Source organism: Vulpes lagopus, chromosome 5 (genome assembly GCF_018345385.1).
Source record: "Vulpes lagopus strain Blue_001 chromosome 5, ASM1834538v1, whole genome shotgun sequence".
Classification (NCBI taxonomy): Eukaryota; Metazoa; Chordata; class Mammalia; order Carnivora; family Canidae; genus Vulpes; species Vulpes lagopus.
The window spans coordinates 95,718,560-95,790,358 of record NC_054828.1 but is presented as its reverse complement, the minus strand read 5'-3'; the positions used below and the strand labels follow the sequence as shown (position 1 = coordinate 95,790,358).

The 71,799-nt window shown below is 43.6% G+C and overlaps 2 protein-coding genes across 3 annotated transcripts; one reads left to right on the top strand and one right to left on the bottom strand.

Annotated features, from left to right (window-relative positions):
• The first annotated feature begins 14,990 nt into the window (after positions 1-14,990).
• Positions 14,991-20,787, top strand: FABP1 (fatty acid binding protein 1). Its single transcript, XM_041755889.1, has 4 exons — positions 14,991-15,146; positions 16,669-16,841; positions 18,439-18,531; positions 20,667-20,787. The coding sequence occupies exons 1-4, from the start codon at positions 15,080-15,082 to the stop codon at positions 20,715-20,717; spliced, it is 384 nt and encodes a 127-aa protein (XP_041611823.1). The 5' UTR covers positions 14,991-15,079; the 3' UTR covers positions 20,718-20,787.
• Positions 20,788-33,478: 12,691 nt separating this feature from the next.
• On the bottom strand, positions 33,479-68,779 carry SMYD1 (SET and MYND domain containing 1). 2 transcript variants are annotated; one of them, XM_041755890.1, is made up of 10 exons: positions 68,594-68,778; positions 55,058-55,234; positions 51,228-51,441; positions 50,175-50,305; positions 48,142-48,180; positions 45,063-45,252; positions 38,639-38,731; positions 36,774-36,973; positions 35,197-35,365; positions 33,479-33,970 (listed from the first exon to the last, which is right to left on the bottom strand). In XM_041755890.1, exons 1-10 carry the CDS (start codon positions 68,728-68,730, stop codon positions 33,812-33,814), a joined length of 1,509 nt encoding a protein of 502 aa, XP_041611824.1. In that variant the 5' UTR covers positions 68,731-68,778; the 3' UTR covers positions 33,479-33,811. The 2 variants fall into 2 exon arrangements, with proteins under 2 accessions (XP_041611824.1, XP_041611825.1); XM_041755891.1 differs by lacking the exon at positions 48,142-48,180 and having other exon boundaries at positions 68,594-68,779.
• Positions 68,780-71,799: the final 3,020 nt, after the last annotated feature.

Below are 71,799 nucleotides of genomic sequence, written 5' to 3'. Positions count from 1 at the left end.
CTAATCTCAATGAGATTAATTGAATCTGTGGCACGTGGCCAGCTGGTCAATGGTCACAGGGCCAAGGTTTAGATAGGAAGAGGAAACTAAGGGTCACTACAGTTGTGAGCCACCCACAGGGACATGCGTGCTTGCACAGAACTCCTAACCATTGTTCATCATCCTCTCAGCCTGGAAGAGAGGCTGTATGTGGAAGGATGTGAGACTCGCTGTATGTAGAAGGATGTGAGACTCGCTGTATGTAGAAGGATGTGAGACTCGCTCAAGATACCTATGTCCCATATCTGCCTACTGTCCTCCTCTGCTCGTTCCTAGCCTCAATAGTCCATATTACATAATAACAGGTTATGTAACATAGCAGAATAAGATTGTCAATTTATTCTGAGATTATGCCTTCTTTGTCTTTGGTTTTGGTTTTCTGTTATTTATAGTATGACATGATTATACTAAATTAAATGTCAGACAAAAAAAGAATATAAATGGCATGATTGCATTTATACAAAACTCTAGAAAATTCAAACTAACCCAGTGACAGAAAACAGATCAGTGGTTGTTTAGGAATGCAGGCAGTTGGATGGCAAGGAGTGAGGGGAAGAATCACAGCAGACCATGAGGAAACCCTGGACTGTGACAAATCCTTCTTTGTCTTGATTGTAGTGATGGTTTTAGGGGTTCATACATATGTCAGACTTATCAAATTGTACATTTTAAATATGTGCAGTTTATTGTATATCAACTACACTTCGATAGAGCTGTTAAAAAATTAATCTCTTGGTATATAATAGTTCAACAAGGTTGCCAGATTTCTGTCAACAACAAAAACAAAAACATTTAGGTATACCAGCAATAATCAATTCAAAAATATAATCACATCTCCAATATCAGCAAAAATCACAAAGCATCTAGGAATTGACTTTATAAAACATTGGATACCTCCATGGGGAAATTAAAACATTTTTAAACTCTATTAAAGAATTTAAGAGGATGTGCATTTGATAGGATGACTCAATATTATAAGGATGAAAATTCTCTGTAGATTGATACAGATACAGACATAGGTATAGAAAGTTCTTGATTTACCAGAAATGCACAGAGCTCCAAGAAAGAGAAAGTAAAGTACCATCTGAACATGGTTTAAGTTTCATTAGCAAAGAAGGTGTTAGGAAACAATCAATAGTGTGGACTACATTACTAAACACGGTGTAGGGAAAACATTTCTGACCTGGAGTCAAGTGCGTAAGGTTTGAATACCAACTCCCATACAAGAGCACTGGAATTTTGGGTCAATCTCTTAATGTTTTTGGCCTCTTACAATCATCCACAAAAGCAGAGTCTAGACAGTCAGATCTCTATAGTATATTTAGCTCCATATTTTAACATAGAGGTAAGAGACTTCAGGAAGGTTGAGTGAGTGGCTTAATCCCCAGCTCCCTATTCCTATACCTTCAACTCCTTCATAGCATCCCAGGTATTAAGGAGGTGCTTCCAGCTCCCAGGATCCTTCACGCTTGTCCTTTATGAAGATATCTACATGAATAATCTCTATTAATCCTCTCAGAAAAGGCAAGGTACAGCCAGCCAGTGCTCCTGGGAGGATCAAAGTTCTGGCAACTTCTCATGGACAATGGCCACAACTTGTTAATATCTTGGTTGAGCAAAGTCCTAGCACGAGGTAAATGCTTGATAAATATTTGTTGAATGAGTGAATAAGTAATTTGCTTCTTATTCTACAAATGGGAAAATTATGATCAGAGAAGCTGATGGATGCACCTGCAGGATGGTGTAGCCAAGAATCTGTGATACCTGACTACAAATCCTACACTCTTTTCAACTGGTGGCACTGCCTATTTCTCATGTCCATTAAAGATTGGGAGCAGAGGTGGAAGTAAGAAGCAGGTGCCTTCCTCAAGGATCCCTGAAGAAAATTGGCAGCAATAAATTGTACAGGTTGCAGTCTGAGTCTGTGAATGGTTCAAGGTACAATTCGAGGTCATCTTGTTATATTCCTTTGAGGGCCAGAGTGGTCTCCTTAAGCTGGGATGCAGTGATCTCTGATGGAGATTTGAATGGAGAGGCTGGATGATTGTTAACTTGCAGGACAGGTGGGGGGTTTCCAAAGGGTGTGGAAAAGGTAGTAAAGGGTGCACCTTGAGGAGATTCCAGGGTGCTCAAACAGGCTTCCAGCAACACATTCAACCTTATCAGCAGAGTCAAGGGCCACACTTTACTCATGAAGTGCAGAAGTTTCCTTGTTTTTTTCCCCTTTTCTCTTATAACATGGATTCAAGCTTCTTTCTATGATTATGTGGCACCCATCACTTGGTCCTGATATGCAGGAAAGAAATGTAAGAAATGGCTTACACTGCCCAAACCGGGTAGGGCAGTGTGTGTCGCTTGTGTGCCACAAGATTGAAAGCCACTTGGTGCCATAGAGGCCCAGTGCAGGGAGTGGGCAGGGGCCTGGCACTCAGCACAGCTCTGAGAGCACCAGCCAAGTGAGCTTCAGTGGTTGAGAAGCAGTAGTGACTTGGGTAGACCAGGCCCTGAGAGCCACGGAGTCTGCCCCTCCCTGGGCAGCTTCTGCCTGGGCTCAGCCTGGGCCTAAGCCAAGCTTATAGGGAAGGCTGTGGAGTGTTGCTGTTGCAGCAGGGGGGCTTCTGAAACAGCAATAACACTTCATTTGTTCATTCATTCACTCACTCACTCACTCAATAGTTCTTTAGCACCTGCAATGTGCCAGGCACTGATTTCTCTGGGTCACTGGTCTTGTGGCTAAAATTGCTGGTGATGAACTAAAAGAGAAATTTCCAAATTCTGTATGCATACTTCATTAAATACAAAGTTGTTTTGCATTTAGAATGAAAATGTGAAGAGAGGAGTCTTCAGTGTAGAGGAGATACTTATAGCCTGGCTCCCAGAAGGGCTGCCTTCTCTGCTGTTTCCTAGCTGTGTAGCATCACACTTTCCATCTCTGGATCTCGGTTTTCTCTGGATGAAGTGGGAGTAGTAGTATGCATTGTGCCTGGGAATGGGTGCTTGGGAATGCACAAGTCCTGCTGAGTTGTGTTGTGCAGATTATGGTTTGGCATTTTATTCTAATCTTTGGTGATTTGAATTCTCTATGAATCAATTCCCTAACTATGATGAAAAATATCAATCAAAACCAGGGTCTAGAGTTTGTCCACTTGGGTCTATTTAGAAAAGGAGTCAAGTAAATGATTTGAGACATCTGACTGGTCCCATTCAGGCCCATACACCTTTCTAATAAAGGTTTGAATCCCACTTATCATGGCCAATGCTGCCTTTTCTCAAGACACCAGGGTTTCCTTGGAAAACATTGCCCTGACCTTGGAAAACAACTCCTATTAGAGCTATTTTCAGCAAAGACAGCCAAAGAAAGCTGACAGACTCCAGGGCTCTGAGTTACAAAGGGGGTCGTTTAGTCAAATAATGTTTAGTTGAAATTTAACCAAATTGTCAAGAGCTTTGGTCAAAGGAGAAACTTGGGCCAGAGCTGGACATGTGACTAAAAATGTACCTATCCCTGACACACACACACACCTGTCAGCAGATGGGGTGATTCCCTCCTCCCAATGGCCAGTGTGCATGTCATGAGCTCTGCCCACATCATGGAATCCAGTAACTTCTCCATGCTATTTTCCAAGGGTGGTGGGCTTTAGCGTTTCAATGAAATGTTTACAAGGGGATGCCTGGGTGGCTCAGTGGTTGAGCAGTCTGCCTTTGATTCAGGGCATGATCCCACAGTCCTGGGATCAAGTCCCATATCAGGCTCCCCAGAGGGAGCCTACTTCTCCCTCTGCCTGTGTCTCTGCCTCTCTCTGTCTCTCATGAATAAATAAATAGAATCTTTAAAAAAAAGAAATATTTATAAGGATATTGCTTCAGCAGACCTGATACCCTTTCGCATAGATCTCTAATTACATCTCCACTCTCTGTAAGGCATTTGTTCCCTGTGGAATTGAAGATCCTGCCAGGAGGCAAATGCCAGAAGAGTTGTCACTTATAGACAAAGTTTGTGGAATTGGTTTTATTCCTTTCTCAACAAGATTCTATCTATCTATCTATCTATCTATCTATCTATCTATCTATCTATCTATTTATTTCCCCATTAGGGGGAGGGGCAGAGAGAAAGGGAGAAAGAATCTCAGGCAGATTCTGCAATGAGTGCAGAACCTGATGTGGGGCTTGACATGGGGCTTGATCTCACAACCTTGAGATCATAACCTGCGCTGAAACAAAGAGCTGGACACCCAACTGACTGAGCCACCCAGGTGCCCCGCATTTATTTTATTCTCATCTGTTACTCTTGACCATCCCACAAGCAGGTCCTGAGAGCTTTCTACTCTTGGGGACTTTGCTAAGCTCTAAAGATACCCATAAGAACAACAGTCCCCACTCTCAAGAAAGTTACAAGTAACAAACAAAAGAAAAGAAATAGAAATGCCATTACAAACCTAAACCCTCCAGTTGTATCATTGTGCTCCTGAGTTAATATTATGATTATCATTTCCTAAAAATCAAAATCCTCCCAGCCATAGATCAATAGACTAAAAGTAAGCAGGTGAAAATTTTTTGTTTATGTGATTTGTGAGAATTTTACTTCTTAATCAAATCTCCACAAAATTTAAAATTTAATAATTCAACTAGAGTTTGAGGTATAAGAGAAGAGACAAAAATTCAGGAAGCCCCAAGATTTTTCCCTTTACCCTCAGACCAAATGGAGTGTTGGGTGTCTCCATGCTTGTTGACAGTGCTGTAGAATACTTCAGTCTTATTTTTTTTTTTAAGATTTTATTTGTTTATTCATGAGAGACACACAAAGAAAGAGGCAGAGGGAGAAGCAGGCTCCATGCAGGGAGCCTGACATGGGACTTGATCCCTGGTCTCCAGGATCAGGCCCTGGGCTGAAGGCAGTGCTAAACCACTGAGCCACCCGGGCTGCTCCCTCAGGCTTATGTCTTGAAACCTACCACTCTTGGAGACCTTGGTAGCCTCAAAAACTGCAGAGAATTTGGTGAGGTACCATTTATTGTGAGGCAGTCCCAAATGTTTAGAGAACATTTATGGGAAACATCCCAATGAAAGATTTAACATGGTTCCTCCTGAGTGGACTCACTCCCAGATCCAGTATTAAGAAGGAGAAGATCAGAACAGTTTTAATATTGATAGATCCTTCTGCCCTGATTTCTATTCAAGTTTCCTATGAAGTTGGTGAGTGTAGGTGGGTCCCTGTGAATTAGGATGCACCTGAGAAATACGATAGAGTCAGATTCCTCATCTTGTGTTGATGGGTCTAGGGTCTAGGCTGTGAGCCAGACTCCATGGTTTGAATTCTGACTTTTTCCTCTGCTTCTCACCTGTGAAGTGCTTAAGTTCCCTAAATTCTCTATGTCTCAGAGTGTTCATCCCTAAAATGGATTTTAACGTGTTGCACAACAGATAATTCACATAAGTGTGCCTGGTAACAGTGAGTGTTCAGGTCGTATTAGCTGTAACAGCAAGGACGTGGGGGCAGGACGTGCTGGGTCTGCAGCCGTGCCATTGTGAGTGTCTATAGCTCCTCTCTCCACCCACCCATGTGCCTACAGTGGACCCCCAAATGCTCTTAGTTACAGTTGCATAACAGCGCTCCAATTCATACCAGCCTGACTCCTCCCAAGATCAGGTCCTCCTTGTCTCTTCCCAGAATTTTTGCAAGAGTTCCCTAACCCATTTATCCACCTCCCAGGTCTCTCAGTATCCAGCCAGGCTTTCCTGCTGCCTCCAGAGTAATCTTCCAAAACCACAATCACACCTCTCTTCTGCTTAAAACTTTTGTTGACCGTCCATCACCCAGTATGGCAATATCCAAAATGCTGTCACTAGCATATCAGCTTCACTCTTTCTTTTTGTCATATCTTCAGGGGTCCTTGTGCCAGTTTTTTGCCTGTGTCTGTAGCCCCTTGCCCTCACTTACCACTCGCTCTGTATTTTAGGGACTTGGAGTCTACCAATTACATTTTCTGAACTCCTTTGCCAGCTGCTTCCTGTTAGGACGTCGGGCCTGCCGATCAGCCAAGCAGCCAGGAGAGTGGAAGTCAGAAGAAGGAGATGATCTTTGTAGCCGCTGTTGCTGAAAATTCGAGTGGTTGTTGGTATGCCAACAGGAGTGCAGTGACTCTAGATTCCAGCAGCCTGCCTGGGGGTGGCCCCTCTCGGGGGTTCAAGCCTAAGGCAAGGTAGCACCGCTTTACTGCATCCAGAACTGAAGGCACCAGCAACCTCCAACACTGTAGAAGCAAGTGTAGACCCCTGGAACCCAGCCTAGGGGCATTAATAGCCTCAAATCCCCTTCTTTTTGCTGGTCCAGCTCTTCCAACAGCTCAGTGACCAATCCCCTATATTAAATTTCCTCATTTGAAATGCCCAAGGCAATTTCTGTTTCTGTCCTAGACTCCTGCCCTATTAGTTATGTACTATTTTTCTCTAAGTTACTCCTAAAATAACAACTAACCTTTGTCCTAAGCAATAACATCTAGGATGTCGGGGATCCCTGGGTGGCTCTGCGGTTTAGCGCCTGCCTTTGGCCCAGGCCACGATCCTGGAGTCCAGGGATCGAGTCCCAGGATCGAGTCCCAGGATCGAGTCCCATGTCAGGCTCCTGGCATGGAGCCTGCTTCTTCCTCTTCCTGTGTCTCTGCCTCTCTCTCTCTCTCTCTGATAAAATAAATAAATAAATCTTAAAAAAAAAAAAAAACATCTAGGATGTCATAAGTTGGTGTATATTTTTCTAATATGTATTAGACTCAACAAGTAACTATTGATATTAATATATTAATATAAAAGTGTTCATCCAGGTACCATCTAAAATCACATGCTGTGCTGAGACATACCCCCATTCTGGGTATTATTATACGCTGTCATCTGGGGATACAATGCAGCTTCCCCTTTACCATCTAGCTGCAGCCTCCCTTTCTGGCTTCCATCCCTAGGTCCCCTACAGAAACTCTCCCCTCCTCCTCTCTATTCTTCCTCCCAGAACCTCATGCTTTGTTCACAACAGGCTTTTTTCCATGGCTTTGCATGCTTTGTTCTCTATTCATGAAAGCATCTTCCCTCCTTCCCTGAGCAGAAAATTCTTTCATACTCTTAATTCAATTATTCCCTACATTTTGAAGTTTTATTCAAACTTCATCCTGGTTAAAGTGAGCTTTAGCTCTCATCATGCTCCCTACAGTACAGTGAGTTCCTTTGCAGATTCAAAACCCCCCATTCCACAAATTTCACACAGTAAGTCAGAGCATGTTTGTTGAGTGAATACTAGAGATGTAGATAAATCATCTGATGCCTGTGGCTTTGTTGGGATAGAAGGTGGGAAAAGGCTACCTTGGAGGAGGGTACAGAATGACGTGCATGATCACCATGGAGCACAAGGTGTGTGCTTCCCAGGTGACACATATGGGATATCCCAGTAAATTGAATACAGGAAGAATTGCAGATCCTAACTTTAAAGAATTAGAATTTAGTGAAATATGCTTTGCACTGCACCTCTACTGAACACAAGGGCTCAGCAGCTACCTCAGGATCTTCTATTTCTTTGAGTTCTCTCTTCATGCATGTGGACTGTCAGGTTATTTGGTCTAGAGTAAGAGGACATTTCTGAGCCAACAGTAAGCCAACCATGAATGACTCAAGAGGTCAACAGCATCTGGACTATTGTCCTATTAACATTTTCTAGACACGTACTCCATGAAAAGTGCAATGCTAAACTGGTTTAGAAGAATTTTTAGAATATATGGGGAGCCTGGGTGGCTCGGTCAGTTAAGTGTCTGCCTTCACCTCAGGTCATGATTCCAGGGTTCTGGGGTTGAGTCTGCTTCTCTCTCTACCCTTCCCCATTGCTCATGTTCTCTCGTTCTCTCTCTGTCTCTCTTATGCTCTCTCTCTCAAATAAATAAAGTCTTAAAAAATTATAATAGGAAATAATAAAGGTCAAAAAACATAAACTTTGGAGTCCAACAGACTGGGTTCATTCTCCTATTTGGCAACTTCCTATTTGCAAAAATGGAAATGTTAGTAAACTTTTCATACCTTAGTTTTCTCATCTGAAAATAGGAATAATAATACCTTATAATATTGTTTTGAGAATGTGATAAGATAGTACAGAAAAAGCACCTATGAAGTGTTCAGTTAATAGAAGCTGTTGCTTTATCACTATTAATATAATGGAATTAATGAAATTAATAGAACAGAATAGAAATTACCACCAAGGACATTAGTCTAGGAGAGCAGAGAAAGCAGAGATCTCAGGGGGGTTGTATGGAGATGGAATGTGGAGCTGAGCCTTGAGGGATGTCAGTGGAGTGGCCATTCTGGCTCTGAAGAGCTGATGAGTCATAGCTCTAAAGAATGCAGGGTTGTAAGGTGGGGGTGACAGATTGGCCAAGATTGCTTGGAAGAGAGTTCTCTTTGAAGTGTCAGACTGACTTTGAGGCCAACTGGGCTAGCTTTCAACCTCAGAGGGCAAGGGACACACGGACACAGGGATACAGGACAGGCAAGCACTATTAGCTTTGCAGCCAAAATCGGAGCCTTATAAACCAGCCTTACAGATAAGTTTTGAGTTCTTTCTTGATTGCATCAGCCTGCAAATCATCCCCACTGCCTGCCACGTTATCCACAGGATTTTCCACTCTGCTGTGTCACAGTAAAGGAGAACTCACAAGGGTCCTTAAAATAACTTATAGGAAGGCCTTACTTTCTACAAGAAAGTTATTTGTAAAAGGACATTTTGTTGAGTAGACTTTTCAGGGCAATCTGTGCAGCATGATTCTTTTTTACAGTGCAAATCACCACCCACACTGTTTATCATATTTTCACTTTTGCCCCCCATTGGGTTCTTCAAGCTGGCAGACTTCGAAAAATGCCAAGGATACTGGATGGCTTTATTTTGATTTTTAAAAATTTGATTTATTTATTTGACAGAGAAAGAACAAGCAGGAGGAGTGGCAGGCAGAGGGAGAGAGAGAAGCAGACTCCCTGCTGAGCAAGGAGCCTGTTGGTGTGGGTTGGGGGCTCAATGTAGAGGCTCAATGTGGGGGGGCTCAATGCAGGGTTTAATGCGGGGCTTAATCCCAGGACCCTGGGATTATGACCTGAGCCAAAGGCAGACACTTAACCGACTGAGCCATTCAGGAGCCCCAGATATTTGGTGATTTAAAGGCAGATTCCATTCTAGGTATTGGATAGTTGTTTAGAGGAGGTTCTTTAAGGAAATTCAATGATCAAAGACATTGACTAAGCACATGAAAAGCAAAGCTTAAGAATGTTTTTTAAAGTTTTTTGTTGGGCAGCCCAGGTGGCTCAGCGGTTTAGTGCCGCCTTCAGCCCAGGGCCTGGTCCTGGAGACCCAGGATGGAGTCCCATGTCGGGCTCCCTGCATGGAGCCTGCTTCTCCCTCTGCCTGTGTCTCTGCATCTCTTTCTCACTGTGTCTCTCATGAATAAATAAGTAAAATCTTAAAAAAAAAATAAAGTTTTTTGTTGAAGATTGTACATCCTGAAATTCCACCAAAAGTATTTAAAATGGCACATAATAAGAACACAAGACTTTTAGGACCTACAACACGGTCAACTAATGCAAGCTAATGCAAGCTCTTCCCTCAGCATGGCTAAAATGCGCAGGTTGAACCTTAACAGTTTTTCAGGTATATAGCTGAGGTCACAAGGAGAAAAGAAAGAAAACCCCACAGGTTCCAGGAGCACAGAGGGAATAGAAGGAGCAGTAAGCATTGAGATTAGGCTGGGGTGCCTGGGCTGATCTCCAGACCTGGAAATAGGTCCAGGTGGCCAGGAGTATGGATTTCCATGCCCTCAGGAGCAGGAGATGAGGCCTCAGGAACTATAGAAAACACAAAGGGGGAAGTGAGATGCCTGATAGGCCAGTGTATCTTAGTGTATGGGGATAGAAGACACTACCCAGCAGCCCAAAGGAGATGGGAAGAAGCTTGTCCCCAGGCCAAGAGATAAACATAAAAATTGGTCCTGGTCTAGAGATATTTCTGGGACACCTGGCAAAAGCCAATGTAAAGTCCTCTGATCCCCTCTGATAGGAGCTTCACACAGTGCATTCATAGGCAAGAGGATGCCACAATCATTTAACAGGTAAAGAAGTGGAGGCTCAGTAAGGCTGAGTGATTTGTTCAGGATCACAGGGCAGGTAGAGAAATCTGGGCCAAAAGCAAAGTCCTCCCTCGCTACAGTCTTTTCTCTAGCAGAAATATGGGCAGCTCAGGGTACCTCTGGGAGGTACCCAGGACATGGGCAAGATGGCACTGCAGACACCCTGGGATCAGATACAACTGTAGAGGTGCCTGACCTCAAATGGATGCCAGTCATATTCTGGTCACCAAGAGGCATGGCACCTCTTCTTCCCCACCTCCATACTGCTCATCTGAGTAGGGAGCACAAGGAGAGGGGATGTCTAGTGGGAACTGGGGAGGCATTACAGTTTGGGAATTGATAACTCTTCCCATGAAGGGAGAGTCTTTTTTTTTTTTTTTTTCTTGAAAGCCACTTGAACTTTGTCATTGCAATTAAGCTTATCTCTTCTTGTGTTTGCTTAGCTTGTGGGCAGGAGATGTCATTACCCTCTTCTAATTTTATGGAAAACTACTTGCAAGTGTTAAATTTTGAAACAGCCACTACCTCCTTGGCCTTAAGACTCACACACACACACACACACACACACACACACACACACACATCTGGCCCAAAGGAGGTCATTGCAGGTTGCCCAAGAAGGCCCCACCTGGGGTTCTGCAGAGACAGGAAATCCTTGCATCATGTCTGTCAGGCTAACCATTTGCTGTGAGAGCTGGCAGTCTTCAGCACTGTGCCAGCCTATTGACCAGCCCAAGTGAATCGTGCCCAAGTACTGCCTGGACTGGGTAGGCAAGTTGTGCTGGGCCAAGGAGAAGGGTCTGGAGGGAGTCAGCTCTCAGACTTGCTCTTCCTCAGGCATCAGAAAAGGTGTTTTCACCCGAGTCTTCCTGCAAGGGCTCTGGGATGGGTGTTAACTTGGCCTAAGGAGAAAAATTCATGACCTTTCTTCCCACTCTCCACCTCAGAGCCCAGAGAATAGCCCTTAGGGGTGTGTCATGTGACATCCGTGACCAGGGAAAGAGTATCTGGATGTGGACCCAGGTACCGCTTTATCTGAGAAGAGATTCTGTGCAGGCAGTGGCTGCATGAGAAAGCATGGTGTATCCAGGGCACCACGGCCAGTAGATGCACTTAATGGCCACAAGGAGGGGGGTTAATGGCCTCATTGTGGGCATTTCCTTACTGATTACTTCATTGGTTTTAAGGGCTCCCATACTCAAGTTTCTACTGATTTATTCCCTGATAAGTGTTTGAAAAGTTCTTTGGATAGGTGGTGGGTGAGGAGGAGTGGGTGTGGTCTTAGATATGACTTGAATTTAATCCAGCACTCGGCCATTGTGGTCATTAGACAGACACACACTAGTATCAGCCTGTGGATACTAGCCAACAGCACTCAGATACCATCTCGGATCACATGGCAGTCTAGGATTTGGGTAAAATTCACTTGAATTCTTCCAGAGTCCTCACTAAGATTTTTAGAGATCCTTAGGGGGACTGTTCTCCCATAAACATCCTGTGTCCCACTAAGTCCCTGACTTATGTTCAATTTAGGATTTTTGAGTTTATGATGGTGTGAAAGTGGTACTCATTCAGTAGAACCCATACTTTGTGAATTTTGATTTTTTTCCTAGGCTAGTGATATGCAGTACAATCACCTCTTGCGATGCTGGACAGCCACTGCAAGCCTTGGCTCCATCAGCCACATGATCACAAGAGCAAACAATCAATACACATTCTGTACCCATGCAAACTTTCTGTTTTTCACTTTCAGTACAGTAGTCAATAAATTACATGAGATAGTCAATACATATTATATAATAGGCTTTGCTTTAGATGATTTTGCCCAAATGTAGGCTAAAATAAGTGTCCCGAGTACACGTAAGCTAGGCTAGGCTAAGCTATGATGTTCAGTAAGTTAGGTATAGTAGATGTATATTTGACTCATGATATTTTCAGAACAATGGGTTTATTGGCACAAAAATCCTTTGTAAGTCGAGAAGATCTATACTGTTTGAGGTGTACTATCTCATCTCTGTGACATCAACCCATAAATGAAACTCAGCCCTTCATCATTTTCCATTTGCACATGTATTGATTTATGAATTACCTTTTACTGAAGCATCTGAGGTGGTTGGAGAGGGAATTAAAGAAAGATGGATGGGGATTCACTACGGCAAATGAGTAGCTTCAAATTCAACATGAGGTTTCCTGGAAGCCTTTCATGCCTTACCGCCAGCGGGGGTGCCTTCGTGCACCATCACCTCACACCCACTCGCTGATTCCCCTTCTTCCTGCCTGCTCTACTGCTCTCTTTCCTTTCCCTGACATCCAGGTGGGAGAAAAAGTCCTCCCCGGCATCCCGCACAGCCCAGCAGGCCTTTTCTACCAGGGACGGGAAGAGAGGAGCTGGCTCTTGGGCCCAAGGTCACATGTTGCCAGCCCTTTCCACCAAGGGTTCCACAACCCTTGCTCATCATAGACCTTGGGTTTCACTCATTTTCTCTCCCAAGCAGCTTCTCTAGCCATTTACACATACACACAGTTTCCTTTCCAAGAGAATTCCATTGCCAATTTTTAAGATAATGAATTTTTCACTTCCTTACATATACATATATAAAATAAAAAGTCATTGCCCCTGGAACCCCTGGATGGCTCAGTCAGTTGAGCATCTGACTCTGGCTCAGGTCATGATCTTTGGTCATGAGGTTGAGCCCTATATCAGGCTTTGACCTCCGCTTGGGAGTGTGCTTAGAATTCTTTCCTCTGCCCCTTCTCTCTCTCAAATAAACAAACAAATAAATAATCTTAAAAAAAATCATTGTCCCATTTGGAAGAGATTTGGATCTTATGGGTACCTGCAATACTATGAGATACATTAAAAGGTCCATAGTCAAGATTCAGAACAAGACATGACTGTTATCCTTTGAGCCACTCTGCCACCTCCAGCTGGGTGCTAGGGCATTGGTGGTGCCTAAAAATGGCTGTGAGTTCTGGGCTTACAAGCCTGCTTAGCATTCTCCAGGGATCATCCTGACATGCAGCCTGGAAAGCACATTGTTCCCAGGCACTCAGAGGAGGCCCGAGCAGAGAGGGCAAAGTGGAGCACCCCTCTGCACTGGAGGAAGAGGTTTACTGGTGCTAGGATCTGCATGACTGCCATCAACCAGTGCCCTCTGGGCATAACACTCAGAAGGGAGTTATCCCTCCATGGCAGGGCATATGCTAACACCACCTGATGAGGATGTCAGAGGAGGGCTTTGACATTGAGCACATGGGTGGATGGGAGGACTTCTCAGGTGCTTTATTGGATCAACATGTCCAAATTCTGGAAGTTTGGGAGAGGATTGTGAGGGGATTGGAGATGCCAGAGCATGCCTCTAGTGGGCTGACACGCTTATGTTAGCACTGTGCCCTTCAGGCTTGTCTTCCTACAATGTCAATGACTCCTATACAACAAGAACCTGAGGCCTGCCGGGCTTCCAGATCAGATGCTCCCGTAGTCCAGACAGTTGGTAGCTAAGTGTGTAGTCATCCTGCTGATTGTGCTGCAAGTGAGAACAGACAGGGTCCCCTGGCAGGACAGAGTACCTCCAGGAAACAGAAAGCGCTGGCTACCATCTCCCCTGGTGCAGGTTGGAATGGTGGAACAGGAATGCAGAGGAAGGAGAAAGAATGGATAGGGACAGGAAGAGAGTAGCTGGCTCTTGGGCCCAAGGTCACATGTTGCCAGCCCTATTCACGTCCTCTCACACTGGGGCCTCATCTGTGCCTGGTTAGACACACACATGCACACACATGCGCACACACACACACACACACACACACACTCTGATCCTAGCTGCCCGGCCCCAATGATTCAGTGATGTGAGGGGATGTGCCAACCTAATTCTCCATATATCTTATTTTCCTTTTAACAAGAAGATCTGTGGCCTCATTATCTTTTGATGGTTTTTATTTACTGACCTATCATGGATACCTACTAGGTGCCAGGGATTGGAAATACAAAGGAAGAAATGAAAAAGAATACATAGAGAAATAATCCCAGTAGGATTGGGAACATAAATCCCTGAGCACAGAGGATTTATAGAGGAGGTGAATGGGTGAAGGGTGAGGGAAGGGTGGAGGGTGTAATGAGAAAGCAAACATGGGGCAGAGGCCCCCTGACGTGTTCAGTCAGCCCAGCAGGTGCTACCTGCCTTCTCTCTCCCTCCCATTCTCTGCCAAATAAAATTTAGCTCAATTTCCACACATCAAGTTTCCATTGTTCCCACCTGCCCTTCAGTATGTGGCACTTTGCTTAACACTTTTCACTGGAGACTGAAGTGGACAGTGCAGAGCTTGTAACTATCAAGAGGATTCCCAGAATACAAAATAGCTCTAGGAGCTTATGAAGCTTTGTAAAAATAAAGTTTGTGTCATGATGAAGATGGAAGAGATCATAAGGTTATGAAAATATGGTAGAGTTTTGAGTTGAAAGGGATTCTTTGGTATTTTTCTGTGTGTCTAAATCTAAGTATACACACATATATATGCACACACATATGTATATATGCATACCTGTCTACCACATAGGCACATACAGATGTGTGTACAGATATGTATGCATACACACATGCACAGGCACATCTCGTGGAGGATTGGCATATTATAGGCTGCAGGGACTTAGGGCTTTGCACTTGATTGACATCCATTAATGTTTGCTGAATTAGAGCAAACCTCCGCTGTGCCCATCCTGTTTTTTTATTGCTGACCATTGCTCTTAGCAGTTAATGTTTGAACCTGGCCATAAAGGAGTCGGCAGCTGCTGACCTATGGCCAACATTCAAAGCGGAAGGAGCCCCCTATAAATCAGCTCACACTGGGCAGCCCAGCCAGCAGAGCTGCAGGTCCACTGTGGAGGGAGCTGTGTTGCCACCATGAACTTCTCCGGCAAGTACCAACTGCAGAGCCAAGAAAACTTTGAGGCCTTCATGAAGGCAGTCGGTGAGTACTGGGGTGGACACCAAGGCTGGGTTGTCCTGGCAGGTGAGAGTCTGGCCCTACTGGCGGTGGCTAACCAGTCTCGATGCTAGGATAGAAGGAAAGTTTCAGGCTTTGCACAGCCCAGAGGCTACGTTATGGATATGACTTTCGCAGTCATTTGCAGCTTATGCTATTGGTCACTGGACAAGGTCACTCCATAGGCAAGTGGAAAGAGCACTGAACTAGAGTCTGATCTGGATTGTAGCAATCTCTGCTGATACCTCACTCACTCACTCATTCATTTTTCTGACAAATGTTGATTCAAGGCCAACTACATGCTGAGTACTGTGCTGGATGGATACCAGGGAGACAGATAACAATGAGCCACATTTCCAAGTCACAGTTTAGAGAGAGAAAAAGAGAAGAGACAAATACAATAAAGTATCCCCTAACATGTACTGAGCACTGACTCACTACCAAGCACTGTGCTAAGTAAGCTCTTAATATGGAATAACCCAATGAGTCCTCACCAAAAATCTCTGAGTTGAATACTAATTTTTTCCCCATTTCACAGTCAAGACAACTGAAGCCTAGAAAAATTAAGTAATCCTAACCAAAGTCACGCAGGTAGGAAGCATTTGCATTGGGATATGAAGTGGACTGGATGCTGGTTCCAGAGACCCCATTTTAATCCTCTGCACCCCCCAGAATCATGTGCAGAGGATGAGGTGCTCATGGAAAGGCATGGATAGAAGGCTTGGTGGTGGCAAAGGTGAACCTTGGCTGGGCCTTGGCAGATGAACAAGTGTCCGCCAGGGGACTGGTAAAGGGGAGCATACTCCAGGTAGAGGGAACCCTATGAAGAAAGGGGCGATGTGACACAGAAGGGTGACAAAAGGGAAAAGTGTGGGGAAGACAGCAAAGGCAGAGAGAAGAGGACCTTCAGGGCTAGCAGAGAGCTAGGCTCTTCTATAGGGTGTCACACCATCTCTGTTTCAAATCCCTTACCTGGGCCATAGGACCCTCTACCCCCACTGCCAACGTGTGTAGACTTCACTTCAACAGGGTAGAGGTGCCTTGAAATGTGTAAAGTTCTGTCCCAGGGCAAGGGACTCCCACTGCACCTTCCTCAAGAGCCTTGACAGCAGAGGTCGAGGCACGAATGGGTAGCTGGAGACTTGCGGGGCACAGTTCTGGCTGGCCCGTGTTGTCCAGGCATGGCTGGACCTCAAACTGTGTGGTCACTCTGGGTGTGGAATGAAACACTGACACTCAGAATAAAGTCTGGCATGAGATAGCAGAGCAAGCGAGAACCAGGGCACTCACTAGAGGAAAGGTTCTTTAGGGCACATGCGTGACTTCTCATTGACCTTTCCTCTCAGAGGTCAAAGCCCATGTTGTTCACGGGACTCGGTACCTGCCTCTGGCTTCTGGGGATACACAGCACCTCCCCGTTTGACTCCACACCACAAAGTTTCTCTGTGACCACTGCCTTGCAGCTCCCACCTCTGCTCATCTCTGAACCTCAAATGGTTTTCACCAGGTCTGCCTGATGAACTCATCCAGAAGGGGAAGGACCTCAAGGGGGTGTCAGAAATCGTGCAGAATGGGAAGCACTTCAAGCTCACCATCACCACTGGTTCCAAAGTGATCCAGAATGAGTTCACCTTGGGGGAAGAGTGTGAGTTGGAGACCATGACTGGAGAGAAGGTCAAGGTAGGAGCTGCTCCCTTATGCCACCCTCTGCTTCTGGAGCCTGGCCCCAGGGCTTCATCCTACCAGACTCTCTCCTCACAGTTCCCACCACAGATACCTTGTCTGTGACTCCACTTCTGGGATGGGAGCCAGAGACCAAGACAGCTCTAGGGAAGAAGCTCTTGGGAGGCCCTTCCAGTTTTCCTATGACTGCCTGGGTTCTCTGGCCCCAGGAACCTGGGCTTTCTCGTGTGGAGGATGTGGGGGGACCAGGCGCAGGTTCTCTCAGGCCCACCAGTGGACAAGCAGGAGTCTGTGAAAAACCCTAAACAGAGCTGTGACATCATCCTTGAGCCCAAAGTAAACTTGCTTTGCTGAGCCTGTAGCTGCTGGCAACATCAAGAATAGCAGAATACCAAGGCCCCAGGCAGGTCCTCAGGCCAAGCCTTCAGAGGTCACTGAGCCCCTGGCCTCAGTTGCCTCATCTGTACAATGGGCATAGCCCCTCTTCCCTGACTGAAGGCAATGGGCCGGGTGGCATCACTCTGCTGGGCTGTGGCTCAGGGTGTGTGCAATGAGAGGTGGGTGTGCACTGTGGGAATGGCCAGAAGGTGATGGCAGAAAGATCCAGGCAGTGGGATACCTCTCCCTAGAGACTTCTCTTCCTCCCTGGGAAACTCCACACACCTAGCACAGCCAAAGCCAAGAGCAGCCATCTTCATCCCTCCCCCTCCAAACAACTTTGTGCTTTGGCCTCAGCATGTTGGTCTTTTTATCTCTCTCTTTCTTTTTTTTAAGATTTTATTTATTTATTCATAGACACAGAGAGAGAGAGAGAGAGAGGCAGAGACACAGGCAGAGGGAGAAGCAGGCTCCATGCAGGGAGCCCGATGTGGGACTCGATCCTGGGTCTCCAGGATCACACCCCAGGCTGCAGGTGGCACCAAACCACTGCGCCACTGGGGCTGCCCTCTTTTTATCTTTTATGACAGCTTCTTATTTCTGTTTCTCCAGATATAACATTACAGGTCAGGAAATCTGTGATAAATTTTAGGTGGGAAATTCTCTTGTTATGCCCATAGTAAGGGGTAGCCCATCATGGGTTTTACCACCGACCTTCTCCAATTGTGCATCATGGAGGCACATTGTTAACCTTGGCCAGGGACTTCTGTTTCCTGCTGGGTTTCTGTTGTCTCTTCCTGGATGCATAAAGCTTGAGAAAGAGACCACAATAGAGAATAAAAATGTGCTGGAAGGAAAATACATCAAAGCTAAATAGATGTTCTTCCAACTGGCCAATATTTAGAATTTTGCTTCTACCTCCATCTCCCAGTTTGGAGATTTTACCAATTTTATCTTAGTGCCTGTATTTGAGACCGCTTAGGTATTCTATGCTCATTTCTAGTTCACATACCATACATTAAAAATTTGATAAAAGAAGCCCTGACATTGTCTTTAGCTTTTAAATGCACCTCCCATCTTTATAGCCATGAGACTGGGGGATGTGAGTGGCTTGGCTGTTGTAAACCAGGACCCAGTCAGGGGAGCCAGTGTCACTGGCAAGGGTTCTGCTGTCTCCCCAGACTTTTCCTCACAGCTCATCTCTTCTCTTCTGCAGGCAGTGGTTCAGATGGAAGGTGACAATAAGCTGGTGGCAACTTTCAAAGGCATCAAGTCTGTGACCGAACTCAATGGCGATGTGATCACCAATGTAAGTTGGCACTCTGAGCTTGTGGCTCCCAGTGCTTGATGGGAGGGAGAGGTAAAGGGTGAGGTGCAGCTCTCCTACCACCTTTCCTGTGGTCAACTTCTGCTACCACTTACTGAGGACCCATGATATACCAAGCAGTTTACATACATTATCTCTATCCTCCCAACAACCCTGAATTTTCTAAGTGGGGAAACTGAAGCAACAAATAGGGAAAGGCAAAACGAGGGTTCCCTGAGTGGGACCTGTCACACAGGGCTGTCATCCACAGTTGCACACTGCATAATCCTAGAGGGAGCCACTCCCATTGTAGATGTTATGTGTATTTATTACGATCTTGAGGTGGATACTGGTTAACCATCTAGGTTTTTTTTTTAATTATCCATTTATTTATTTATTTTGAGAGCAAGCAAGTGAGAGAGTAGGGGGAAGAGAGACAGAGGGAGAGGGAGAGAATCCCAAGCAGACTCCGTGCTGAGTGTGGAGCCCTATGTGGGGTTTGATCCCACAACCCTGAGATCATGGCCTCAGCCAAAGCCAAGAGCCAGACACTCAACTAAATGAGCCACCCAGGTGCCCCAACCATCTTGTTCTAACAAGATGTATTTGGATAGTTTTCCAACAGATAGAAGTACAGTATCTTGCGGAAGGGGTACCTTTTTTTAATTTGCCAAAGACTCCACAGGTGTTGGCACTGGCCCCCAGTTGGTACTTCCCCACCTCTCCCGATTTTCTTCAGGCTGCTCATCCATCCCCACTTTCCATGCCAAGGTCAACCACTTCAACTTCCCCCTCTTCCTTCTCTCCTCATTGCTATCCCTCTTTCTTCACTCATACCCAAATAGGATGGGGTAAGAGAGGTGCTTGGTAGCAGGAGATACAAGGTCCTGCAGAGCTACCGGCATGACCCACCCTTTTCAGTCTCCACAAGGTTGTAGCCATAGGACTTGCTCACAGGCATTGACAAGGAGAATCATATTCATAGCAATTTTATGGCAGCTTATAAGAGTGGCACACTCCACTTGTGTAATCATTCTTGATGCCTGATTGTTGGCCATGTCCATGATTTTGGGGTGAATAGTACAGTGTTTCTCCTACAGCTGTGTTCCTCTGGATCTTCTTTGCTCCCAGGATGTGCTTGGGGAGTAACAGAAGGCAGAACACTACCCAAGGAGTCTGTCACTCTCCTCCTTATTCAAGTGGGAAAATCCCTAAATTAGGTAGAGTGTGAAGGTCAACAAGGAAACATGCTGTTCCCACCCCTGCAGGGCACATTCATAGCACAGCAGGAAGATACCAGCAGGGTGGAGGGAGATGAGTTTGTCCTGGACTCAGTCCTGGCCAAAGTACTTTGATAGCCTTTATTTCTGCCTTGATATGCTTTTGATATTTTCCCCTAATCTTGCCCTCTGCTGGGAGGGAGGCAGGATGAGGGATTTAATAAATAGGTTGACCTGTCCAAAGTCATCCAGCTAATGAGCTGTAGAACCAGGGTTCAAACCTAGCTCTTTTTATTCCATTCCATTGCTGCTGAAACTAAGCTAAGGGGCTCCTTTGTAACCCTGATGACATTAACCCACATCATTGTCACAGACTTTTTCAAGAGAACTAGTGGGAGGCAGGGGCGGGGGGCGGGGGCGGGGGGGGGGGGCGGAGAAAGGAACAAAAACTCAAAAAACGGATGAATCCAATGAATCCAATGCTTTTGTTTGCTTCACAGCTCTTTGGGAGGAAAATTTTGCACTACCTACTATGTTCCAGGCTAGGTGCCTGCGTATTTTTATGTACATGTGTTCTTGCCCCTCAGCATGTGTTTGGTACATAAGTAGGTACTCAATGAAACTTTGGGAAATTGGATTGGACTGGACTCATTTGGATGGTCTTGCTCTAACAGCCATCAATATAGAAAGGAATTCACTAAAAGGCAGGACAACTTTCCACCTGAGGAAGTGAAGTGAAAAGACCTGGCATGCGATTTTTAGGAAAGATTGCCAACTCTTCCTCAGATCTTACAGAAAACAGAGAAATCTTTGAGTTGTTTCCTATGCTAGCATATTTGGGATGAGTTTGTGGCCTTAATTACCTTTTACAATTCAACATCAGATGAACATTTTGTGATTTTTTTTTTTAACTTTCAGACCATGACATTGGGTGACATTGTCTTCAAGAGAATCAGCAAGAGAATTTAGACAAGTCTGCACTTCATATTCTTTTACTGTGTAAAATTAATGTAATAAAGTTAACTTTGTTTTAAAAAAAGTCTTCCCAATGGGCTTGTCATTGATGGTGCTATTGGTATCAATGGGCATTAATCACCTATGTTTTTGTAAATCTTGATGATCTGTGTATTCTATCCTTCTGGGTCAGGTCTGAAGGGTAATTCTCACCCTGAAGGTAGACCCTATGCTGCTCATTCAGGTGATCCTATGAGAAACATGAGATGTGGCTGGATCTGTTCAGCAGCCCTAGAATGACCTTTCCCCGTCAGCCATACAGGCAAGGAGCTAGAGCAAGAGGGTGTGCTGGCTCCCTGTGGGGACAGAGAAAAGGAATGCTGGGCAGGCAAAGGGGAGCTATGCCCACCTGTGTGGTCACAGTGGCTCCACCTACTAGGGTACATGAACAAAAAGAGCAGACACTGATCCACCAAATGAATAATTCACCTTCCTAGTAGAGGGCTGACGGAGGAGCTTAGCAGGAGGCACCAGAAGTGGACAAAGGAAGCTCAGGTGGACATTTCCTCCATGCTATGGGCAGAGGCAGAATGTGGGAAAAGGATTTCTCTGAACAGCACTTTGTATCAGGCTCTGGTAGCTACTACACATTGAGTGGCACACCCCCTAAAATTCACATGATGAAGTCCTAATCTCCAAGACCTCAGATGGGGACTTTATTTTGGAATAAAGATACTGCCAATATAATTAGTTAAGTTAAAATAAGGTCATACTGTAGTAAGGTGGACCCCTAATCCAATATGGCTGGTGTCCTTATAAAAGGGAGACACTTATAGGCAGAGACACCCAGATGGGAAGTATGTCATGTGAAGTTTAGAGTTCTGCTGCCACAAGCCAAGGATGTGCCAGAAGCTAGGAGAGAAACCTGGAACAGATCCTTCCCTACCCTCTTCAGAGGAGGAGCATGGCCATGGCCTCACCTTCATCTCAGACTTCTGGCCTCCAGAATAGTGAGATAATACGTTTCTGTCGTGTAAACCACCCTGTCTAGGGTACTCTGTTATGGAAGCCTTAGCAAGCTGATAGGGTGCTTGTCCCCCATATCCAAAGAGTTGCCATGTCTTTCAGCTCCCAGAACTATGCCAGGCCACAGAAAGCTCTCAAGAAAGATGCCTTAATATGAATGAATCTGTCACATTTCCCACCTCCTCTCTTTCCACTTCTGGGGCCGAAACCCCATTACTCATACTCTCTCCTAGGATAGTCTCACAGGCCCTATGGCATCTCCTTGCCCTCTCTCTCTTACTGACAAATCTCTACTGACAGTCATCTTCCTTAAAAACAGCAATGATAGTAATGCTCCCTAGTTCACTGCCAGCACGTAAGAGTCAAACTCCAAAACCCGCATTTCATGTCTATCAGGGGTCAGGAAACTTCTCCTGTAAAAAGCCAGAGAGTAAATATTTTCAGTGTTGTAGGCCATCCAATCTCTGTCACAATTCCCCAGTTCTGCTCTTATAGCACAAAACCGCCTTAGGCAATACACCAACAAATGGGCATTGCTGTGTTTAGACAAAACTTTATTTATGGACACTGATATTTGAATTTCATATCATTTGCATATGCCATGAAGTAGTATTCTTTTTTTTTTTCCCCCACCATTTAAACATAGAATACCATTCTTAGCTCACACATCACATAGAAACAGGTGGCAACTGGATCTGACCCATGGACTGCAGGTTGCTGGCCCTTCCTTGATTATAGCCTGTCCCACCCTGTCTAGCTTTCCTATAATATACATTCCAATAAAGCTAAACAACCTCTTATTCTCCCAGCAATTTAACTGCCACCTCCTTCAAGAAGGCTTCCTAAATTGCACAGCTGAAAGTGTTCTTTTTTTTTTTCTCTCTCTCTCTCTCTCTGATGTTTTATCAGCACCAGTCTATTGGCTGAAATTCTTCCTGCCTTGCACTATACATAGTATTTGCCATATGTTTTCCCTCCTTCTCTGGTATGGAACAAGGTTTTGGGGGAAAAAAAGAGACCATAATTTGGGGAACTAAGGAACACTTAAAGAAAGAGTTTCAGAGCTCAGTAAGAACTCAGAGTTGGGAGATACAGGGGGGAAAAATCCTATAGCACACTACAATATACCATTCACAAAAATAAATTTCAAATGAACTAAAGAGCTCAATAAATAAATGTGGAATATTAAAAATAGGTGTTATATATAAACAAGTATATATTGACGTATAGACCTTAAACAAGTTGCAAAAACCATGGAAGAAAAGATTAATTCATATTGCTACCTCAAAACTATAAAGTTTCGCATGAAAAGAGACTCTATAAACACAGTTTTTTAAAAAAAGCAACAATGTGGGAGAAAATATTTGTGACTTAGACAATAGAGGTCAATAGAACCTAAAAGCCTGTAAGAAACCTAGCAAGTCAATGGGAAGATGAGGTGAGCACATTAATGGCAACTCACAGTGTGACATGGGCTAACTCTCAAAGTACTCAGGGAAGAGAAGTATAAGAGGAGCTATCATTTTACAGATCAAACTAGTAAAAAGTAAAAGGAGTGATAACATGGAACGTTTGCAAGGATGTAAGGAATGGCTCTCCCCAGTGGTAGAGATGTAAATCTTTACAGCCTGTGTAGAGATGTAAATTGTTACAGGCTGTAATTGTTACAGCCTGTGTTAAATGGATTCTGTCCATTTAACAATACCCACTGATATTTCTGATGTGAATTCCCTAACACCTAGCAATGCCAACATTGTATGTCTCTCTAGAGAAGTGTTTAAACACATACAAAAAAAAAAAAGCATATAAAGGATACAATAGCCAAAACTGGAAACAAATGTCCATGAGTAAGAAAAAGTTAGATAAACTACTGTACAGCCAAACTACGAAATATCTTGTGGTAAGGTAAATCAAGGAGTCAGATCTTTAGGTGCTGTCGTAGAGCTCTCAAAGCCTTTTTTTTTAAAAGCAAGTTTCTGAATAGTATCACCTGTACAAGATCATGTAAATTTTGTTCAAATATGAAACAAAATTATCTGTTTATAGACATTTACATGCATGCATATAACCATAGATTGTTGGAAAGTCAGATACTAACCATCACCTCTGGTATGGGTGGTAAAAATAACTTTTTGCATTATTTATATTGAATTTTCTGCACAGAGCTAATTTTGTGGAGCTGATTTTTTTTTTTTTTATGATAGTCACAGAGAGAGAGAGAGAGAGAGGCAGAGACACAGGCAGAGGGAGAAGCAGGCTCCATGCACCGGGAGCCCAACGTGGGATTCGATCCCGGGTCTCCAGGATCGCGCCCTGGGCCAAAGGCAGGCGCCAAACCCCTGCGCCACCCAGGGATCCCTGATTTTTTAAGAAGTGGATGATTTAGAGTAAAAATATTGGGTTTGAGGTGTGTTGGTTGAGCATTGATTCTTGGTTTTGGCTCAGGTAGTGATCTCTGGGTGGTGAGATTGAGCTCAGCACAGAGTCTGCTTGAGATTCTCTTTCTGCCCCTTTCTCCACTGCTCCCACATGTGTGCACTCTCTCACTCTCTAAAAAAAAAAAAAAAAAATTGGTCTTGAAGACATGGTTCTAGTCAACTAATCCCTGATTTTGGATCTCAGTTTTCTCATCTGCAAAATGGGCAGCACAATACCTCTTCTTGTGGTTTTGGTAAAGAGCCAATGAAATGATGCATGTGCCATCCAAACAAGGCATGTCACTACTGTCCTTTGGATTCCTGAGAGAACTACAGTTGGGTCTGACCTCCACAACTTTAGCAGAAGCTCTGTTGTGCTCAGAGAAGCATCTGTGTGCAGATGAAGAGACACGGAGAGGAAAGAGGTTTGCTAAGACCACTCAACTGATGAGCTACACAGGAGGAGGAACATAGTAGAAACAAGACCTCTTCAACCAAGACTCTTGGGATCTGACAAAATTCCCAAAGCCTCCTCCTATCTGAGGTTACCCTGGTAACAAATCTTGCTTTTGGAGGGGATCGTTTGTGTGTTTGTGCCTGAAAAAGAAATTAATTTTATGCTGAATTTGGATTTTGTACAGGTGCCCAGAGAACTTTGGGCCTGAAGTCAACTTTAAATAAATTGAATAAACAGCTGTTGATGGTATCAGCTATTTTTGCCTTGACCCCTCCTCTCCTGCCTGCCCCCTTCTCTCCACCTGTCCTGTGAGCATCCCAACAACAGAGTGCACTCTGTACCCATGAATGCTGATTGATTTGTAAAAAGTCAATTTAGGCGTCTATATTCATGCAAATGTAGACTTTTCCAAATATCTTCTTTTTAAAAAAACTGATTCCCATTAGGGTAAAGGAAGTGATTATAGGGGGTGGGGTGTCTAACTTAATCTACATTCAATCTTCAGAGTACTTTTTCTATATATATCAGAGGCACATTGGCCATCCCATGATTTTCTAGTATTTCATGGAGTAAACATGGGGTAAATATGGAGATATCAAACTAAATGTAGGGATGCCTGAGTGGCTCCGTGGTTGAGCATCAGGCATCTCAACTGTTTTTTGCTCAAGTAGTGATCCCAGGGTCCTGGGATAGAGTCCCACATCGGGCTCCCTGCAGGGAGTCTGCTTCTCCCTCTGCCTATGTCTTTGCCTCTCTCATGAATAAATAAAATCTTTTTTTAAATTAAATTAAATTAAATTAAATTAAATTAAATTAAATTAAAATAAATGTATCTTCTCCACACAATCCGCCCTCATTCAGTCAAATCAGGACTGAACAGTGGTAAGCTCTGACAAAGATCCCCAGGAGACTTGCTGTCTAGGGGGATGAGATCAACCCATAATGGCGATAGTATGATCCATGCTGTGATCCTGGTGGGCACAAGCTCCAAACCCTGCCTGAGCAAGTGACATTTCAGCTGACTCTCAAAGAATTCAGAAGGATATTTGCATGGCCAAGAGGCATGGTATAAATGGACACTTGGCAAAAGATGAGGCAGAAAAAGGATATGGAGTCTCTGTCATGAATATTCTTTTACTCTGATAAGGAGTCTGGACTCAATCCTGGAGACAGTGGGGAATCACTGAAGAGTTTTTAGTTGCAAGAATAACAGGATGCTAAATGCATTGTAGAGAATTATTCTGGCCATGGTGTCAAAGACCAATGAAAAGGGCCCATGCTGAATACAAAGACACCATTAAGAGACTGCGGCAATGGCCCAGGTGAAAGATGTGGGTCTTGAACCAAGGCATTGCCTGTGAGGATGAAGCAAAGTGGAAAGGTCCAAGAGCACAAATAAGAATTAATGGGCACTAGCCACTAGAGGTGAGAAGTGCACTGGAAAGATATGTGTCAGGGATATGTCAGCAGGAAATAAGGCTCACTCAAAAGTGTTCTCCTGGTGAGAATTTAATGGAATCATTATTTACACAGGTGTGGTTTGAGTAAAGGGAGCCCTCAGGTAGGTGAGACACCCAGGGATGAGCAACCACTGAAAGCCATTACCATCCATAGGCCTGAAGGGTCAATATGGGGGACTGCATTACTTGAACTCACTGAGCACTGGAGCCATCAGAGAGCCACCCAACAAAAGCTAGAAGCCTGGATAGGCAGAGAGGGCACAGAAAAGGGAGGGTCGCTCTGAGGAATAACACATCTCCTTCCCATCTTCTACTGGAGCCTCCCATTGGCTGAGCAATAAAGCAGAGATCAGCCTTCTGGGCAAAGAGCAGAGTAGAGAGGGGTGGAGAAGGAATGTAAGATAAATGGCAACAAGCTAGGACAATGGGAACTCCTTCAGTCATAAATGGGAAAAAACCACTTAATCTCACTTAGACCAAAATTAAAGTAGGATGGGGGAAGATGGGGCTCACTTATTCAGAAATGGAAAGAGCAGATGGGTCCAAAGTCTGAGAACAATGTTACCGATACTGCTCTCTCTTCTTATCCAGTCCTTTTTCTCCTTCTGTGTTAGCTATGTTCTCCCAGAACTTTCCAAACACCAGTGAATATGACTACTAGCACTTCCACGGTCACAAATTGAAAGTTGTATTCCCAGAGAAGAGCAGGGACTCTTTCTCCTCCAATTCAGAAGGGCCCTGGCAAGAGTCTAATTGCCTAGTTTGGGTCACATAGGGTCGTGTGCTGGAATCAGTTAGTACTAGCTCCCAATTCAACATATAGCTTGGTAGCTTAGGATGCTGGTGATGGTGAGGATTTGTATGTATACCATAAAAATCAGCAAATGTCACAAATCAGGGCTCTTCTTAACATTGTTGTTAAATATTTATCAGCACATCATTTTGTGTGTCAGGGAATGCTACACCATGATTGATCCAGTCTGGGTCCTGAGGCAACCTGTCCTGAGCAGCCTCTTATGAACTTTATGGTGCAGAGGAGAGTCTCCAGTCAGTGAGTGAGCACTGTTTTCAGAATTGGAGAGGTGCTGGGCAGAAGAGACCAGCTCAGAAGCTCATTATAGGGAATGAAGGAGAGGGAGGCATCTAATAGCCCAGATCTTAGGGAACTAGGTGAATGCTGAATGGAGATCTGGAGGGAAATGATGAGTGTAGCTATGAACACGAAGGGTCTGAACATCTACTATTGTAAGCAAGGCAAAATTCCCCTCAAGAAACACACTCTAACAAGCCAGATGGTAAATAAGGGGAAAGAGCTGTCCTACAAGGCCAAATGTAAATGCCACTGAAGGACACAAACCACACACCTGGACATTACCTGCTGCTTCAAATTGTAGGTCCCTGCACTGCTCCTGGCTCTTTGCCATACCCAGGAAGGTGCTTACTCTACAAAGGGATTCCACACACACCACACCTGCCCAGTACAGGTCGACAGAAGGAAGACCGTGAGACAGGGCTGTAGTCTACTTAGGGAGAACTTACAACCCCTGTCTTGGTGAATGAGGAAAAGAAGGCAAATTGCATACAGCTGTCAATGTGATGTAAAGGAAGGAAGATTCATTCTCCGGGATCCTGGAGATCCAGATTCAAGTCCCAAATCTTCTGCTCAGCAGCTTGCAGGTATGCATAAATGACTGCTCTGAGAGCTTAATAGCGGGACTACTGTGGGAGGCAGAATCACGACACAAAAGATGTCTACACGCTAGCCATGGACCCCGTGAATAGGTCACTTTACATGGCAAAGGGCTTTTGTACATGTGATTAAGGTAAAGACCTTGAAATGGGAAGATTATCCTGGATTATCCAAGTGGGCCCAATGCATCCTTTTAAGTGAAAGAGGAAGGCAGGAGAGTCAGAGAAGGAATGATGAGATTGCTGACTGGAGCCACAGACCAAGGAGTGTGGGCATTCTAGAAGAAGTTTCTAGAAGCTGACACAGGTGAGAAACAGATTCTTCCCCCAGAGCCTCCAGAAGGAACCCAGCTCTGCTGATACCTCAATTTTAGCCCTGTGAGCCCCACTGCACTTCTGATCACCAGAACTATAGGATGATAAATCGGTGTTATTTTAAGCCACTGAGTTTGTTTTATTTGTTACAGCAACAGTAGGACACAAACACAGTTCCTAAAGACATTTGAGAAACCTTAGCCATGCCTGGACCAGGGTGTTCTCAGACCAAGCTGAGCTGGGGGTGCTGATAATGAGGAGGAGTTCATGCCAAAGTTATTGAACCCATGTGGTGGCCCATAGTCATGCTGTGTTCTGTGCTTCTTTAAGACTGACGAGATTTTCTTCATCAAGGAAGGGTATTTGTATGTAATCTGAGCCTGGAGCAGACACAGGAGCTTCCAGAAGTGCTGTTTATCCTCACACACTGTGTGTTATCATCTGCAACTGTGTACGCCTTGCTTGGTCCAGGAATTTACACCTCTGACTTCCCTCAGATATGTTGCCATTCTCTGCTGTGTGCTGCAACTATACCAATTCCCTCCTGCATTCTTTAGAGAAGAAAATCCTGAGCAATTGGCCCAAGCAGTGGCTATATCGGGCCCTTAATACATATGTCTGTCAATACATCAAAATGGTGCAGTGAGCAAGTACTTAGTCTGAAGGGGAGTAATCAGTGGTCTTAGATTTGTTAGGTATGGACCTGAGGGGTATAGACTTCGGAATGCAGATTTCACCCCAGTTTAAGTAAAGATTTCTTTAATAGTGTTTGGTTTTTTAAAAAAGATTTTATTTATTTATTTGAGAGGGGCGGGGAGCATGAGCAGGGAGGAAGGGCAGAGGAAGAAGGGGAAGCAAGGTCCCTGCAGAGCAAGGAGGCCAATGTGGGCTCCTGTCACAGGACCCCAGAATCATGACCTGAGCCAAAGGTAGATGCTTAACTGACTAAGCCAGCCACCCAGGTGCCCTTTAATGGTGTTTTTAATTCTTTGTTCTGCTACTTCCATGAAGCAAACCCCATTTTTTATAGATTGACAACACCCAAATTAACCTTTTAAAGTTAAGTCAATTGTCCCAGTATAACTATTCTCACCTTGGCCAATGTCAAGCTATCAATGTGATGTGCGCAGTTAGCTCTCATGAGCTGGTAAGAGCTGGCCGCCTACTGGGACTCATGTCTACCCTTCACCTTCACTTTCTCCGTAGGGGAAGGGACCCTCAAAAATAGCATGGCTAGAGTGCCCACGGAGTGCTTAGAATGGACCAGACACCATTCAAAGGGCTTTTACATTTTAGAAGTTTAATTCTCACAGCAACTCTGTGTGGTAGGTAGAAATGAGGAAATAGGCATGGGTGAAATCACTAGTCCCAGGTCATACAGCTGACATATAGGAGAGTTGAGATAGGAACTTCACTGGTCTCAATGTCCATAATCTTAAAAGGACACTGTTCTCCAAAATTTCATTGTCTGATACAGCAACCAGAACCCATGTTGGCTATTTAAACTGAAATTAATTGAAATTACATAAAATTTAAAATTCAGTTCCTCCCTCCTACTAGACACATTTCAAGAGCTTGAATAGTCACATGTTGCTAGTGGATACTGTATTAGACAATACAGATACAATATATTTTCATCATCACAGAAAGTTCTATTAGATAGCACTGCTCTAAATCAACTATGATCACACATATTTGCTTGGATATACAGATGATTTAATGGCCTTTGTTGACTGTAGTAACATAAAAACTCAAAATATGCAGTTTTATGTCTCTTCTGCTCTGAGATAAGCAAATCCATTCACTTATTCATTCATTCAACACACATTAGCTGAGTGCCTACTATGTTCCAGGACCCACGCTAGGTTCTGGGGATAGAAAGATAAATAAAGGGATATGGCGCCTGCCCTCCAGAAGCTCAAAATCTGATGGAGGAGGCAGACAAGTAAAAAGGCAATTATAACGCCATGAGGAGAGTACTCTGGCTGGGAGTTCAAGGATGATGTGAGGGACTCAGACAGGCACCAGCAGAACCTAAGCATTCAGGGAAGGCTTCACAGAAGGGGTGATTTCCTGATTGGATGTTGAAAGATGAATAGGAATTGGCAGGTTTTAGATATTTTAGATAGAATGTCTCAAAATTTGAAAAGAAGCCCAGGAGAACATGGGTCACCCTCAGAGGCCCATAAGTGAGTGGGTTTGAGTGATGTCTAGGATGCAATGGAAGTGAGTGACTAGAGCAGAAGGCAGGTGTTCTCAGGTGGTATGCTGAAGGACAGATGTGGGGGAGGGGACAAGGGAAAGAGAAAGAATTTCATTTTGGATTTGCTGAGCATGATGTGCCTGGAGAACATTTGAGAGAGCATCAATTTGCAACTGATGAATTATTGAATTCTACATCTGAAACTCATGATGTACTACATGTTGGCTAATTGAATTTAAATTTAAAAAAATATCAGCCTCAAGGTGATTAAACGAAGGGCCTGGCTGGGCTCATGTAGGAAGTGTGTGCAGAGTAAGAGAAAGAACCAAGAATGACCAAGATGAACAAACCCAGCCCCAGGAAATGCCGACATATCAGGGGTAGGAAGAGAAATGGGGTCAGGGAGGAAGATGAAGAAACCACATCAGAGGATCATCCTAAGGAAGTGGTTTCCAGGAATCCAGGGCTGGGAGTGAGAACTGATTCAGAGAAGCCAAATAACATATGGACTAAAAGCTACCCACCAGAGTTGACCTTGTACGAGTCATTTTAGTGGAGTTTAGGCAGCCAGCCTGCAGTGGGTTCAGGAAGAAATGGAAAGTGAAGAAAAGCATATAGTAGCTATAAAAGTTCTTTAAAAAAAGAAAAACTTAGCTGTGAAGATTATGATCAGAGTCCTCAGCATGTTTGTGGATGGCACTGAGGAAGGCAGCGGGTGGAGGAATGTTAAGGATCCAGTTTGAAGAGGGCATCACAGGTGAAGCAAGGCCCCGAGGACATTAGAAGGGCAGGGGTCCAGAGCACAGGTGGTGGGTTAGCTCATGCGAGGAAAAGGGCTCACATTCCACTGGTGTGAGGAGGAGGAAAGAAGGTCAAGCACAGACAAGACATGAGTGAATATGGGAAAGGGACTGAGGGCATTGCATCTTCTGTCCTCTGTTCTTCTATGAAGCAGGAGTGAGGTTCTGCTGAAAGCAGAGGACTGGAGGACGGGAGTCAAGGCCTGAAATAGCTAGTGTGCAAAAGGGAGAGACAGTCAACCAGGGGCACATGAAACACTTCCAGGCTGCGCCCAAAGGAGAGCTAAGGTTGGCAAGGAGTCTGTAGAAGTGCCTGTATTCAGAGATGCACTGTTTTCCCTGGCTGTGCTCAGCATCTCCAGGAGCAGCAGAGGGAAAACAAGACAGCTGACTTAATCCAGGGCTGGGACTCTGCCAGGCAGGAAGGGAGAATAGGTAGGTAGGAAGGAGCACTGATGAACTGGCTTATTTGGAAGGAGGTCAAGACAGAAGGAGGGTGAAACACTAGAGTGTCCATGATGTCATCGAGTAATCTGGGGTGGAAAAAAAAAAAAAAGACAGAGTGGTGAAAAGGTAGGAAGCAATGACCAGAAAGTTAGACATCAAATATGGAGAAATTATGGCCAGGAGAGGGTGTTAATGGAGAAACTGGAAAGACATCTGTCGTTGAGTAAATTAAGAATCTGTGAAGCAAGCAGATTAGATGATTTTTGTAATTGCACACTGAAGCCCCAAATTTGAGGCAGAGGGAATGGAAAACAAAACCATGCATATGGGAGGATGACCAGCAGGTGACAAAGAAGGGCAGAGGGTTGGAGGAGGTGTTTTGTTTTGTTTTGTTTTTAAGATTTTATTTATTTATTCATGAGAGACACACAGAGAGAGAGAGGCAGAGACACAGGCAGAGGGAGAAGCAGGCTCCATGCAGGTAGCCCGATGTGGGACTCGATCCCAGGTCCCCAGGATCATGCTCTGGGCCGAAGGTGGTGTCAAACCGCTGAGCCACCTGCGCTGCCCTGGACGAGGTTTTACAGGACAGCAGAAGAGTGATCATTTGAATGTGAGTTTGGGTCCCTGGGAGAATGTTGGTGCCTAGTCCTGTTAGTAATGAAGGCTTAGAAGACTTGTCAATCTTCCTGTGAAACTTCTGGAGAAGGGGGTATCCTTGAAGAAGAGCCAAATGCCAGGTATGAGAATTCTGCAAAGAGGTAGCACATTCATAGAGCTTTGGACCAGTTCTGGGCATATTTGCAGAGCCTTTGGAGAGGTTAAGAGGGAGGCAGCAGGTAGGTCTGAGGATGAAGGGGGGATGGAGAAACTAACTCTTTAGGCAGAGATGACAAATGGGGCTTGGAGGTAGTAGTTAGAGCTGTGGGGTCCAGGGTGGCCCCAGGTAGTATGGAAGTTTTTGGTGACACTCCCAAATGGAGAGCTTTGCTCAAGGATTCTCCTAAAACATTGGTGAAAAATTTAAGACCCCAGAAGATAACAGAACAACTAGACTGGCTGATCCTAAGACCTTTGCTTTTAGGTGGAAACCACAGAACCTCCCAGGACATAATTGCAAGTTGGTCACATCCCCAAAGAGATCCTAACCTAGGCATGCAGAGTCCAGATTAGACATTCCTCCTGGTGAAAAAAGCAGAAGCCCCAGGGCATGGGCAGTGAAAGAAATGAAGCAAGGGAAATTATAATTATTCCTTACTAAGAACAGAAATTTACTGGGGGCCTATGATGATGTCTAAGATGATAAAGACCATCCAGGCACATGTAACCAAATAAAACCCCCCAAATCACCTCCTCTGAACTCATGATCATCAGGTATAGGTGTTTCCAAGTTTCTCCCTCAGCTTCACCCCGCTAAGACTTCAATCCTGGTTGGCCAATGGCCAGGAAAATCTCGGTTACTGTCCAAGTCACACCCACATCACAGGGAATCAGGGCTTGGCAGTGGGGGGTGGGGAGCAGGAGACACTCCTGTGTGTTTTAGAAATAGTTTCAGAACACTTGGAATCCAGACCCTAAAATGAGGCTTCAAGTGGCTAAGGGCAAAGCCCTACCTCTTTGTGCATATTCATCTCATTCTCATATTTACTAAGGGGTTTTGATTCTCGGAGTAGAACCTAAATGGCCTGAACATGGCCCCTTCTTCATAACCCCACACTAACCTGAGGAAACTGGGTATCACCAATCCTAGTCACATAAGACCTGAGTATTCCAGACCATGCGTAAGACCAGCAGCCCCAGAGAGACCTGCACAGATAGGTGAGCAGCCACCTGAGATTTCAGGCACCTGCCACCCTCAGCTCAAACGTAATCTCTTCCATGACATCCTTCCCAATGCATCACACATACACACACATGCACATGCGCCACATACCAGACACATGCCCTCCACTGAAGCCCCCATATAGTTTACCATTGCATTTATTAAGCTTGTTTAATTGTTTACATTTTGCTTCCCCCGCTACATTTGAAGCTTCTTTATCCCTAGGGTGTTCCACCCAATAAATATTTGTAGGATAAATTGGGCTAGGCTGGGCTGGGATAGAGTTCAATTAACTTGAACTGAGTTTAAATGAATCAAAACGAACTGAGGAACACAGAACAGTACATTCCCACAGCCATAAGAGTGAACATTATCCAGCCTTCCTCATCAAGGGTCTTCCCCCAAACCCACCAACTCCAAAATGTCTCCCCAGTTCTCCAGCCATGGTGCCCACCCCACCACCAGACAGGTCCTCATTGCTTCTTATGGAACAGAGCTGGCGCTGGCTCATTGCTGGGCTCGGCCATGACCTGCATGGGCTGGTTGTTCAGGGCAGCCTCACGCATCTTGTGGTACATGAACTCATTCTGGCGGAACATGCGCAGCTCCATCTCCGTCTGCACCCGCATAGCCTGTGGGACACAGACACACCATAAACAGTGATGACAGGCCACTGGGACATACTGGCTTCTGATCTTCCTTGGCTCTTTTCCAAAGGGCAGACAATGGGGCAAATAACTCCTAGTTACTGAGATTCAGCTGTATCCACTAAGAGGACACACGGACACACACTCATACACACTGACACACACACATACTCATCCTCTAGGGGCTTCAATGTCCTGGGACTGGGCTTGGTTTGTTAGGGAGAAAGAGAGAGGAGCTCAAGGGACTGTTCTCAGCAGAGAATGTTTGTTTGCAGGAACTGGATTTGAATCCTGGATCATACACACATAGGTCCCAAATAACATTGTGGGACTTTAGGCCAGTGACAATCCCTTTAGTGCTCAGTTTCCTCAGACATAAATGGGTGAGATTCCTTAATACTTCATAACAGACCAGAAAGATCATAGTGTGTGACACCTAGGAAAATCCCCATGCACCCATATTTCTACTCAAGAAATATTTCTCAAGGGCCAGTCATCATTGATGAATTGAGAATATAGCAGTGAATGATATAATAGGCATAAAGTCAGTCTTCTCAGACACTTTATGACAACAAAGTCTGTCCTCTTTCCCTGTACCATACTGCCTGAGTACAGTCCTTTGAACCCTGTCACCCTCAAATAAACAAGCCCTTCAAAGCACAAAGGAAGCCAGCAATTATAAAGAGCATGCTACTTGCTAGGCACTGTTCTGAGTGCTTTTCACACATTAACTCACTGAACCCTTATCACAGCTCTATCCCTTTTCTCCATTTTACTGATAAGGAGACTGAGGCCCACATATTCCATGTTTGCACTCACACAGCTGGAAAGTAGTGAATATGGAGTTCAATCCCAGCAGTCTGATTCCAGAGCCTGTGCTCCCCAGCTCCACTCTACAAAGCACATCTAATGTACATGGCTGCACCCACATTGCTGGGTAGGCTTTCTCCATCCATACTTGGAGCATCTCAGACTTCAAACCTCAGCTGTGCCATCCATTCACTATGTGACTATAGACAGGTTACTCCCCTTCCCAGGGCCTTAGTTTGCTCAGATGTAAAACAAGGGGAGTGGACTAAAGCATTTCTGAATTCCCTTCTGGTCCAGTGGGCAATCTGTGGACTTTGCAAAAGCAGAAACTGGAATCCAGCTCCCACCCTTAGAGAGAGCTTAGACCAGAAAAGGAGGCCCAGCTCTGAGATGCTACTTGCCTCTAAGTCCTTGGTGATGGGGTGGGAGGGTCCATGGGTCACCAGGAGAATGGCATAGGCTTTACAGATCATCCCATGCCCCACCTCAATGTTACCAGCATGCCAGTTGGTCAGCCCTGCCCGCATCACGGCCATGCCCAGTTGGGCATTATTGGGGTGGTAGAGCTTCCTGTGAGGACATAGCAAATCATTGTAACAGATAATCCCAACTTTCCTTACATTTGCACAGCATCTGATGACTTACCAAGTACCCTTACTGACTTGGTCCATCTGCTCTCCCACCAGTGCTGTTGAGGCATCTGCAGCCCATGGAGCAGAAACTGAGCCACAGAGAAAGGGAGGAATTACCAAACACTCCCCAGGGTGAGCCTGTGGGAGTGAGACTCTGCCCTGGGCCAGTAAGCCTAGTCATCATGGGCAAAAGAGTCAGAGGACTCTGCAAGATAACAGGAAGCTGGGAGCTCTCGGGAACACCCCAGCCCTCTTCCTGGAAAGCAGAAGTTCAGGGGAATAAAAAAAACTTCAATGTCCTTCTTGGGACAGAACTGTATTCTCATCTCCTTGGCACCTTCCTAACAGAGCTTCCTTCTGCATATTGTACAGTTTTCCTGACTTTTATATATGAGTAATGTTCTCTAAAAAAAAAAAAAAAAAAAAAAAAAAAAGAACCTGCTTGTACCAACTTACTCTTTTGGCCAAAGAGCCAAAGATACAAAGTCACATGCCAATATAGACATGGAAGGCGAGGGCTTTGCATTTTATAAGCAAGGATGCCTGACACTTCTTTTATTTATTTTTATTTTATTTATTTTAATAAAAGAAAGGTTGCAGGATTGCCTGTGCTAACTGCTAGGGGGACAAACCTTTCCAAGCCCTTGAAATCAAGGTGGACTTAGCCTTAAGAAAACCCAAAGCATTGGGACACCTGAGTGGCTCAGCGGTTTGGCACCTGCATTCAGCCCAGGGTGTAATCCTGGGCTCAAGTCCCACATCAGGCTCCCTGCATGGACCCTGCTTGTGTCTCTGCCTCCCTCTCTCTCTGTCTCTCATGAATAAATAAATAAAATCTTAAAAAAAAAAAAAAAAAAAAAAAAGCAGAGACGCCTGGGTGGCTCAGCAGTTGGGTGGCTGCCTTCAGCTCAGGTCGTGATCCCAGAGTCCAGGATCAAGTCCCGCATCAGGCTCCTGCAGGGAGCCTGCTTCTCCCTCTGCCTATGTCTCTGCCTCTCTCTCTCTGTGTGTCTCTCATGAATAAATAAATAAATCTGTAAAACAAGAAAAAGAAAACCAAAAGCAGAAGATGCCATCCAAGTAATAGATGAGCTGGAGGATTTGGGAAAGACCAGGGTTGACAGATAGGCTTCATCTCAGGAACCAGCCCTGATGATTTGGTCATTACTGCTTGGAGCACTGTGGTAAAAAGGCTCATTTGTAAAGATAAAGGGGACCACGACTGATTACTGATGCCTGCTGTGGGTTACAGGAGGGAGAGATAGCAGTGTGTGTGCCATCTATTTACCATCCCTGGAATAGACACATTTCCAGGAGACTTCCTGAGACCCAGCATTGCTACCTACATATAGCCGTCCACCATCCTCCTGGCATAGTACGAGGCCTCCTCAAAGGCCTGGAGGTAGGAGAGGACCTCGGAAACAGTGCTCAGCATCCGCAGCGTGTAGAGGTTTGTGTCAGCAAACACTGGCTCCTGCTTCTGCAGGCACTCCTGAATAAATAAATAAAATCTTAAAAAAAAAAAAAAAGAACCTGCTTGTACCAACTTACTCTTTTGGCCAAAGAGCCAAAGATACAAAGTCACATGCCAATATAGACATGGAAGGCGAGGGCTTTGCATTTTATAAGCAAGGATGCCTGACACTTCTTTTATTTATTTTTATTTTATTTATTTTAATAAAAGAAAGGTTGCAGGATTGCCTGTGCTAAATGCTAGGGGGACAACCTTTCCAAGCCCTTGAAATCAAGGTGGACTTAGCCTTAAGAAAACCCCAAAGCATTGGGACACCTGAGTGGCTCAGCGGTTTGGCACCTGCATTCAGCCCAGGGTGTAATCCTGGGCTCAAGTCCCACATCAGGCTCCCTGCATGACCCCTGCTTGTGTCTCTGCCTCCCTCTCTCTCTGTCTCTCATGAATAAATAAATAAAATCTTAAAAAAAAAAAAAATAAAAAAAAAAAAAAAGAACCTGCTTGTACCAACTTACTCTTTTGGCCATGGGGGAAATGCCACACAGTGCCTTCCGTTTCAAATGAGCAGAAGCTAATTTTGCTCTCAGACTCTCCCAGAGCCCCACGTGACAAAATGTGGGCTGGCAATCAATCCATCCTGAAGACAATCCTCTTAAACCCATGGGGCCAGTGTCCAACCTGACCCCTGGCCCCGTTACGTTTGAACGGAGGAGGAGAAATGAGAAAGAGGAGAGAAAACAGAGGAATGGAACCAGTGGAGCCTTCCAAATTGCTCCAGCTTCTATGCCATGCCTCTGACATGGGTTTTCCATGTTGTACAATAACACTCTATTGATGTGACTGCCTCTCCATCTGAGAGAACCCCTGGGAGGCAAGGAGCATGTCTTATGTTGTCACCCCACTCGGGGTTTGAAAATGTGCAATGAATGAGTAAATGAGAAGGATGAAGATAATGGAAAGCAGATAGAAATAAACATAATCTCTCACATTGCCCTGCCTTAGTGGCTTCCAAACCCAGCTACAAGCCCGAGTTGTTTTTAAAGAGCTTGGAAACAAAATACTGATTCACAGTCTGTTGCAGATTGGATGAATCACATCTGAGGGGGTGAGATGCAAGACTGTGCATTTCCAACAAGCTACCCAGGTAAATTTGATGCAATGCTCTGCAGGTCAGTGTTTGGCAGTGGGTCTCAACTTTGGGTGCCCACTGAGATCACCTGAGAGTTTGAAAAATCCTAATCTCTGGGTCCACTCGAAGAGATTTTGGTAAAGTTGTCCTGGGTCAGTGTCTGAGCATCAGGATTTTTCAGTGATTCTAATGTATAGCCAGTTGACAACTCCCATTGCTTTGAGAGCCAGGGTTGAATGCTCAGTTAGTAAGAACTGAAAACTGTTACCAGGGTATGCATTCAATTACAAAAAAGAAACCAATCCACATGCCATCTCCATTTCTCCACCTCTGATGCCAACCTGAGATATCACAGATCCCCCAGGGACCCCTGTCAGTCTGCCTGGGCTCTCCTCAGACACAGTATCAGTAGGTTGAACAATCACTTGAGAACACATCTATCTAAGATGTGCTAAAGGCTTAAGGGCAAGAGGAGTCCAAACCAAGGGATATCCTAAGAAGAACAACCTGCTTGATAGCCTCCCCATCTCCACCCTACCCCATTTCCCCCCCTTACCAGAGAACCTTTCTGCCCTCTTCCCCATCTCATCCCTATGAAAATGAATTCTTACCTCATGGTACAGACCCTCAGAACGAGCCTTGTCTATTTTTTCCAATGTATCCTTGGAGAATTGTATCATCTCCTTTACCACCTCCTGAGAGGGCTGGGAAAGACAGGGACAGTGATTTAGAGACGTCTTCACAAAGCAACCCATTGCATCTCTGAATAGCTGACATCTTTGACACTCAGTGTCGTGCAAGAGTGATGCCTTCCTCATTCTGAATGTTTCATTTCTGTACATGTTGCTCCAGATCCCTATAGCTTTTGCAGCTCCCTCACCATGCTTCTGACTCATGTGCATTTTCCACTGACCAAGCTCTGGAGCCTTGCTGCCAGCCAGTTGTTTTCTACCTTATGCTTATGTATGGGTTTTTGGACCCCAAGGCAGAATCTAACATTGATCTCTGTGGTATTTTCTCTGGCATTTTGTATTTTCATTCTATCACTCAAAATATTTTCCATTGTTTCTCTTTACTTCAAGTTAACCACATGTTCCACAGGCACGCTCTTGCATTTTAGTCTTCACTCAATTCACTGATTTAAATACTGAAGCCTATGGCTTGACCAAAAAAAAAAAAAAAAAATCCTACTCTAGTTTGCCATTGGAGTTCATTAAAAAGGAAACCTATGGCTGTGGGCATTCAGATCCTTCCAAAGTATCTTAGCATCCAGTTCCTATTTCTTTGTCTTGACCAAATTATATCATGAGTTTGTCAGCTGTCTCTGAAATCTGGATTTGTTAGGCTTACAGCATTTGCCAGAGCAGTCTAGTTATCTTATTTTTTTTTAAAGATTTATTTATTTATTTGTGGAAGAGAGGGGCAAAGAGGGAGAGATAGAGATAGAGAGAGAGAAAGAGTTTTAAGCAGACTCTGCACTGAGCAAGAAGCCCGATGCAGGCTCCTTGAACTGACCCTGAAATCCTGACCTGAGCCAAAACCAAAAGTCAGATTTCTAAGGTGCCCCTATAGTGATCTTATTTTTTTTAATGAGGTTTTAATATTTCAGGGAAAGAGGTACCTTAATTAAAAAGCCCATGAGGACATTATAATTTTGAAGAAAGAGTTCCAGACTTCTCAATGTCCAAAGAAAAATTTATTTGCTATGCTCATCTATATCAGAAATTCTTCTGGAATATTTTTTTTTTTGCTTAGGCGAATCTGATAAAACTTTTTTCCAAAATGAAAATAACTTTATTATTTATTTGGACCATAAAACTGACATATGGAAGCTGTAAAAAATTAAAATATATGAAAAAAGCATGGAGAAAAAAATAGAAATCCCTGGAATCCACCCAAAGATGAACACAGCATTTTGAGGAACATTTTCCAATGTGTATATACAGAAATAATATTGAAAATATTTAACAACTGATATAGGAAAGACACTGACCAATCAGAACAGATACCATAAAGAGCATGTCTGTTATGGCCTTATCGTATGTGCTGGCTGAACTGCATTCCTGTAGGTGTGCACATGCATGTGTGTATAAGCCAATAGCACCAAATATTTCTTCTAACTGGAATCGTACCAGATTTCTGCCTTGAGTTTGTTTTTTTCACTCAGCAAATATAGATATTTTCCCATATCAATATAAAAATATATCAACACTTTCAATAATTGTAGAGATTTCCACTGTATAAAGGCCAGAATAATTTATTTAACCAGTTTTCCAACTTTTTCACTATAAGGAGTTGAGTTCAGTGGCTCCATTTAGATTTGCCACTGACACTGTTTTGTGAGGTCACCTTCACTGAACTACCGACAAGTAACAGGAGGATGGGTATCCATTCTCTTAAAAACACACTACTTTAATGATTGGATCAGGCTCTTCCCTCAGTCTCTCAGCTGTCCTGAGCCAGTTCTGCAGTGTCCACTTTGCAGTATGAGAGGCTCCTGGTCAGGATGGCTTGCTTCTGGGTCAGGATCTTCCAAAGAACAAGCCTTATATTTATTCTTCTACCCACCTCACTTACTTCAGCTTCTGTGAAGTTCTTGACTAGCCCTACAATTTTGACTATCCTTGTTTCCTTCTGCATTTAGTCTCCCTGAGTCCTTCTGCATATCTACCTATACTTGTCACATGGCCTGACTTCAACAATTGATGCATCCACCACTGCTGTGACTCCTGTTCACAGGCCTCACTCCAGACCTAACCTTTGTCTTGACCACTGGTTATCATTTGGCCCCAGAGTACTACTTAGTCTTCTGTTTAACTCAGACCTTGTCTTGATTTCAGACAAGTCATTTAAGTGCATATTCACTTTCCTAAACTCATTTGAATCAAGCGCCTAAGTGAGAGAGGGTCCATGTCTCACCTGGTCATAACTGGTAAGACAGAGCTCTGTAACTGGTAATCCAGAGGTATACCACCAATCTGTCAATCCTAGACTTCTGGTGTCATCCATAGTTTGTTGCCCCAAAATTGGCTCATAAAATCACATCTAGCTTATGACCACTAGTCTCTAATTTACTGTAAGTTCCAATATCTTTAAAACTCAAAATTCATAGTGAATCTTATGGAGTAATCAGTAGCTTGCCGGATAGAGTTGGAGAATACCAAGTGATCAGATGTTAATAAAAAGTCTAGTTCAATTTGATATTGTAAGGAAGAGGTGTTACTTCAAGCTTTGGAAGTGAATCAAATTTTTTCAAGGAGGCAACTGCCAAGATTCTCAAAACAACCTGGCTAGAAGGTTGTTAATTACATGTGCAATATGTGATAAAGCTATTCTGAGAAAGGAAATGGGGCTGCTCCATTTGGCTCCACTGAGTAAAGGTAGGAGGAAAACATGATCTGCAGATAGGATTTAAGGAACCCTGCAGAGAGAGACTCCCCTCCCTAGAAGCACAAAGTAAACAGAAAACCAGGAAGGAAAGAGTGAGGAGCTGGAGCAGGGGGAAATGACAGTAGAGGAGGAACCAGAAGAAGACTAGAGGAGGAAAGGGAGGAGTCAAAAGAAGGGGAGGAGTCATCCAAAAGGGAGGAGCCACTGGAGGGGGAGGGACTAGAAGAGGAAGAGAAGAGTGAAAGAGGGATGCTGGTTGCCCAACCTTGAAACACTAGTAGCTTCCTATTGTGAAAACCAGGGGTAAGAGCCGGAGAAAGCAAAAAAAAAAAGAAATCTCAGCAATCTAAACAAGGAGGCTCCAAAGCTACGGTTGAGAGGAATGTTCTACATTTTGGTGTTATTTTCTCATTTTTAAAAATATTTGGTTTTGATTTTTATCCAGGTTACAATATACATTTAACTTTGAAAGGGAGAAAAGAGTCTGGTCTCTGAATTAAAAATAAAGTAGTGGTGGGAACAAGATATGAAACAAATACTCAGGGCCACACATCAGGAAGGTGGACTGCCTGGCTTGCCATAAAACACACGTTATCCCACAGGTTCTAGAAGGTCAGGCTGAGGGTGAACACAGGAGCTTATTCTTTCCTGTCACTCCTATGGTACTGTGCTTGGTGCCCTGCCCAGACATGCCAATATACCTGGAATACCAAACCTTTGATTCTGTGAAAAGAAGGTTGTTCCTACAAAAAAAAAACCATATTAGGTGCACCTGGTGGCTCACTTGATTAGGCATGTGCTTTTGGCTCAGGTTATGATCCCAGGGTTCTGGGATGGAGCTCTGCATTGGGCTCCCTGCATATTGGGGAGTCTGCTTCTTTCTCTCCCTTGCTCTTCCCGTGCCTCCACCTCCCCACCCCAGCTAGTGCTCTCTGTCTCAAATAAATAAAAAAAATTCTTAAAAAAAAAAAAAAAAAGCCCATATTAACCCATGGTTCCCAACTGCCTGGGAAGGGTGACTCTCAACATGTCCACACCAAGCATCATTGATCTGTTGCTTACAGCCTTCCCCTCCTCCTCCTGTTTGTATCAAGCCTGACTATGCTTACACAGGCATGTGTGTGCATGGATCTGTGTGTGTGTGCGTGCGTGTGTGTGTGTGTGTGTGTGTGTGTGAGAGAGAGAGAGAGAGAGAGAGAGAGAGAGGGTGTCCTTTTATTTTTTATAAATGATAGCATACTCAGTGTTATGGGTTGCACTGCACCCTCCCTAAATTCATATGTTGAAGTCCTAACCTCTAGTACTTCAGAATGCAGTCTTATTTGGAAATAGGTCATTGCGGACTTAATCAGTTAAGATAAGGTCATAATGGAGTAGAGTGGGCCCTTAACCCATTACGACTGGTGTCCTTATAAAAAGAATACCAAGTGAAGAAAAAAGGATACACAGAGGGAAGACATGAAAAGGCACGGAGAGAAGATGGCCATCTGAGAGCCAGGGAGAAAGGCTGGAGCAGAGCCCCCTCCTCATAGCCCCCTGAGGGAACCGACCCTGCTGACACCTTGATTTCAGACTCCCAGGCTCCAGACTATGAGAGTATACTCACACTCCTCAGAGGAAATCAACTTTGCTGACACCTTGATTTCAAACTCTCAGGCTCCAGAACTGTGAGAGAATACATTTCTTTTGTGTAAGCCACCCACTTTGGGGTACTGTGTTATGAAAGCCCTAGTCAACTAATGCACATGGCAATTTTGGCTTCTTAATTCTTTTCCCTCAAGAAGAGAGTTCATTCCATATGTGTACACAAAAATCTGCCTCATAAGTTTTAGTGACTGCAAGGTAATTTAATTTAAATATTTCCCTATTGGTGGTTATTTAGGTTTTATTCAATTGTTCTCGACCATGCTGCAATGTATTTCTTTATACACATGTCTTTGTGCACATATGGAAGTAACTCTGCTAGGTAAATTCTTAGAAGTAGAACTTCTTGGGCAAAGAGTTTAAAAAATGATATATTAAGAATAAAAATAAGTTAGTGGCAGGGTATCTGGGTGTCTCAGTCAGTTAAGCATCTGCCTTGGGCTCAAGTCATGATCCCAGAAGCCCCATGTCTGGCTCCCTGGTCAGTGGGGAGTCTGCTTCTCCCTCTCTTTCTGCCACTCCCACCCCTACTTGTGCTATATCTCTTTCTTCCTCAAATAAATAAATAAAATCTTAAAAGAAATAAGTTAGTGGCAAAAAAAAAAGTCTAGACTGGCCAGAGGATGAACAAAAGAAATGAACCAAGTAGGGAAATAGTATTACCTGAACATTAGCACTAATACCACTGAGTAATGAATTGACAGTAGTCCCACCATCTGTACCTAGAAGTCTGTTTTGCTTGTAGTCTTTCTTTGCTCTAATCAGAGACAAATTTCTGCCCACACGTAGGATGCAGAAGTTAATTAAGAAGTATATTTGTGTATTTGTATCTTAAATGCACTGGTGCACTGTGGGTTATAGAGAAGTGCTTGGATAGCCTCCCCAGAGGAGTCCAGCTCCCGGTTAAAAACCTACATGTACAGACCTGACCACAGACAATCACAAAGGCTCTACCTAGCAGGCCTGTGGGGGAAAGTGCCCTCCCAACAGTCTCTGAAGAGAGTCCAGTCAAGGACCCAGGTGCTCCCTGCCGCTCATGTTTCTTTGCACAGTTGCATTCTTAGCCAGGGGGTCTTTATTCCTTGGTTTCTTTATCCGAGGCCTTGGTCACCTCAGATAAAGGTCTGAAGTGACCTCCAGAGGCCTCTTTACAAGGGAGGAGGAGGAAAACTTGGAGACTCTCTCTAACTCAGTACTCACTACTTTTCCATGCCTAGCTTTCCCCTCACACCCTCTCCCTCATCCTCCCCACCTCGGGGTCCATGAAAGTGCTGGAACTCTTTGTTCTGAGCCCTTCAGCAGTGAGAAGACCACCACATCTGTGCTGATCCACCTGACCTTTGGCGGAAAGTGGAACAGAAAGGAATCCAGGTCTAGCCTTTTGTTTATACCATTGCTGGGCTCTCTCTCAGCTTCGCTGAGCTCCTGACATCCCCCTCTGTAACCCTTCAGCCGCTCAACAGTCTCACCATCAAAGAGTCAACAAGCTACTTAGGAGTGGAAGCATACTAACCAATCTCCACATTGCCCCATCTCTACATTACTCATTTCCAGGGGACTAGGAATACGTTTGTGATAGCCAGGCAACCAATCCTTTGCCTATCTGGTCTCAATATATGAAATTCTCAGCATTAGCAGCAAAAGGGCCAAGAGAGGAATTAAAATTTACTCAGTGCCTAACCTCTATGCCTCTCCCTTTACATATATCATTTTGTTCAATCCTCCTAACAACCCCTTCTTGTGGACACCATCATTCCTATTTTACAGATGAGAAAACTGAGCAACTTTCCAAAGAAAACTCCTGGCAAGTGGTAGCCCCAGGACACTAGCTGAGGACCTGTCATCAATGTTCTGTCCCCCATCCCACAGCAACTTTCCAACAGGTACAGGCTGGTTCTCTGGGAACTGACAGCCAGGGTGCACTGATTAGCTCTGAAATCCACCCTTGCCGGCTCCTGGAGAAGATGAGCGCAAACAGCCCAGGAGCAGGGCTACGTGTACCTTTGGGTCATCTTTCACCCCCAGGAATAGGTCATCCTTCAGCTTTTTCTGGCAGTGTTCACATGTGCAGTCAAAGTAGTACTGCTTCTTTAGCTGCTTCTTGCGGTCTTCGCTGAGGTTAAGGAAGTCGATATAGGACACTGTCAGCTCCTCTCCTTCTGAGATCTTGCCCAGGGCCCGAAGCTCAATTCTAGAGAGGGTAAAAGAAAGAGTAAGTCAGATCCAGGGCTATCAGAGTGGGGTTTCTGCTCTTCAAGGTGTCAAGGGGTTGTGTCTCAAAGACAACTTCCACCAGCACTCCAAGAAAATTCCCATTCCCCCCAAAAAGGGGAAAGGTGATCTAAAGGATAGTTGTCTGGATAATCCTGCTCTACTCATTGTAAACAAATCTTCTCCATTCAGTTAATTGCTCTGAAATCCAATTCAGTAGATTCCCCGGAGAGGGCTGGGCCTGGTCACAAAGCTATACCTAGCTTCCATGCCTGCAATTACCCCTGTACATTTAGCTACTGATTGCCTGCAACAAAGGAAAGGAGTAACAATAAAGCAAAGATTCAAACAAGAGAAGACTCGATAGTAGTTTTGCTTAGTTTGGAGGCCACTCTCTCATGAGAAGTACATACACTCAGTTGCTCACAATCGTGGCCCGTTCTGGGTCTAACTTTAAGCCCCTGATCCCCTGTCTTTCAGTCCATTGGTTCTGGCCTACATTATGTCAGGAGACATGCCTGGAGATCAAGAAGTCAAATAAACAAAGGCTGGCTCTGTTAGCCTGCTGCATTGTCCACTTTTGTATTTACTGGGACATGGATTTTGGTTAAATGTGGTTAGCAAGAACAGATGGCATTTCCATCCCCTTCCAGCCTAGACCTGACTCTCCCCAATTACCTACAGCACTATCACCTTACCAAGTAAGAGATACAGAAGGTACTGAGGACAAAAGTCCACTGCAGAGCTGTCATCCAGCTAAGTCAGACAAGCAGATCGGCCCATGGGCCTCTCAGCCATGCACCCTCCACAGGGAACCCAAGAGCTCCAGAAAACAACCAATGAGCCCAGCAAGCTGGATCCTAAGGTATCCTCTTATACCTCCCCAGGATCTCCTCACTGCCCAGTGGAAAGCCATCACCATAAGAATGAGCAGCACAATGCACAGGGCTGGGGAAAACATCTGCAGACAGATTCTGTTTACCTCCCAGAGAGCCTGAGTCAGACAGCAGGTAAAAGACAGCCCCTTCCATGTGCTCTGAAGTGACAACCAAGCAAGTAACTGTTGAATGGGCAGTGACATGTGTGTCCAAGCATCTGAGGTGACCACTTGAGGTTAAACAGCCTTCTCCCAAATTGGAGTACACTGACATGTCAAATAAATGTGATAATATATACAAACAATTCATAGAGAGCCTAGCAAAGTCTCAGTGCTTGTTCATATGCCATTGGAACTTTGTTCTTTTGTTCCCCACCCCAATTTGGGATAGCAGCTGTTACTGCAGTAATAAATGGTGAGAGGGGGTGAAGGGCTGTGTGAAATGTCCTCACAGCTCTGCTTAGAATTCTCACAGTCCCAGCTGCAGGGGATCAGCCTCCCCATTTCACAAGGGAGGGCGCTGCCACCCAGAGAGGGGAAGGAATTTCCCTGGAGGTCCCACAGCACTTTGGCAACAATACAGAACAGAAATCAAGTGCCATTCACCTCATCATACTGCTCTCCCTGGGCTGTCCTCAGTCTGCCTCCCAAGGTCTACTATGCTCAAGAAAGGAAAGATCAAAGCCCTTGTTTTTAGAGCACTGCCAGTATTCTAAATAGTTCCATGTGAACAACTCCTGGGCCAGTGTTGAGTGTGGATTTTGGCATCTGATCCTCATGGGACAAGTCAGCAGTTCTGCCCCCACCAAACCCTTCTATAGGCACAGCTCCATCATGACATTCAACAGTGAGTCAGTGCCAGCTGAGTTAGGATTTCTAGTAGCTTTGCTTCTCATCATGATTCAGCCAATTCTTGCAAGGTCTCAGAGTATCTCAAATTATTTCAATCATGTTAGAGAATTTTCAAAACCAAATTAATTTGAAGTCACTTAAATATGAAAATATACAAGCCCCATTTTTACCTTAGTTGGAACTCGGGATCAGGGGTGACTACCACTCCATTCTCCCACTTCCATCTCTAATGCCCTGCAAATCTAGAGTTCAGCTAATTGAGCCACACATAAGCAATTTATTTAAGCATTTCTTGGAGAGATTAGAAATGCAGCCCAGAGTCACAGAGACTTAGAACTAGGAAGGTCCCTAGAGATGCTCTCACCTTGACCTCTGCTTTATAGATGTGGAACCAAACACCCAGAAGATGAAGGGAATCATCCAAAGTCATGTGCAATGCAGGTCAACACAAACTCCAATGCACCAACCACTCCTACCCCTGCCTACCCAAAGACCTAACTCCCACACAGAGTTTTGTTCTTAATCCAAAGAGCATTTCAAGTACTTTCAAACCAAGCCTGAGAAAAGACCCATCTGGAGCCATTAATTTGTCATTAAGAAAAGTCAAGGCAAAATCTAACCTAAACCACTAGTTGGCCAGAAGCAGTAAACAGAATACTGTGAATAAATATTTATCAAAAATATCACAGTTATGGGTGCTATTTTCAGAAGCCAGTCTGGGTGAGAAGTTGGGAGTTATAAACAAACACAGTCCTTTAGTAGTTCAATAATATCAGCAGTCCTTATTTTTATGATAAGCAGGATTTTGAGGGACAGTGTGGGCTTTGCTAAGGTGATGTGGACTAGAAGGGATCGTCATGCTTTGGAGTTGGGGGAGAGAGAGAAGTAAGGCGTGAAAGATGGGAAAGAAAAGAAGCAAAGAAAAGCAAAGGCACAGCAGGGAGTGGGTGGGTGAGGAACAAAATGATTCCTATATATGCATTTAAAATACAGCATTCAGACAAGATGAGACTCTGGGGTGCAGAAGGACATTACAGCCAGAGAGCAGCCACGGAGTCTCAGGAAGGGGAGGCCCCAGCAAACCAGGCAAGTGAGGGAGATGGGTCAGAGGAGCAGGGATGCTGGCGAAGACTGACCCACCTCATCTGGGTGTGAAACATGGATTTCACTGCCTCATGACTGAAAGACAAAACAGACACCCAAATGGAAATCATTACCATAGGCTCATCAGTACAGCTAAGAGGGTGCACAGCGTTCCAGCTGATGCAATCAAAGCTTTGGCCATCCAACCACCTTTTTATCCCAGCCCCTTCCAGTGGGGCTTACTTGACAAGACAGGCTGGTATAGTGGAAAGTGCACTGGATTTGGAATGAGAAGTTCTGGGTTCAAAGGTCCTTTCAGCCTTTCCTGGGCTCAGTGTCCTCAACCTGTACCTGGTAATGGGACTGCCATGAGACAGTGCATTTAAAAGTAGGTGCTAAAAAATGTAATGGAATGGTATTGTTATACCATTAACAAGCACCTTGGCCAAATAAATGTTGCCTCTTTGATGTCTATCTTGGGGACTATGTGAACTGCGTATGGAGACTGGTTAAGTCACACAGATAGTATAAAAAATGTATTGGGGTTAGAATTGGGTTCTTTCCACTATGGCAGGCAGCTAGGCCATGACTGCAAAGTCACCTTCTCTTGCACAACAGCCAAGAAGCCAGGTAAAATGTGGCTGCTCAAAATTAGTGGATGCAAATAAGCCAGAGCAGACGCCAGAAATGATCTGAAGAAAGAGCTCCTAGGTTCCTGTGGCTGTCACACGTACCAACAAGGGGAGCCCTGGGTCACCACTGCTTGGAGGAATGGCATCTTGAAAGACCAGCCCCATATGTGGCTGAATTTGATCCTCAGTCATGCCAGTGACCCCAAGAGGGTTAGGAAGGGAAATGCAAATATTGGGGGGAAATGATCATCTTGGTCCCAAATAAACTTCTCTGTCTTCAGTGACTTTCTCACCTGCTTGAGTGCCTGGTGTCATACAGGCCCTTGCTTCCAGAAACAGGAAGGAAAAGGAGAATCAGAGTCCCTTCTACATTGGGGTTTAGGCTTGATTCCTGACTGAGAACCAGAAACCATGGTCTCTGGTTCCCAGCAAGTTTTTTGGGGAAACCTGCTCATTGTTCATGGCTTGGAGTTAACTTGCATCTGTCATAAAAGCTTGTCTCATCTCTAAGAGCAAAATAAATAATATTGTTTAGGCATCGTTCCCCCAATCTCCCCAGCCCTGAGCCATGGAAAAGGAGGGTCTCTTCCTGTTTGGTGACTTCTCCACTTGTGCCCACCCCCAAGACACATGCTTTGCCCTTCTGTCCCCTGATCTGTGCCTTTGGAGTAGGGGGTGGGGGTGGGGTTTGGTCCCTAAGGGGCTTCATCACCCTGGGTCATTTGTTCTCTGGCTTCTGGTTGGAATTTGGCCAATGGGAGGAAATCAGAAGGTTGGAGGAGAGAGAGTTTGGGGTATTTCATCTCCTGGCTCCCTCTCATCCTCGCAATGGTTCCAGCAGTGGCTGCTTTTGCTACTAGTACAGCCAAGCTATTGGATGGGGAGTAGAGAGAGGAACCTCTCCCATGGCTGTACTCTCACCAGCTGCAGAAATAGTACAGTACACCTGCCCATCTAAGTCTAGAGGTCATAATGGTTATATACTATTGCTAGACTCTGGACACCTCACCATTCTTTGTTAGTTTCTTAAACTTTACCCTTATTTCTGTAGATTGTCCTGTTATTAAATTTTCTTTGAGTAAACTCTGAGTGTGCCTTCTGATTTCTGCTGGGATCTTGACTAATATATGCTCCTGCCAAGCACCTTCTCAGCTGGTGCTGTTCTGTGGTGACCTTTAGATAGATAATCTCAGGCTTCGAGCTTTAAAATAGTAGTCAGAGGTTTACCTAACACATCTAAGCAGCCTCAAGAAATATGCAAAGATTCAGAAATTACCCATGTGGAATTCTTTGCTATTTTCTTCATTACCTTTCTCCTATCCACAATGACTCTAGAATGAAACTTCCCCATCAAAATTTATGCTAGTTCGTTCCATTATTTGGTTTAGGCCAAGTGGAGAAAATGCCAAAAGGTCTCCCCATCCCCATCACACCATCCCTAGTTAAAGACATACTCACTTGCCATTGTTGAATATGACAGTGCAGTTGGGCCAACAGTCGTGGTTCACCAAGCCCAGGTTGGGGAAGATGCCCACACCCACTGCCTGTAGGCCTCTCTGGTCACTGAGTGTGAAGCCATTGCAGCTAATCTACCCAGAGAAAAAGATGAAAGAGCAAGTTGACACACATAGGTCAGGGACAGAACACCACCCTGGCTGCTGAAAGTTCAAGAAAATATAAGACTCAATCTCATCCTGGAGATGCTTAAAGAGTCTGCAACAAAACAGTTCATCTCCTGTTCTCTAGGTCACTCCAAAGGACCCTCAAGATGAGCACCATACTTGTTAAAATGCAAAGCCACCTCGGAAGTTTTGAGTAGCTGTATTCTACAAAGGCCAAAGACAGAAATGTTGGTTCTGAGGAGTCTCCCCCTTTTCTTGTGTCTGGGTCTCACATGAATCTTCCCCAGTTTCTACCTTGGTTTCTCTCTGTGCCCTGCTCTGTTTTACTCTGTGTGTGTAGAGCCGGTGGGTTATATGGCCTGAGCTTGCTGATCCATAGGCATCTACCCCCACCTCTTGGACTCATGGCTACAAGAGGTCCAGCTTTGCTGCTCCAGGGCAGCAGTCTCCAAAGGTCCTTCCTCTCTTTCGCTAATGTCCATAGCCCATGACTCCAGGCTCTCCATTATCTTGCCCGCCATATCTGAGAAAAGGAATGGTCTCATTTCCAAAGTGACTGGTGAGCAATAAGGGATGGTGACTGGGTCTTCATTTTCAATATGAACAGGAGAAAAAGTAGAAAATGTCGATAAACAGGAAGGTAAATTTCCATCCAAATCTACCGCTTGGAGATAACAAATAGTTTGTGTGGGGGGATGCCAGCTTCCAATAGGGTAGGAATGACTTTCTAGTAAGCAAGGCCAGAAAGACAGAAAAAGTATGAAAGTTCTTTACTTTCCCCTGTCCTCTCTAGCCCTTCTCTCAGCCTCCCCTCCCCACTCTACTTGGCAGCTTCTGAATACTTCTTGGTTGACCAATCCTGTCCCTGCCACATTATGAGGAATCATACCACGCCAAAGATGTGCGAGATGTACTGCATGCTGAACTGCTGGCCCTGGGGTGGCCAGTACTGCAAGAAAGTGTCCACGTCCAGTCGCAGCTCCTTTTGTTCCTCCTCCCCAAAGTGCTCCACGTGGTTCTGCAGGTCATCCACAGCGACCAGGCAGCCCTCTGTGAGCCCGGTGCCCTCTCTCTCCACCCGCCACATGATGCGGGCCGCCAGCCTGTGGAGAGGGGCAGGGTTAGGGAGGTCTCAGTACATCCATTCATTTGGCAAACACTTGCTGAGGACTTACAGCATGCCAGGCTGAACTATATAGTTGGAACTATATAGATAGAATCTCTTTTATCATGGGAGCTTTTTATAGTGGGAGAGACCCAAGTTAAAAAGATAATGATTGAAGCCGAGTGTTAAGTGCTATGCAGAGAGTAAAATAGGGTCACATGAGAGAGACTGGCTGGGGGAAGGGAAACCAAGGTGATCAGGGGAGGTAACATGAAGAAGGAGCACTCAAGCTGAAAATGGAATGAACAGAATGAGCTGGTTCTGTGCACATAGGGAAGGAGCAGTGAGTACAGAGACCCTGAAGAATGATGGAGAAACAGCAAGGAGACCAAAGTGGCTGCAGCACAGGGAGTGAAGAGTGGAGAGCAAATGTGGAGAGGTGGGCAGGAACCAAGTCACATTGGGTCTATGAGACCATGAAAGGGGTCTGGGGACACTGAGGTGTGACAGCCTGGGTCTTTCCTGATAGTATGGCTCACTGAGATGGGCACTGGTGAAGGAGTCTAACGCCTGGGTTTAAGTCCATTTGCGTGACCCCGGGCAATTCATTTGAAACTCCCTGAACTTATCCCCGAGAGGGATAATGCACATCCTGTGACATGGTATGTCATGGATGTCCACATCTGTGTGAACTTAATTATAGTCTCAGTGATTAAAGAGAGAGGTAGGAAAGATGATCTAGGTGGGGAAACAGTGTAAACCAAGGCTTGGAGGCAGCCAGAGGCTAAGCAGATGCAGGAAACAGGGAGGGGCTGGCCTGGCTGGTGTGGAGGGCTCTGGAGGAGGCGTGGACGCAAGGTGGGACAGGAGGGAGCCCTGGAGAGCACAGGGCATTGAGTGTGAGACAGGGCTGCACTTCACCTTGAGGACAGTGAGGGTCCCCTTGTTAACTGTTAGGCAGCCCATGCCCACAAGATGAAGCCTCTGACTGAGGGACATTTTGGCAACTCTCAGCTACTCGTTGAATTCATGCTGGCCAGGCACCTGCGAGGGGCTGGTGACCCAAGGCAGATCCAGTCCCCAAGGGGCTCCCTTGGCAAAGAACAGGCCCGCTTCTGCTCCCATTTGGATCACAGAGTTATTTCTGGAAAGATGCCCTGCTGGGGATCCCAGGTGCTTAGGAACCCAGATATCCCCACAGGACAGCATTAGAGAAAATAAGGATCAGGTAGGGTGTCTGTTACCTGTAAATATTAGGGAAATGGTCCCAAAGCTCAGAGAGTAAAGAAAAATGGGTAACAGATTTCAACTCAGTATCAGGAGAAACTACCAACTGGGATTATGCAGATAAAGTGAGTGAGCTCCCCATCACGGAAGGTAACATTTACTTTGGGCTTTAAAAACTAAGTAGGATAATGAAGAGATATCTGCACTCCATGTTTACTCCAGCATGATTCAGAAGAGGTAAGATATGGAAACAACCTAAGTGTCCATGAATGGATGAAAGGATAAAGACGATATAGTAAAAAACATGATGGAATATTATTCAGCCATGAGAAAGAAGAAAATCCTGCCACTTAAGACAGCATGGATGGACCTTACTAGGGCATTATACTAGCAAAACAAACCAGACACAGACAAAAACTGCATAGTATCAGCTATATATGGTATCTTGAAAGAAAGATGAAAGAAAGAAAGAGAAAGAATAAGAAAGAAAGAAAGAAAGAAAGAAAGAAAGAAAGAAAGAAAGAAAGAAAGAAAAGAAAGATGTCAAATTCATAGAAACAGAGAAAAGTGGCTGCCAGGGTCTGGGGAGTGTAGGAAACAGGGAGAGGCTAGTAAAAGCACAAACTTTCAGCTGTAAGATGAATAAGATCTGAGGATCTAAGGTAAAACATGGTGACTGTAGCTGGTAACACTGTATTGTATAATTAAAATCTTCCAAGAGAGTAACACATAAATGTTCTCACTTGAAAAGAAACGGATAAGTATGTCAGGGGATAGATGTGATAATTAACTAGATAGGGGATGTCCTTTCACGATGTACACATATATCAAGTCACCATGATGTACTGTTTAAATATCTTACAATCTGGGATGCCTGGGTGGCTCAGTGGTTGAGCGTCTGCCTTCGGCTTAGGATGTGATCCTGGAATCCTGGGATCGAGTCCTGTGTTAGGCTCCTGCATGAGCCTGCTTCTCCCTCTGCCTGTGTCTCTGCCTCTCTCTCTCTCTCTCTCTCTATGTCTTTCATTAATGAATAAATAAAATCTTTTAAAAAAATAAATAAATATCTTATGATCTTATATGTCAATTATACCTTGATAAAGCTGAATGTTTTAAAAATTAAAATAAAGTAAAATTACAAAAGAACTTTTTAAAAAGAAGCAGTTGTTCAACAGATGGAACTAAGGAGGATGGGGAGGCTGGCAGAGCCATTTCACTTTGTGGTTTCTTAAAAATTAATAAGATATGATGATTCCATTCTGTCTTTAACTTCGTACCATACACACCCAGTGAAAATGCTCTCAATTTCACCTTTCTCATCTCCTCTGCTCTTCACTGTTACTTTCTAAGCACAGACCTGCGGCCCTACCTGGTTGTGTCAACACAGATTTCTGGTCATGGCCACCTAGCAACACCACTAACTATTGCAAATGCCTTTCTCATATAATGAGTACAGAGGGTGGTGTACAGCACCCAGGGACTAGTAGGATATGGTGACTTGAAAAGCTCTGCCTTTTTTCTTGCTCTTTTTTTCCCCCCTTTGCTCCTTTGTTTTGTTTCTTAAATTCCACATATAAGTGAAATCATATTGTATTTATGTTTCTCTAACTTATTTCATTTAGGATAGTATACTATAGGTCTGTCCATGTCATTGCAAACAAGATTTCATTGTTTTCCATGCTGTGTAATATTCCTTCATATATATATATCACGTCTTCCTTGTCCATTGATCAGTTGATGGACACCTGGGCTGCTGCCATAATTTGATGATTGCAGATACACTGCTATGTAACCATAGAGAACACACTGATGGCTACCAGAGGGGAATGGAAAAAATAGGTGATGGAGATTGAGGAGGGCATTTGTGATGAGCACCAGGTGATGGATGGAATTGCTGAATCACTATATCGTACCCTTGAAACTAATATTACACTGTATGTTAACTAACTGTAATTTAAATAAAACCTTTTTTTAAAAAAAAACTGTAGTTTTTAAAGGTAGCTGCTGCTATTGAGCTCTAGCTCATTTTGCCAAATCTTCAGATTTTTTTTCAAGAAAAACCAGAAATCCTAATTTTTTAAATGTGGAATTTCCCAATTTTCTAAACATTGGCAAAACAAATTTTTTAAAAAAATTTAAACACTAGGGAACCATTGAGAACAGGTCTGTAGCCAGCTCCAGCCAGTGGCTATGGACTGGAATGGCTGCTGTAGACACCCAGTTCTAGATGAGCTCCCAGATACAGAAGTGTCCCTCTCCAGTCTCTTTGAGACTCTATGCTGATCTGTGCTCAGCCTAGCTTTCTTGCACCTGGAAATGCTTGTCACTAAGGCCTTCCCCCCCTGATTTGGGAATTCTAAGGACCACCCCCGGGGCCCCGCTCTGACCTGATATTCTCATTGGGCACCTTCCCATATCTCTTGATGGCCGAACACTCATTCTTGTGGTTCAGCCAAGCATCCTTCTGGCAGGTGCGGTCACAATAGTGAGCAAACTTGCACTGTCCACAGTGATGGAGCTTCTCCTGCCTCTTGAAGCAGGTATGGCACACAAAGTTAACAAGGCTGGAAATGGAAGGAAAAACAAATGATTGGGGTGGCACAGCAATAAAGGATCACACTAGATATTGGGTCCCCACATGGGGGACACTATTGCACCCTTCATATAAGCCTTCCAATTTAACTCAGTAAATATAGATTTATGACCCCTACGCAGTAGGCACTGAGAATACCTAAGCGACCAGAGGAGTGAGTGAACCTACATGAGGACGCTATGAGAGCAGACCCATGGGGTGTTCCTGGAACACACTGGAACAGACACTTGAGGAGCGCAGGAAGTCTTCCAGGCCAAGGGACTGGGTGGAAATTCTTCATGGTCCCCTTGCCAAAAGCCACAGGTCATTGGCCCCATGGCATGGGAGGGAGTACTCTGTGTCACATGACTTTCTCATTCTTGAAATGTCATGTCCCTTTCCCCAAAGAATAAAACTCATAACTATCTACAGTATGATGGAACATGAAACATGATACAGTTTACACAAAATGGGGTCTGCTGCATTGTGATACATGTCACAGTTCTGTGTGTTTTTGCAAGAGTAATAATACGAGATCACTGATGTAAGTGAGGTTATCCACTGTATTCTCCTGGCTCAGGGAGCAAGGGGCAGTGACACAGATCATGCCTGCCCACTCAATGGGAGATGGAGAGAGGCGTACAAAGATGAGTTTCCTTTCCCCATGCTTCCAGCCCTCGGTTTTCTCAAGAGAGAGCTGTGTCTCCCAGCTTAGAGCCGGCTTTCAGGCAGAAGAGGGCATAGGTTAGCATGAAGGAAATGTACTTCAAGATATAACCTGACACCCAGAGTGAGTGAAATGTTGGTATGATGCACAATATGTCAATATCTCTGCAGTGTGGGATAAAGAAATCCTGGCCACTGGAGCAAAGAAATGATGAAAACAAGCTCAGGAGTGTGCACAGAAGCACTGAGCTCCCTGGGGAAAAATGGGGTATGTAAACTCATGCTGGAGTTTACAGTCTAAGGAGGGATCTCAAAAGAAGAAAACAGGATGCCTGAGTGGTTCAGCAGTTGAGTGTCTGCCTTTGGCTCAAGGCGTGATCCCAGGATCCTGGATCGAGTCCTGCATCAGGCTCTCTGCAGAGTGCCTGCTTCTCCCTCTGCCTATGTCTTGGCCTCTCTCTGTCTCTCATGAATAAATAAATAAAATCTTTTTTAAAAAAAGTATAGGAAAACAGGGGCTTTTAAAATCACACAATTCTAGAGCCTGAAGAAAGGACTTTCAATAAAACATACAAGTAAGGAAATCCCTGTGTCCATCACTGACCATGCCTTTTAAAATTCCCATAGTGAAGAAGAGTGCACTGCTTCCAAGAACAGTTAGTCCACTGTTGGCCAGTCCTAATTGTGGCAGATTTCCTCCTTGTGATAGGCTCGAATGTGACTTCCCGAGAAGCATACTCCTGTCATCTAATTTGGCTCTCTGGATGCTTGTCCTGTGGAATATGTCTGGGCAGGTCAGTGCTTCAAGAATTTGAAGACCATGGCTGTGACTCCCTTTCACTTCTCCTCTCTACATCAAACACTCCCAGTCTCTTCAATAGTCTCATTCTGGTCTCCGATGTACCCACAGAGGGTCCCTACAGCCAAAGGAAGGTGGGTATATCAGGACAATCAAGGAAGATCCAGCAACCAATGCTAGGGCATCAAGCTCAAGAATCAGCCCACGGGATCCCTGGGTGGCGCAGCGGTTTGGCGCCTGCCTTTGGCCCAGGGCGCGATCCTGGAGACCCGGGATCGAATCCCACATCGGGCTCCCGGTGCATGGAGCCTGCTTCTCCCTCTGCCTGTGTCTCTGCCTCTCTCTCTCTCTCTGTGACTATCATAAATAATAAAAAATTAAAAAAAAAAAAAGAATCAGCCCAAAAGCCAGGCCCTGTAGTCCCAGGACAGCATCAAGAAATGGAGAGACAGAGAGCCAAACTGAGGGCACTACACAGGTTATTGCTGCAAGCTAGGTCCTGGGCTTCCTGAAGTCCAGTGTTCAGTCTCTGGGTGGCTACCTTAACAAACTGCTGTGTCCTCATCTACTGTGAGGCACCTTGCTAATAATTTGTTATTAGTCATGAAGTGCTCATAGGCATGGAAAGTTAGTAGTTATTTGTAAGTTCAGAGCAAGTTCAAGGTTATCCCCATACTAATGTCTCCTCACTCCCATGCCATCCCTTAAGCTTTCCCAAAGAGAGAGGAAGAGTAGACTTACACTAGCATATTTAGAATTGCAGATTCTGCCACCCATCATAGCTCTGCCACAGAGGGTATTCCCTGCTTGTGAAGGTCATTTGCCATGAGCGCTCCAGTAGAACAGAATACACAGGCAGGGACCCTGACAATTTAGTGGAATCTCCAAACCCCTAGAGATGGGGAACTATGAATCTCTCACATCCACCTCAAGTCAAGATGGCATTCTCTGGCAGGAATGTGAAAATCATCAGCATAGACTGAACTGCTGAAGAGCTCAAGTAATCTGGATCCCCATGAGGCTCCAAATTCTATCTCCTGGCCTCTCAAGGGTAGATGAGGGTTCATAGTGCTTTATAATTATGGTGCCCAGAACAGAATATGGTATCCAGGTGTGGTACTATTCACACTTTTTGGAGCTGGACTTGTGAATTCCATTTATAAATAAATGGAATTCAAAATTCACAGTTAAGATCAGGTTACAAATCTAGTCACTAGAAACTCCCAAGTTTTCTTAAAGGTGTTGTAACCAAGTCAGAGCTTCCCTCCATGTGTCCATATGATGCTGTGTTTTAAAAATACCTTTGAGGTATAACTGACATACATATCCAAAATCTTTAACTTGATAGACACTGACATATACACATACCTGTGAAACCATCACCATGACCAAGACAGTGAGCCTAAAATTTCTGCGTGACATTGAATTTTTTTTTAACCTGAAGTGGGTCTTCCCCTTTATCCCTAGCTGATAGTATTCCAAGTGGTCCAGATCATTTAGAACTTTCATTCTGTCATCACTTACATTGGTATGCTGAGGCTTGAATCATTTGCAAGGCTGAGACCAAGTCTTAGGTTCAGAAGGGGAAAGAGGAGCAGATGCCCACCTCTAGGGTATCAAGACCAGGACCAGGAATACAAACCCAAGGCAGGAAAGAAAGGGAAATGGTCTAGAGAGAAGAGAGAAACAAACACGATCAGGGCAGCCCTGGTGGCTCAACGGTTTAGCGCCGCCTTTAGCCCGGGGTATGATCCTAGAGACCCAGGATCGAGTTCCATGTCGGGCTCCCTGCATGGAGCTTGCGTCTTCCTCTGTCTGTGTCCCTGCCTCTTTCTCTCTCTGTGTCTGTCATAAATAAATAAAATCTTCAAAAAAAAAAAAAAAAGAAACAAACAAACACGATCATGCTGGCTGTCACTTGTGACTTGTCCCTTAGAGCTCTATGCCTACCTGCTCTAGGGGTGCCCATTAGGGAACCACTCCCCATCGGGACTGCTCTACCATTTTACACCCAGACTAATAATTTTTAAAATATTCAAGCATAATACCCTCATATTTTTATTTGTACACATATATTCACATTCATAGACATATTTCATGGGAAAACTGGAATTTGTACCTACCAAATATTACGCTTTGCTGTTCTCACACTGTATTTCACATTTTAAACAGAACCACAAATTCCAGGTGGTCACCTAGAATAAGAGAAGTTTTGCTGCATCATCTTTATGCGCTCTGCTTATTTCTAATATATTTAAGCTTCAGGAAGAGATAGTAGCCCAGGGGCTGAAGACATGAACCACGGCCTGTGCAAGTTCAAGTATTTAAGAATCTTAATAATTTGCTCTTGCAACAAACAGGCAGTGGAGGGCACAGGTGTTAGGGGCTAACCACGCAACTGCAACTGAGAGTCCTCTGGATTAACTTCAAGGCAGAATATAATGTTTAAGGGATATGTGATTTTAAAATGTGCTAATTTGAAGTTTATGCAACAGCAATTGTTTTGAACTGAGACCAATTTTTTTTTCCCCAAGGAGGAGCATTTTATCCCTGACATTGTATAGAATTGCTGGTGTATGGTGATATAAAAACCATACAAACTATTTTCTACAGGCTCACACACTTGTTTTATAATCCACTCTACAATTTTGCTAGGGCCTAGAGTCAAGTTTTAAATCCTGGTGAAAAGCATTGTGAGTTACCTCCTAATTTAGATCTCCTTGGGATGAAGCTGCCCTTTCTCTCCATCACCTCACCTGACAATAAGGCTTAGCCATGAGGCTGGAACTGAGAAGGAAGGAGTGTGTGTTTGAAGCAGACCTGGGCTTCTCGAACCTCAATGTACATACACATCACCAGAGATCTTGTTAAAACTCAGGTTCCAATTCAGTAGATCTGGAGTGGGGCCTGAGATTCTGCATTCCTAACAAGTTCCTGGGTGATACTAAGCTGTAACTTTGAGCAACAAGAATGTAGAAATGAGAGCAAACCTGCTCCTTCTAGTGGGATATGCATGAAAAAGTGTCAGGCAGGCAGGAAGGGGAAGTTTAATTAAAAAAAAAAATCCTGTCCCTCTGCTCTCCACCTCCCTTATTGGTGACAGGACAAATCCTATGGAAGATGAAACCTGGAGTCAGAGCTGAGTTCAGCTCCTGATTCCAGTATCTATCAGCTGTGTGATCTCAAGCAAGTACCCTAAACTCTCTGAGCCTTTGTTGCCTTAGGTGAAAATGGGAATAACAACACCTTGATTTTGAAATCTTTCAGACAGATGAATATTACTTTTCAATGAAACATGCTTACTATTTTAAGAAATGTGGGGCACCTGGGTGGCTGAGGAGTTGAGCATCTGCCTTTGGCTCAGGTCGTGATCCTGGGGGTCTAGGATCGAGTCCCACATCAGGCTCCCTGCTCAGTGCAGAGCCTGCTTCTCCCTCTGCCTATGTCTCTGCCTCTCTCTCTGTGTCTCTCATGAATAAGTAAATAAAATCTTAAAAAAAAAAAAGAAATTCAAGCAAAGAAAATACAAAGAAAATCCCACCACTCTCAGAGTGATTTTGAAGATTAAATGAAATGTAAAATAGCCAGCTCAAAGAGCCTTGCACAAGATGAGAGCTCTGTAGCTGTCAGCCTGGTCCACCTGCCCATCTGTCACATGGGGAAGTTGGGCCAGGTGATCTCAGAGCTCCTGCTCTCTTCTAGGATCCACTAATTCTCAGGCAGTCACCAGCAAGGAAGACATCCCAGCTAGAGGAGAACCCCTGCAGGAGGGGCAGGTAATTCTCTGACAAAAATACCTTCTCTTCCTTCTTACTTCCCCCAGTGAGAAAGAGTATCCAGAAGACAGGAAGTCCTAAACCCACTTTTTGGATTCCAAGAGAAAGGTGCTTCTTCCAGCCAGGCTTAGCCAGGCTTAGCCAGATGACCTCTGAGAAGTTCCATTTCTCTCTCTTTTTTCAGTGCCACAGAGGATATTAACTCCCACTTTCACAATGCTTTGCAATTTTCAAAGAGATGTTGTATGCAATTCCCCTTTGTTAAACCATCACAACAACCCTTTAGAATAGAGATCACGGTCCTACCAGGGAAATTATTCTTATAGGGATTCCCTATGCCTGCCACTGCACCCAGCACAGAGGACAGAGGAAGCCGTCAAAGCCCACTTTGGGCTCTGCCTGCAGCCCTGAGCGTGATTTGCCCTGGCCAGTGGGTCCCCATTAACTCCTTGCTCTGCAGCCCTGCCCTGGGTTATGTCATCTGTCAGAGTCAAGAGGCTGGAAGGGCTGCTGCTGCTCAGCTCCTTGTATGGAAATAATCAGTTACTGGATAGATAAATGCAAAGAGAAGGTGCCTGTAAGGTGGACAAGCCCTCTAAAAATATAGCCAAAAAGGACTGAACCAACACTGGCTTTCTGGACTGCTAAAAAACTCAGTCTGCCAGCAGCTCTCCCCTCAAAAATCCAGGGGAAGGGAGTGTGTCTTCAAGAACACCCCATCCCTCAAGAAAAACCCAGAGGATTTTACAATATTTTAAATTCCGTCTCTCCTTCCTTCCTTGTTCCTTCCACTCTACTTTCCTTTTACAAGTATTTATTGGGCATCTACTATGTGCTGTGCATTGACTTGGTAATTGAGGGCCTTAAAGATAAACACATAAACACATATGGGCAAGATAAGGCATGTCACTCAGGAGTGCAGGTAACATGCTGCAGGGTTCAAGGAAGGGAGACCAGTGGGGGACTTAAGGAATCTGAGAAGTCAGTCATCTATGGGGAGGAGGCACTGTCTGTACTCAGACAATGTCAAGTTCTTCCATGGAGAAGCACTGGCTTGAGTCAAAGACATCCATGTTGGGAGGGTGAAGGCACATATAGGAGACAGGAGTAGCTATCTGACAAGATCATAGGATTCACCACACTGGGAAATAATGCTGAAACAATGACCAGACACAGGGGGAACCTGGAATGTTACTCTCAGTAGTATGTCCATATTCTGCAGGCAAAGGGGAGCCACCGAAGGCTTTTGCAGAGAGAAGACACACGCCCAGAGTTGGGAGGCTCATTTTCCTTTTCCCCATGGCATCTACTTAATATTATTTTTATATGGCCCATGTCAACCCTTAAGGGCATCGCTGGATTCATGTTTGTACTACACATAACTTAGCATAAGAAGTTAGGTGATACTGTTTCCTTAGGTCAAAGCTAGGTATTGCCTATTTATTTTTAACATCTCTTCCATATTAAAGTGGTATTCTCAAGATTTCCTCTGCCACAACTCACACGATGAAGTTCACACACCCAACTCACTCCTGTCTGCATTTCCCACCCTCTGGCAGTGACCATGCCCCATTTCCCATGTTCAAAACACATCTTCAGATGCACAAGACTGAAAATGATATCATTGTGAGGACAACCTGGTATTTGATCTAATTTATATTGAAAAAGCAATTATCCTCAAACTTCTGCAGTTAAGGATTATTTCAAAAAATTTAGCAATACAGCTCATAACAGGTCATGTGACATTTCATGTGTCTTGCCTCTGCAACTTAAAATGCCAGACTAAAATAAAACAAATAAAGACATATTTCTAAATCTGCTATGGTTATCCTCAACAAGTGCAAATGTTTGACAACTGTAATTTGAATAATAAACAGTGATTCATTCATTTTCTGAACACCAAGTGTAAATGTTTAACACTGTACCTTGAATAACAAATAGTGATTCATTCATTTTCTGAAGTAACTGTTCAGGAATTTCCCTAATCCCTTTATTAAATGATTTCTATTAATAGCACCAGTTGCCCCCACCACCCACCCACCAGCTGTTATCAGATTCAAGGCCACAGTGTGTTGGTGTGTATGCCATGCTAATCCTGGTGTTCCCACAAACCCACATAGAATTACTCCAGCTAAAAGCCCAGCTGTCTCCAGTGGACCTGAAGCTCATAACTGCTTCAATTTTCAAAAAAGCCTGGCTAGCATTAATTTCTTCTAAAGTATTCTACTTTTTCTTATGTTCTTATCTTTGTTTTTTCCTACACGTGTATGCATGATCTCCTGGACACTTTCAACTCTTTAAACAGAATCACTTAGGATCCAGTCTAGTTTTTATTTAAAGAATTTTTTTTTTTTGTAAAAGTTCACTATCCTTGATGATTCTTAACATCTTCTGTGATGAGTCAGATTAACATGAAATTCATCTTATCAGTTGTGATAAGCTGAATAATAGCCCCCCAAAATGTCAATATCCTAATCCACAGAACCTGTGAATATTTTACACTACATAGCAAAAGGGACTTTACTTAATTCTTAGATGGCGTGAGCTCTAACTAGCACTACCCCCCAAACACATACCCCATTTTAACCAGAAATATGACTCTGTAACTTCTGCTCAAGGTTCTCACCCTTCTGTCAATTAAAAAAAAAAAAAAAAAAAAAGGTTCAGTACCCTTTGTCTTGCAGACAACAGCCCAACAGTTCATTATTTGTAGATAGCTATTAGGAGAAGTTGTTCTCCAATATTATTGTAAAACATGCTTCAAATTCCTATCTTGGTCAAATCTGATTCTATGCCAGATTGGTCCAGAATCCATTTAGTTGTGGCTTTTATGTAAAGATAATGATGATGATGGTGATGGTGATGATGCTATTTTATTCAAAGTGTAATAAATGATACCCCATGGACCTTAGTCTGTAGGTCAACTGGGTTAACCAATTGATTTTTACAGTTTGGAAAAGATGGAGGTTCTATTTCAGAGTACTGGAAGAGTCCTTCCATGACCAACCAGCAAAAAAGATAAGGATCTAATCTTGTTGATGGCCTGAATCACACTTAAGGCTAAAACCATTTCTCTTCTTCTTCCCCTTAGCATAAAATGAACTAAATAAACTATAAAAAGGGAAGTGAAGGAATGCAATGACAATAAGTAACTAAAATAAAAATAAACTTAAAAAAAAGAAACTTAAGTTTGGATATAATTTTAAAAGATATATATAAGACAGAAAAATGAATAGTTTTTAAAATGCAAGATATGAAAAATTATAGAAAGTCAAAAGTAACTGAGGACAAGGGGTGCCTGGGTGGTTCAGCTGGTTAAGTATCCAACTCTTGATCTTAGCTTAGGTCTTGATCTCAGGGTTGTGAATTCAAGCCCCACATTGAGCTTCATGTGAGGTATGGAGCCTACTCAATAAGTGAATTAATTAATTAATTAATTAAAAGCAACGGAGGATTAGAAAAGAGTTAAAATCATAAGTGCTAATAAACCAAAATGATGCAGAAGGATTCAAACAGTTTAGAAGTTCTGAACAGGAAACAACCTTGATATCCAAAATATGGTACTTGCTAAACTGATGTATAACAGTCAACAAAAAGAGTACTATATAGTCATTAAAAATGCTTTAGAAGGATAATGGTTTGAAAAGTGGCTCATAATATATTGTAAGGTAAAGAAGTTACACAACAGCCCACTTTTGTGAAAGGAAGAAATGTATACATTAATTAAATTGAACTTAAGATACTGTCAATATACTAAATATATCATTTTTTAACCATTAAAAAACAAATTCTCCCAATTAAACCATGAGCCACAGATTGTACAATACATCATGATTTCAGAGATGTCTAAAATGAAATATGTATCCTAAAATTAATAAAATACTATATTGTGTCATATTCCTTTCATTGTAAAATAAACTCCCATCCTCCCCATATTTTAATAAAATATCTTAATTTTAGGGAAGCATTTACCCATCAAGGTGTACATTAATGTAGTGTTTCTCCCACTACCATCACCATACCTACAAATCATTGGAAAAATATTTTGTATGCATCATATTTGCATAAAACAATTGTAAGGAGTCAATTATACTCCAAAAACAGAACAATCATAAGGACATATGCCAGTATGTTAACAGTAGTTTTCTCTGAATGTTAAGGTTGCAGAGAATTTTTATTTTCTTACTTTGGTTTTTCTATAATTTCTACATTTTCTAAAACAAGCTAAAAAATCTGAACAAGACAATATCATGAATTCCCAGATTAACCCCACTTCATGTAGAAATAAGCAAGATTACTCAAGTTAAGGTATCATGGGCTCCTATTCTCTGTTCTCCCCAAAACTGGACACACTCAGAGTAGAAAGCATGAAGGGTAGCAAGCAATTTTTAAGAGTTCATTTACCATCCTTAGGGTTGATCCACTTGAAAAGATCATGCCCATGAAAGATAGCTCCTTGGTAAATTGACCTTATCCACCTGCTTCACCTTCATCCCTTTCCAGCCCGACCAAAAACCCCATAAGTGATGGAAAATACCTGTTCTTTCAAATACCAGTTTTTAGAAAAAAAATCCTTAGGCTAATTTGGAGTTCAGGAAGGAGTTACCCAATTGATTAGCTATACCTGGCAGGGATTGAGGTAGTGTTACATATTTGCCCAACCTAAAATGATTGTCTCTGTACTCTTGCTCCTTTATATTTAAGGATCAAAAAAAGTCACAATTTTCCAATCAGCAAAATTCAAGAGGTTGTAATCAGACTAAGGGCTATATTACAGGGATGCCTGGGTGGCTCAGTGGTTGAGCATCTGCCTTCAGCTTAAGGTGTGAACCCCGGGGTCCTGAGATCAAGCCCCACATCAGGCTCCTTTTGAGGATCCTGCTTCTCCTTCTGCCTGTGTCTCTGCCTCTCTCTGTGTCTCTCATGAATAAATAAATAAAATATTTTTAAAGGACTATATTATAAAGGCCTAGATTGTTGCTGTTAATGCTAAACTAAGTCTATCCTAGCAAAGACAATGCAAATTTGCAAGTCAACATTACACACTACAGCATTATATTTTAAAGCTACATGTCACATACATTGTGATCCAGTAATTCTATTCCTAGGATACATACCTCATGTATCTGTCCACCAAGAAATAAAAACAAAAATTGCAACCACAGACAGAAGAATGGAAAAATAAACTGTGGTACATACAAACTGACACAGTTGATTCATTTTATTAGTTACACAAAACCATATGCATGAATATTTAACACAGAGTAAAAAAAGCAAGTGGCATAAAGTCAAATATATTATACCTTTGTTTCAAAGATCAAAAAGAAAACACAAAAACTAAATTATATGTTGTTCAGGAATACGTACACATATTACTCAAAAGGCAGGGGAATAATAACATAAAATTCAGGACACTAGTTACCTTTGGAACAAACCAGGGACTGAATAGGGAAAGATAGAGAAGGTGCAATGTAATTGCACACTCTAGTTAAATAGGTTTCATGGAATAGTTTCATGGGTGTTCGTTTATTGTTATGCTTCGTAATATTCATGTATACAATATATGTCATATATTGTTGGAAAGAATTTTCACTTAATGCAGTGCTCAACTAAAAATAAAATCTTTCCTCATGTTTGTGTTTGGAGGGTAGGGCAGAAAGCCTGGCTTGCAATAACACGGATTAGAATGTGCCTCTTTTGTGAGTGACTCAATCCTACCTCCCCACTCAGGTTTCTTATCTACAGTGGCTGTGTCTCATGAAGTGGCAAAATGGAAGGACCCGATGGGCAAAGGTTTCCTTTGCTGCCTCTTTAGGCTATCCCAGGTATACCCAAAGAGTAGCCCCCTCATCTTTGCAGTGACAAACTTGGGAAAAATCACTTTTTAAAAGTATTTCTTTTTTATTTTTTTCAATCAATTTAAAATCACCCCAATTTTTATAATAATAATAATAATTATACAACACTTTGTTAGCATTTTATCTGCAATGTATACTAAATTTGTTTTGTAATCATTCCTTCAAATGAATGATTTAGTTACAGTAAGAAAAACATATAAACATCCCAAATATTCAGTCATAAAGAAGTGGTAGGAAAGCAGGCAGCCATTAAATACTATGTTTATGAAGAGGACATACTAACAAAGAAGTAGCTAAATTATTAAGTGTAAAATATCATAGTTTCTGTAATAAAATCCCAGCTGTGTAGTACAAATGAAACCTATGTTTTAAAATAAGCTAGAAGGAAATATACAACAACGTTTAGGGTTAGTACCTTTGTGTGAAAATATATTTTATTTCTTCCTTAGTTTTACTTTTATTTTTTTTATTTACTTATTTTTTTAGTTTTACTTTTAAAATGGAAGGAAAACCCACTCAACTCCAAACACTCTTAAAAGGGATACTAATTGACTATGTCAACTTTTAGGAAACTAGAGACACCAAAGGAAGTATTCTACATAAGGCAATGTGGCAACTCAGTGACAGTACCAAGATCATTGTTCAGAGGTTTAGTTTTCTAGCTTTTTAGTCTTAATTCTGAATCCCACTGACTCCTTAACTGCACTCACCTCCAGCCACAAAACATACACAAATAAAGTAATAAAGTAAGACAAACTCCCGTTGAAGAGGTATTACTGTCACCTCAGCCCCCTTACATTCCTCAGGTGACCGTCAGCCATATATTCCGTTCACTATCTTCTCCCTGAAGATCCTGGTAGTCAGGAAGAAACGAAAATCTGAATGCTAATCAAATTATCCTTGGAAAGCAGTGCCCATTCTCAGGATGGTGAGTACAGTGAGCCAAGCACAAAGCCTAGATTACCAGAGGCCATCTTGATTCAGACCACATCAATGTCAGGCAGGTCACCCCAACTTTGGGCTCAGAAAATATTCTTACAATTTAATCACTTGGCAAGGTGTTTTGTTTTGTTTGCTTTTTTAAAATAAAGATTTAACACTAATTTAAAACTTTGGTAGTCAAGTGGGCATATGGTTGTTATATGGGAATATAAATTTAACAGAGCCACTTTGGAGAGCCTATTAAAATACAAACAGCACACTCTATGACACAATTCCTCTTCTAGCCATATGTCTTGGAGAATAATCACACATGTGTACAAGTAGACATTGTCAAGGATATAACTGCAGAAATGTTTGTTTTAATGAAAAGCTGGAAACCACCGAATGTCTCTCAATAGGGAAGTGGATAAATAAGTTTTCATGTATTTATTGGGTAGAATATCTACAGGAGTTAAAATAGGCAATCCACATAGCATATTGATCAACATAGATAGATCTACAGGTGGGTAAAAGAAGTAGATCTTTGAGGATTTAAAAGAATTATCTGTAGACTTATAGTTCTCATAAGGATACATATCAAAAACATGTTTAGTGAAAAGAGCAAGTTCTAAAATGACATCTCAAGTATGATGCCACTTCTGTTAAGAAAAAAAAGACAAACTACAGCTATACATTGTGATATATGTATATAATAGTGCAAGAACATTCTAGAAGTAAACACATTAAAATCATAACACCTATTACCTCTGAGGAAAGACAGAGAAGATTGGGATTGGCAGAGGAAAAGATAAAAAGGGATTTCAGCCTCTTGGTAATATTCTAATTTTTCAAATGTAAATGGATTTCAGTGTTACTTGTGTATTTGCAATGGCTTTTTTAAAGTCTCAGCAATTACTTTATGCTTTAATATACTGATTATACTCAAGAAGCTAAAAACATGGAGCCTTCTGTAAGAAAATGTTTCCTATAGACCACACCCACCATTCCATTTCCCTTCCCTCTGCCCTCCCCACACACAGCACACCCACTCAGCCACATTCCACTTTCAACATTAAATGTACTGTGAAAAAAGTGCCCCAAAGCCTTTGCTTATCTTTACAACCCTCCTAGGGACCAGAGTAAATCACATTAACAATGACTCTTTGCAGAAAAAAAAAAAGATACCAGAAAACAGCTGTCAGAAGTGCTATTTTGTTAAAAATGATCACATGGATTCTATCCCTTTCCCTTAGGATTTTGAGAGCAAAAGATTTCAGAGTTTAGCATGAGCCACACCAACAGAAAAGGTGGCAACACCCCACATTTCATACCTGTCAAAAACTACTGCGGAATAAGCCCGCTCAGCAAAGATGACATCTGCAGCCCAGAACTCCTTAGTGGCCTTCAGACCTCTGCCCTTGCCCTCAGAAGTGAAGACCTCCACGTTCTCCATTCTCCCTATTGTCATCTCAGAGTCCTTCAGGCAGCTCAGTGGATATATCACACTGAGCCAAGTCCCTTGTCCTTGCTATTTCAGCACCTTCAGCATCCCAAAGAGCAAGCCTATAAATGGACAAGCACCTCCCCTTCCCTACCCCCCTCAGCTGCTGGGCCCTCACCTCCCCCTCTGCCACATTTCCTGGAGGTGGGAATTGGGCAGAAGAGAGGACAGTGATCTGACAAGGGTCTCATTCATCACCCAGCAAAACTGACATGGCAGAAATGACCATGGGCTGGTGTGCCTCTCAGATTGGGTCTGAAAACTGAAAAGTTCCTTTGCAAGAAGCAGCTCAGTCCTGGATGGCAGTTGTGCTCAGCTTTAGTTGGAATAGGGAGCACTTGGTCAGTACGGTATTTTTAGCAGCCAGATGCCTCTGTCAATCCAAAGCAGACAGCTGAAATGGTCCAAGAGAAGAGGTGATGCTTGCTGCTCTGGGAACCTTCAGCTGCCAGGCTTCTACTTTCTCAAGTGTGATGGGCCCCTTGTCACCTTCCCTCTCCCCCACAGGCAGACTGTTTGCAGAATACAGCAGATGCCAAACTGATGCCCTTCGCATATACATAACATTATTATTTAGGCTACCAGGGGCATTTCTCTTCTTCAGTACTACCTGGGGCTCCCACAGCACCCCCACCCAGGGCATGAAGGTCTGGGAGCTCCCTGATGACACAGGTGTGCTGGATGCAGGCTGTATTTGGAGAAGAGGCAAGCTTTAGCAATGAAAAGCCTCATTTCTATCCTTTTATCAAGTCTCCCTTAAACATGTGTCTGCTGCCAGGAAAATACCAACATGCTCTGTCTTTCCTCTTTCCCAGGAATGAGGGCATTGGAGGGACAATTCTAAAATGTCCATTGACCTAAATGCCACTGTTATTTTTCTTTTTTCCTTTTAAGTAAACTCTACACCCAATGTGGAGCTTAAACTCACAACCTGGAGATCAAGAGTCACATGCTCTACTGACTGAGCTAGCCAGGTGCCCCTAAAAGCTACTCTTCTTGATTACCAGACAGCTGTTACTAAAGTTGAAAAGACAAATATCATATGATTTCACCTACATGTGGAATCTAAAAAGCAAAACAACAAAACAAAGCAGAGACCCACAAATACAGAGAACACACTGGTGGCTGCCAGAGGGGAGAGGGGTGGGGGAATGGGCAAAAGGGGAGTAGGAGATACAGCTTCTAATTGTGGAATGAATATGTCACAGAGATGAAAGGTACAGCACAGGGAATATAGTCAATGATATTGTAATAGCATTGTATGGTAACTGATGGTAACTACACTTGTGAGCAGAGCATAATGTATAGAGTTGTCAAATCACTACATCATATGCCTGAAACTAATATAACATTGCATGTCAATGACTCTTCAATTAAAAAAAATAGAATAAAAAGCAAGGAATTTTTAAAAACAACAATAAATAAATAAATAAATAAATAAATAAATAAATAAATAAAATAAAGTTTTGAGAGTGCCCCCAAGAGTAAACATCACATGCTCCCAAAGGGAAAAAAAAAAGATTAAAAAGGAGTTCTTCCATCTAAGTTAGCTTCATATGAATACCTGGACTCACACTGCCTGGCAACTCAGGGCCTTGCAGCAACCAGTCTTCTCTCAGGACCCAGTAGCTCAGCCTGGTAGAGATTAGGTTGTTCTCTAGACACTATTCCCCTGGAACAGGTTCAACCCCAGCCAAGGTCAAGAAAGAAATCTAGATGCCCCAAGTCAGAGAGAGAGAGGGAGCATCAAGCCTAATGCTTTAGTTATACCTGTGAGTGTCAACCCTATCAGAATAGTTTATATTAGTGTGGTAGATAGAATATCGCCCCCAAAGATGTCCAGGTCCTACTCCCTAGACCTGGGAATATGTTACTTTATATGACAAAAGGAACTTCACAAATGTGATTAAGGATCTTGAGAGAGGGAAATTATCTTGGATTGTCCAGGTGGGCCTAATGGAATTGCAAGAATCCTTGTAAGAGAATGGCAGGGGCCAGAGACAGAGAAGGAGATATAACAATGGAAGCAAGAGGATCAGAGTCAGAGAAATATTTGAAGATACTATATTGCTGGCTTTGAAGATGGAGGGATAAGCCATGAGCCGAGACATACAGGTGGTCTCTAGAAACTGGAAAAGGCAAGGGAACAGCTTCTCCCCCTAGAAGCTCTAGAAGAACAGCCCGATCACACCTTGATTTAAATTCTGTGAACCCCATTTCTGGCTTTTGACCACCAACCAGTAAGATAATAAATTTGTTATTTTAAGCTACTAGGTAATTTGTTATGGCAACAATAGAAAGCAAGCATATAAAATATTACATCTCTTTTGCTACTCTGAAATGAAATGGCATATATAATATGATTTACTAGCTCTTATGCCTAAAAAATATAAATTACTAACCTGTAGTTGGAATGTTTGTGTCTCACTTCTCTCTACCCCCATTCCAAATTTCAAATTGTTGAAGTCTAAGGTAATGGGGCTTCAGTCACAAACATGGTGCCCTCATAAATAAGAAGCTCCAGAGAAGTCCCTAGGCCGTTCTGTATGTGAGGACTACAAACAATCTGGAAGAGAGTCCTTACTCAACCATGCTGGTGCCCTGATCTCAGACTTCCAGCTTCCAAACTATAAGATATAAATTTCTGTTGTTTATAAGCTACCCAGTCTATGGTATTTTGTTATTGTAGCCCAAATGGACTAAACCATTTACCTAACCTAATAAGGGAGAAATATAATCAAAGTTAGCTTATAATATAATAGTATATATTCTTGGTAAATTAAATATGTCAATAAGCTCATTTTGTATATGCATGGGCACAGCTGCACTAGAAAACAGTGGTCAGGGCAGCCCAGGTGGCTCCACAGTTTAGCGCTGCCTTCAGCCCAGGGCCTGACCCTGGAGACCCAGAATCGAGTCCCACATTGGGCTCCCTGCATGGAGCCTGCTTCTCCCTCTGCCTGTGTCTCTGCCTCTCTCTCTCTCATGAATAAATAGGTAAAATCTTAAAAAAAAAAAAAAAAAAAGAAAAGAAAA

Bases quoted from the DNA above. Each gene is read 5' to 3' on its own strand.
- FABP1 (XM_041755889.1), top strand. From the start codon at position 15,080: ATGAACTTCTCCGGCAAGTACCAACTGCAGAGCCAAGAAAACTTTGAG. The intron at 15,147-16,668 runs GTGAGTACTGGG...GGTTTTCACCAG, and splicing joins GGCCTTCATGAAGGCAGTCG to GTCTGCCTGATGAACTCATC. The intron at 18,532-20,666 runs GTAAGTTGGCAC...TTTAACTTTCAG, and splicing joins ATGGCGATGTGATCACCAAT to ACCATGACATTGGGTGACAT.
- SMYD1 (XM_041755890.1), bottom strand. From the start codon at position 68,730: ATGACAATAGGGAGAATGGAGAACGTGGAGGTCTTCACTTCTGAGGGC. The intron at 48,181-50,174 runs GTGAGTATGTCT...TTTGTCTTTCAG, and splicing joins GTCATATTCAACAATGGCAA to TCATGAGGCAGTGAAATCCA. The intron at 36,974-38,638 runs GTAAGAATTCAT...CAAAAGAGTAAG, and splicing joins CTGAGGGTCTGTACCATGAG to TTGGTACAAGCAGGTTCTTT.